Genomic DNA, 72,089 nt, shown 5'->3' with positions numbered 1-72,089 from the left:
AAAGCCAGACTATTGGCTGTGTTACAACCAGCTGATAAATTGTTTAAAAAAAAAATGCAGATTCTCAGGCTTAATCCCCTAAAAATGTTGATTCAGTTGTGTCCAATGTGGGTTCAAGGCATCCTTACTATTTTAAAGGTACCAAAGTGATTGTGATGTACAGACAGGTTTAGGCTGTTAAGACTGACTCAGGACATTACATAATACTTGTGATCAATTTCTAAATGAGTCAGCAACAAACATCTTTAAAACAGGAACCACATTTTTTCATCATTTTATTACCGACTGTGTTTAACGATGCCTTGCTCACTCTAAAGCTTAATCAATGCTTATCGATTGACTATAGTTAGAAATACCTACTCAATCATACCTTGTCCAATTCAGCTTTATTCTGTACGGGACTGAGAAAAACATCTTTGTAACAAACAGTTTTATATTTTGTCTGAGATACGAGGTTGTAAAGAAATACTCAGTCTACATAACTTCTCATGGCTGCACCTAAAACCTTCAGAACTTTCTAACTTACCAGAGGTGATGCTGTATGGACTGAGTCAAATCTATTGGGAATAATTATAAGCAATGAACTGAGGGATAAGAAAGAAAAGGAAGGTAACATGAGTGGCAAAGTTGGAGAGTGTTTCTGTGATGCAGGCTCATGGTCAGGACATTTGGGCACTGGGACTGAACTGATGGATCTGAGTTGGAATGTTCTACTGTGTTCTGGTGGGCTTGGTATAGAGTCATCACATAGAAGCTAAGGTTATATAACTCTTTACAGTGGGATGAAATACTAAAACCGAACCCTTGCCAAGACCTGAGTATTCTTCAGTCACATGCTTAGAACATTCAACAAAAGTGGCCCACATTTTTATCTCAGGGATTCAGGTTATCCGTATGGATCACAGAAAACAGAGCCATAAAGGTAGGCTTCATTACTGTGCTTCCAGATTTACTTCAGAATGATTCAGTTGAGTCTGTAAAGGCATATCTGCAGTCTGAGTCATTTATTCAACAAATGTTTTCTGAGCCCCTACTTTTGGCCAGAAACGATGCTAAAAATGGAAGAAACTATTACAAGCATTGAAGATAAGCTCTTCCATAGTTAATCAACCACAGAAGGAACAGATGCATAAATAATTATAATACATCAAGCGATAAAAGAGAAATCTTTTATCTAATGTAAAGGTATTACATTATCACCAAGTACAGAGCAACCAATTGTTTGGGGGCTGGGGGTTTACTGAGTAATGCAATGGGGAGAGAGGGGAGAGAAGCTTGTAGCATCTTGAGACATGCACCAGGAGGTGCCCAGTATGTACTTTACAAGGAAGGTCTGGAACTGAAGACATATATTTGAGAGTTGAGGCCATGGCAATGGATAAGACTTCATAGGAAAAAAATAAATGCAGAGAAAGAGGAAGTGGAAGTGGGGGAAGAAAAAAGGCAGACACCAAGCAGTCTCCCCCATGGAAGGAGCAGGTGAGACAAGAAGAGGTAGTCAAAGAGCCTGGGGATGAGAGAAGGTTGGAGGTGGATCAGGAGAGAAAATGGCTCCATTGTGTGTCTACGAGAAAGGAGGGGGTTTTAAGAAGGAAGGACTCGTCAACACTGGACATTTTCAGAGGTGAGAGAGGTTAAGAGCAGAAAGTTGTGCTGTAAGTTCTTTGAACTAAGACAAGTTTGAAGACCTTTGAAAGCAGAAGGGCAGAGTCAGAAGCAAGCTGCGTTGTAGAGCAAGGTGGGAAGCCAGGCAGCGAAGACAGTGGAGAGATGACAAGCCTTTCCAGTTGCTTTGCTGGAAAGAGAGAGAAAGCAATGCGATTGCAAAGTAAGGGGAAAACAAGGTGGAGAGAGCAGGTTTTTCTTCTCATTTTTGTTTTGGAATGGGTGATAGAGGTAGGAGCCACCATTTACATCGTCGAAGGAATTGCTGAATGGAGATTCCCGGAAACTCTGGGCACACTGGGGAGGCTACATAGGAACAAAGTACCCAGAGAAGAAGCCCCAGGCAGGACAGCCAGCACAGAGTCCAGTAGAGCTGGTTTCAAATCCTGATTGGCCCTTTTCCTAGCAGTGTGACCAAGCAGATTCAGATTCAAACCTTTGCAGGACTCAGTTCTCTCATGTATGTCGTTAGAACAGAATCCCCCTCAGAAGCTCTGGTGCAAGGTGCCTAGCACAGTGACAACCAGGTACACAAGCTTCCCTCCCTTTCCTTTTGTTCTCAGCAGAAATCAAAAAGGATTTAATAAGAACATATACATGTGTTTACTCATCTTGAAAGAAATATGTACATGGCAACTGAAATTTACAGAAGTACCCACCCAGTAACTTTAGATTTGAAATGTAATAATGGAAAATATAAACATTTGATATTCAGAAAACCACCTGAAACAATGGAAATATATAATAGGTATCTGTAAATTTGATGAACAAATGAAATAATGCAACTATAATTCCTACATGGCATGTTAGCACACAGAGTCTGGAAAAGACAATTTGTTAATGCTTATCCTGGCTAGGGGAGCAGGCTGCTGACTGACAGCCACAAATTCTACCCAAGATAAAAGAGGCTATTCATGGGGCCCTACTCGTCCTTGCTGATACATCCCCGCCTGGTTGGCAGATCGGTGTCCAAGGAGGGGTGTTGCAGAGGTAGTCCTGTGTGGACTGTGGATTTGCTCATGTGATCTGTAAAGTGGGTTCCAAGCCTAAGGATCTATGATATGCAGACTTTGGAGTCTGGAATATGGGCCCCAGTCAGTTTTCCCTACCCAAAAAGGAAGGACAGACAATTGAGAATGCTCTCTTTGCCAGCGAAATCAACTGTTGAAATGATTATTCAGATTCCCTGATTCCCTGCCAGCTTATTCAGGCCAAGACAAGAGGGCTTCTGTCAAGTTACACGTAGGTAGTATGAGTGGTGAGCAGTTACATCCACCATATCAATCCCATTTGCAAATATGCGCAGCATTATTTAGACTGCTAGTCTTCCAATGTCTAATCAAGCGTATCATTCCTGAATCCAGATCTCCAACCCTACCTACAGGTTGAGCAACAATCTGCTTTTTTAAAGGCATTTGAGGGGTACCTTCCTGGGTCATCCAATGAAAACATTGTTTCTAGAGGTCTAGAGAAATCGACATATGCCCTCTCCATGAATATATCCCTGAAGACTTGTTTGTCAGATTATCTGGTACTTCAAAAGGCTGAAAAAGAAAGATAAGGCACACAAAGGTAAGAGAGGCAGGCAAGACATGCGTGTGTGTGTGTGTGTATGTGTGTGTGTGTGTGTGTGTGTGTGTGCATGGTGAGGTAAGAGCTGGCAAAAACATAGAGGGAGCAGAGCAACACAATTATAAGCTCTTAGGAGTGAGGGTCAGGAAGAACAAGTCTAGAATATTCACAATAGCCAAACTATTGTGGAAAGCAGTGGTGGAGGGAATCTGGAAATCCACACCTGATTTTTTTTTTTTTTGGCTTTGAAATACATATTATGATATTTTTGTAGCAGATATACCTCCAGACTTTGTTGTGGCTTAACACTGAGGACAGTTGTCATCCACTAAATACATAACAGCGGAATAGGTGGGGGGGAAATGGCTACGAGCATGCTAGATGGCAGTGGAAAATTTAGCTAGGATCCAAAATATCTCAGAGATAATGCAAAGCACAAAATTGCGTACTCAAACACTAGTAAAATGGACTGTATCTGTGTGGCTTGTATTTGTGTGCGAACAAAATGCCTGCACTCATTTCAGTGATAGATGTTCCTACATTTTGTGTATGTGTTTTCATGCCCTCTCTTTCCATTATCTAGAGGTGCTTTAAAGAAATAGATCATGTCTATCTAGTATTTCTTTTCTACTTTCCTTAAATACCTAGTTCAGACATTATTAGAGTAGAAGTGCCTCAGAACTGATTTTTGTTTGTTTGTTTGTTTGTTTGTTTTTTTTTAGTAGGCTCCATGCTCAAGGTGGGGCTTGAACTCAAGTCCCAAGATCAAGAGGTGTATGCTCTACTGACTGAGCCAGTCAGGCACCCTTGTGTCCCCAAATTTTAATTTACCTCTTTATGAGCTTGCTTACCTTTATATTTTTCTTTAACATACCAGTTTTTAGATGGATGTATAAGTAATTAGGTAAGAAACAGAAGGAGACATTAATTTGCTCAGTAAATATTGTGTAAAACACTAGAGATACCCAGGAAAATATGAGATGATCTCTACAATACTCATCACCTAGAAGAAACACAGATGGAATCAGAACCGAGTGCTACAGGTGTGCAGATGGAAGTCAGTACAGGTGTCACATGAACATGGGAAACCTTCTAATTCTGACAGACACACACCTGTACTTGCAGTGACAGTCATCATCTGTGCAGCGGCCAGAAAGGAGGAAATATTTATTTTTAAGCTGAATGAAAGCCATTCTCCAATTTGTATTTTATAGGAAATGTACACCACATTAAAGGCAGGAAATAATACATAAAAGGGTCAACAAGATTTGGCAGTAGAAATGGATATGAAAATGACCAACAAAAAGGATTCCTATTTATACCACCAGTCCCAATTTTATATGATTAAATGCTAGATGATTGCATGTGGCATCTAAGTCAAAATAAGCTTTCGTTTACAGCTACATGCCATCTGTACTACTTACTATTTTTATAATGGCAACATGTTCGAAGAAGCATTTGGTTTTAAAAGAAATGTCATATCTACTTTTAGAGTTATTTTCCTACATAAAAGGCTGGAGACAGCAAGAAAGCTCAAAGGCATCGGTGGCTAAATAAAATTTTTCAATGAATAGAAATAAACCAAACATCCCTAACATTTCCTTAAAATGTCGTATGTTATCAGAACAAATTGAACAAGTTAATGCATTGCTCATGCACAGCATACTTTACTTGTGGTATAATGACTCAGATTTGGTGCTTGGCTAGTAAATTCAACTTCTGCATTTTTGTTCACTGCCTGGACGTATTATTTTTCTGCCATACTGACTTAATCATTCATGAACAAAAGAAGATTAACATGTTCGGAAGAAAACAAAAATAAAAGGCTTCTGCTACATAGAACAAAAGATTTTTTATTAGAACAGTCTTACAAATAGGTGAAAATTATATGCTGAAACAATAGTTAAGGAATTTCATTAATTTCACCATTTATGTTCTTCTGATTAAAATAGCACAATGATAAGAAATGTTATATGCAGTTATTTGCAACACTGGTTCAGAACTCAGAACAACAGAAAGAATATACATGCTTCCAATTCACCTGTACAGGTGATAATCACGTAGATTGTCCATCAAACATAACGGTAAATAGAATTCCTCTTTTTCTCTTCAGATGGCCAGGCCAGTTCAGTCCAGAACCAGAATATGGTTTTGATCTGGGGTTCCAGGACTGTCTCTGGTTGTTCTAAAGGTTTTTCTGGAGGAGATCGACCATCTGGATCTAGTCTAAAGATCACACTGGCCACCCACACTTCCCTTGAGTGGCACTGAATCCTCAGAGAAACTCTGTAAATTCCTGCTGTTCATAATTCTCAGAAGTAAATCAGACTTATTTTTGTGGTAAAGAACACAGGTTCTGGAATTAGCCCCCCCCCCCACCCCCCACCAGATTCAAATCCTGTCTCCACATGAACATGGTTTGGGGCAAGTTCTTTGAGATCTCTGTGTGCAAGTCTACTTGTCTCCAAAATGAAATGATAATAGTACCTACTTCATCGAGTTATTATGCAGAATAATTACATAGTGCATGTAAAACTGCTTAGCAAAATATATATTCACATATATACTCATTTAATGTACACTTTATATGTGTATAGATGATAGATACATGTGTGCATTTATATTTTTTCAGCTTTATTTCACCTAGGTATTCACCCCACTTTGTTCTTGCCAATATTATACACAAAATATTTTCTGATATTTCCTCCAACATTGCACTCCATTTTGTACTGCCCTTTCCTGAATGAACACAAGTAACCTAATAAGAAGGAGACAGAAAAAACAAAGCTCACATCTTAGAAACTGTCCATTTTTTATCTATGTCAGTTCTTCTGACATTTCCCTCATTGCTTGAAATAACAAGAAGAAAAATGAAAAATAGCTTGGGTCACCGATAATGTGCTTTTCCTTCACTGATTCTAATTCTGAGATTCTAGACCATCTTGTAGGACCAGCTTTCTATGGGTTTTCAGAAAACATAAACAAACCCACATAGCTTTTATTGTCTGCAGAGAAAATCCTTTCTCTTATGAACCTCAACTTATTTTTTTTAATCTTTTTAAATGTTTATTTGTTTTGAGAGACAGAGAGACAGAGCATGAGTGGGGGAGGGGCAGAGAGAGAGGGAGACAAAGAATCTGAAGCAGGCTCCAGGCTCTGAGCCGTCAGCACAGAGCCTGATGCGGTGCTCGAACTCACTAACCACGTGATCCTGACCAGAGCCGACGTCAGACACAACCAACTGAGCCACCCAGGCGCCCTGGACCTCAATTTAGTTCAAAAGCCAATCTGACTCTAATCCAAGATAGAACAGGATGGAAAGTTTTTGTTTTGTTTTGTTTTTAAGTTTATTTATTTTAAGAGAGAGACAGAACAGGGGAAGGGCAGAGAGTAGAAAGAATCCCAAGGAGGTTCCAGATACAGAGAAGCCGGGTGTCCTGAGGGACGGTTCTGAATGCTACATGTCTGGTGTTACCCAAACTGTCTTGCAGCTTAGCTGCAGAGAGATGTGCTCCCTGGGTTCCTTCTTAGACTCGCTGGGCAAAAGGGGCTGCATGAATTCTGAAGAGCAAGCTGTCACATGGTGATACTAGTTTCAAACCTTTTCTGGCACAGAGCTTCCAAAATCCTTGGAATTTCCTAGGTGACCATAGCTATAAACGTGTCTTTTGTTATGTTAATGAATGATTGTTGGAAACTCCTAGGTCACTTAAGGACGGGAGCCTGGTTACCAGAGGAACCTACCACGTGATTAAAAGGTTAAAACTTCGGAGCGCCTGAGTGGCTCAGTCGGTTAAGCGACCAACTTCGGCTCAGGTCATGATCTCTCAGTTTGTGAGTTCGAGCCCCACTTCGGGTTCTGTGCCCGACAGCTCAGAGCCTGGAGCTCCTTCAGATTCTGGGTCTCCCTATCTCTCTGTCCCTTGCCTGCTCCTCATGTTCTGTCTCTTAATAACCAATAAACGTTAAAAAAAATTAAAAATAAAGTAAAAGGTTAAAACTTCTGGGAGAAGAGCGGACAGGAGATTGAGTTCAATCGCCAATGGCTAATGATTTAATCAGTCATGCCCATGTAATGCAGCTTCCATAAAAATCCAGAAGTCTGGGGTTTAGAGAGCTTCCATCAGCTCCCATAATAGTGGGGGTTTTCGCACGCTCGGCAAACAGGGCAAGAAGAACCTGGAAGAGGAGTCTCTAAGCTGGAGACCAGAGCTTGTTTTAGTCCCACTGGCCATCTTATGGTGTAAAACTCTATTCGTTTTCCCAACACCATTAGAAGGGTATCTCTGCCTAAAATAATGCATTCCTTGCTAATAAATTTCTTTCTTCTGCCCCTTCCTGGCTTTAGAAAACTTCCATTTTCTACAGCTTCCTGGAGCTTTCCGCTTCTTGGATCTAGATGGGATCCTGCCTGATTATGAATCATTACATAAAGCCAATTTGATCTTCAAATTTACTTGGTTGAATTTTGTTTTTTAATCAACCCAAAGAGGGAGTCATGGGAACCTCTGGTTTATAGTTGGTCAGAAGCAGAGGGAACAATCTGGACCTGCAATTTGGGCATCTGAAGTGTAGACAGTCTTGTGGGGCTGAGCCATTAACCTGTGAGATCAGATACCATCTGAACAGAGTTGAATTGTAGGACACCTGGCTGGTGTTGGAGAGTTGCCTGGGTGTGGGAAACCCAAACAATGTGACTGGAATCAGAATCAGAACCATACAAGTCAAGATAAAGAGCTGCTGACCTAAAAGTGCTATAGAAAACTGGGATCAAAAGGCCAAAAACAAGACAGTGGCCCAATGGCAAGGTTTAACACAAAATGAGATACTTATCGTCTTCTTCCCAGCAGTTATCATGACTAAACCATGAAAATTTGGACTAGTCAGTTCTGGTTGGAAGAGTGCCATTGGAGGATAATTTAAGGAACCAGATTAAGGAGAAGCAACACCACAACCTGAGAGGAAGCTGTCACAAATTTGCATGTCCTTTTCTCCTCCTGACTGGGCCTGGCAGTGAACCAGTCCTGCCAGGGTTGGGATTTGAGGGGCTAGAAGTACATGTGAATTGCCTGAGAAAGCAAAAGTCAGGAAAGCTTAGAAGAGGAAGTATAAGCCATTGTCCCTTGGAGAGAGTGAGAACCCAGCTCAGTGGCAACAAATACCAAGCAGGGGCTTGAAGCCTCAGTGAGCCAGAGTTCAAAGATGGGCTGAGAGAGCAGGAACAAGGGAGGACCAAATGGAATAGGATGATTGCCAGGAAGGAGCCAAGCTTCCTTTCCAAGCAAGCAAACTGCCAAAGGCTCTCGTGCCCCATGAATCTTCAAGACTAGGTCAGCTGCAGGGTGTAAGGCTAACAGATATGCAGAAATCAAAGACAGTTCAAACTAAACATCAAATTCAAAGAGTCTGTTAGTTTGATATCTGAGCCTTGCTCCAAAATAATGGGGAGAGGACCCCGTGTGTACAGACTAAACAAAACTAGCCTTCCCAACAGTATGGTATGAGAGCTCTTTTCTCATTCAGGTTACATCATTCTGAATGGAGATGACAGTAGCTAAAAATTAAACACATTCATGAGAGGTATGAGCTAACATTGTTAGTGAGGAAGGAAACATCCTGTAATTCAAAATTTCCCCTCAATTTACATCTACATAAGAATAAGAGAATATTCAAGGAAGGAACCATCTTTATGCAGAGATTGAGAGCAAAATCATAACATTTCTTTCCTAACACTGACATTTTTAAATAAAGGACAATTCTACCCTTAAAGCTTACGGTCTTATTTTTATAGTTTCTATTACCAATATTCTATACTATCTTACAGCAGCCCTGTGGGAGAGACAGAGCAGTGCTACTATGCTTATTTTATGGATGAAGAGGCCCAATGGGATAGAAGACCTTGTTTCAACCCAGGAGCCTTCATAAGTAAAATAGTCAGGACTCTTGAGACTTAATTTGTTGGCACCAAATTCAGGCCCTCTTTGCTATGCCATTCTACTTGGCCCAATTTCATGGGATTCTTCTAATTGTCAGTTGGTATCCCAAACTGGTACTTTGCCTTGCTCTGTCTTTCCAACCTTGACCTAATAAATGATTGAAATGTCGTTTTGCAGTACAGCTGACCCTTGAACAACATGGGTTTGAACTGCATGGGTCCACTTATCCACGGACTTTTTTTTTTTTTGCTAAACACAGTACAGTCCTATAAACGTATTTTCTCTTCCTTATGATTTTAATAACATTTTCTTCTCTCTAGCCTACTTTACTATAAGAATACAGTAACACATATACAAAATTTGTGTAAATTAATTGTTCATGTTATCAGTAAGGCTTCTGGTCAACAGTAGGCTATTGGTAGTTAAGTTTTGGAGGAATCAAAAGTTAAATACAAATTTTCAACTGTGTGGGGGTCGGTGCTCCAACCCCCATATTGTTCAGTGCTCAACTGCATTCTGGTATGCCGGAATATCAGGCTATTTTTTGAAAATCCAAGTATCTTGTGGTATTTTTCTTAGTGTAGTCCCATTATTTCAGTATTTCAAAAATCTAACCTCTGAGTTATGGACATTATGACACATATCCAGAAAGTTCTATACTCCACTTACATTTTGTATTAAATAGAGGTGACTTGCTAGAAATCTCTCTCACTGCATCACTTCCCTTTTAAAATCTGTCCAAAAAAAGAAAGGAAAGAAAAGAGAAGAAAAGAGAAAAGAAAAGAAAAGAAAAGAAAAGAAAAGAAAAGAAAAGAAAAGAAAACAAAAGAAAAGAAAGACCTGTTCAAAGTATCCTTTGGTTGCATTAATTTCAATGTTCTAAATTACAGATGAAGGTGAGCACTTTGTATTTCCCAGAGCTAGTTTGGGCCCAGTGTCCAGAAGTCCCTGATGGAATCTGGATGGGGGTGAGGGTGGGGATAGGGAGTTAGGAAGGGGCCCTGGGGAATATGTAGTATGAGGGAAGGCATAGGGTGAGGAGAAAAAGAAAAGATAAGGAAGCTCTGGATTAAAGGTTCCTCCCTTTCTTTCCTGAGAGCACCAAACCCATTTTCATACAAACAGATGGTTCTCCCCTAGGATAATTTATCCTAACTTCTTCCAAGCTTACCCTTTCTAGAAAGATTTAGGCTAGAAGGGCACAGGAACAACAGTCCTTGGCTCTCTCTCAAGTTCATGATTTTCTCATGACAAAGTGTAGATGACGACACCATACAATTATTTTCTTAAATAGAAGACTGCCAGTGATACCAACATTTGTGCCAGTATTTCAGGATTAAGAAAATGTAAATATGGCCAGTCCTGTTATTTCTCTCCAGTGTTGCAGTTACTAAGCCTCAGTCCTGGAGCTTACCAAATCGACTCCTATGGCTCCTCTCATGGCCTCCCTCTGCGTCAGGCCACCTGCCAATGCTGTCACATCCAAATATCGATGGCCCTGATCACAGTTCCCAATGCTTGGCAGCTCTCTGCTGTTTCCACTGCCACAGAGTGGATACTGCTCCGGTAAGAAATACTCCTGCTCTGGGCAAAACTGGGATTCTGGTATAACCATCCTCATTCTCATTCTGTATACCTTGGTACATATAATGCAATGAATTTTTGCGAGAGCAACTCAAATTTCCATTACCAAAGGACGGGTCGATTCATTTATAGTACATTCACACAGTGCATAATTATAAGTCATTAAAAGAGTGAGTTACACTCTTTTATGTATGTACGGACATGAAAAGTCAAGCTGGACTGTTCTGGTGAAAAAGGCAGGTCTGAAGAGTTAAGCCCATTCATGTAGTTAAACATATAATCTCATTCATGTAACTGAAACTTCATAACCAGTGTTCTGCCAGGCTTCTATTTCTCAATCAAGTTGGTTTTCTCTATGTCTTTACAAAAAGAGTTCTGTAGAACTTATTGGTCTGCCTGAGAATACTTAAATGCACATAAAATTTACTTAGCACACAAACAGATATAGTATCCGATTTCTTTGAAGTGTAAAAATAAATTAGGAGGCAAACTATGAATTGAATCCAAAATAGTTTTTTGGCAGGGAGGAAGCAGGCTGCCAGCCAGTGCAGTGATGCTAACTTCAAGGAAGCCAACAAAGCGAGGAAGTGTCTCTAAAAGAGTGAAGCCAACTGCCCCGTCCATAAGGCGACTCTTCCCACAAGGGACGAGGTGCTCAGTGTCCCCATCGTGATAACAGCAATACAGCTGCCCTCTTTTGTTAACAGTCCATTACTGAGTCATATTCAACTGAATCCAGCGGTTCTCTCACACCCTTGCTCTCCCCCTTCCTTCTATGAAGAGTCAGTGACAATTCTTTAATCTCTGGCTGAGGAAAAAGAGGAAGCAGGTCAGAGTGATCATTGGCCATTAATTGCAGCTTTGCTGCTGGAAAAGGGGACATAGGTACCCTCTTTTCAGTAGCTGTCACTGTAGCAGGCTGAAAGATGGGCCACATAACTTGACCATCTCACTCACAATACAAGGCGGTATTTAACCTAAAGTTCAAGGTAGGAGTCATAATATAACAGATTTCACAGACACTAATGTCCATTAATGTTCATGCTTATTAGACATATTTTATGATTTGCTTCCTAATTTTCGTAATGACTGCTAAGAACTTAGTCCTTTTTTTTTTCCTGGTAAATTTTCTCTCTCTACACCCATCCCCAATTATTTTAAAATAGTCCTAACTTTTACTCTGTATCCTAAGTGTTTATTCTATCAATAATGTTTCTATGTACAACAAAAAGTTATACAGCTTTATTTGTTAGTAGATTCTTACTTTGCTCTTTAAAAATGAAGACAGAAAAAAATGTAAATGTGTTATTCTCACATGTTGTGTCTATATACCTGAAAAACCCAAGATAATTAACTTAAAAGCCATTATAAACAAGAAGAAAATTCAGCAAGCTGTCTAGTACAAAATTAATGCAGAAAAAAACCAATAGCTTTTCAGTGTGCATATAATAATTAACTAATAAATATTTTAACCCTATTGGGAAACAAAAGCAAAAAGAAACTATTGGGACCTCATCAAGATAAAAGCCTTCTGCACAATGAAAGAAATAATCAGCAAAACTAAAAGACAATCGATGGAATGGGAAAAGATATTTGCAAATGACATATCAGATAAAGGGTTAGTATCCAAAATCTATAAAGAACTTAACAAATTCAACACCCAAAAAGCAAATACCGGTGAAGAAATGGGCAGAAGACATGAATAGACACTTTTCCAAAGAAGACATCCAGATAGCCAACAGGCACATGAAAAGATGCTCAATGTCACTCATCATCAGGGAAATACAAATCAAAACCTCATTGAAATACCCCCTCACAGGGGCGCCTGGGTGGCGCAGTCGGTTAAGCGTCCGACTTCAGCCAGGTCACGATCTCGCGGTCTGTGAGTTCGAGCCCCGCGTCGGGCTCTGGGCTGATGGCTCAGAGCCTGGAGCCTGTTTCCGATTCTGTGTCTCCCTCTCTCTCTGCCCCTCCCCCGTTCATGCTCTGTCTCTCTCTGTCCCAAAAATAAATAAACGCTGAAAAAGTAAAAAGAATTATATTAAAAAAAAAAAAAAAAAAAAAAAAAAAAAAAGAAATACCCCCTCACAATGGTAAGAGTGGCTATAATTAACAACTCAGGAAACAACAGGTGTTGGCAAGGATGTGGAGAAAGGGGAACCTTCTTGCACCGTTGGTGGGAATGCAAACTGGTGCAGCCACTCTGGAAAACAGCATGGTGGTTCCTTAAAAAATTAAAAATAGAACTACCCTACAACCCAGCAATTGCACTACTGGGAATTTATCCAAAGGATTCAGGAGTTCTGATTCAAAGAGGTACATGTACCCCAATGTTTATAGCAGTGCTATCAACAATAGCCAAATTATGGAAAGAGCCCAAATGTCTATCAACTGATGGATAAAGAAGATGTGATATATATATATATGTGTATATATATATATATATATATATATATATATCTCCACACACATACATAAATACATACACACACACACACACACACACACACACACAAATGGAATACTACTCAGTGATAAAAAAGAATAAAATCTTGCCATTTGCAACAATGTGGAAGAACTAAAGGGTATTATGCTAAGCAAAATAAGTCAGTCAGAGAAACACAGATATCATATGATTTCACTCACATGTGGAATTTGAGAAACTTAACAGGTGATCAAAGGGGAAGGTAAGGAAAAATACGATAAAAACAGAGAGGCAAACCATAAGAGACTCTTAAATACAGAGAACAAAATGAGGGTTGATGGGGGTGGGTACAATGGGTGATGGGCAATGAGGAGGGAACATGGGATGACCATTGGGTATTGTATGTAATCTACTCCTAAAGCCAAGACTACACTGTATGTCAGTTAATTGAAAATAAATAAATAAATAAATAGCACGAGGCTTCCAGCTTTGTTCCTTTTTCTCAAAATCATTTTGGTTATTCAGGGTCTTGTGGTTCCATATGAATTTTAGGGTTGTTTTTAATCTATGTCTGTGAAAAATACCTTTGGGGATTTGATAAACTGCACTGAATCTGTAGATTTCTTTGGTTACTTTGGATCTTTTAACACTATTAATTCTTCTAATACATGAACATGACAAAGCTGTCCATTTATTTGTCTGCTTAAATTTCTTTCATCAGTGTTTTATACTTCTTTTTTCTTTCTATTTTTTTTTTTAGTATAATTGACACACAATGTTACTTTAGTTTCAGATGTATAACTTAATGATTCAAAAAGCTTATATATTATGCCCTGTTCACCACAAGTATAGCAACCATATGTCTCAATACATCACTATTACAGTATCATTAAGTATAGAAGGCACTTATGCTGTGCCTTTTATTCCTATGACTTATTCCTTCCATAAATGGAAGCCTTTATCTCCCACTCTCCTTCGCCCATTTTGCCAATCCCTCCTCCCCTTTAGCAACCATCAGTTTGTTCTCTGTATTTGTAGGTTTGGTTCTGCTTTTTGTTTGTTTATTCATTTGGGTTTTTCATCAGTGTTTTATACTTCCTAGTGTATAAGTCACTCACCTCCTTGGTTAAGTTTATTCCTAAGTATGTTATTCTTTTTGATCCTATTGTAAATGGGATTGTATTTGTAATTTCCTTTTGGGATAGCTTATTGTTGGTGTGCATAAATGCAACTGACTTCTATGTTGATTTGTGTTCTGTAACTTTGCTGAATTTGTTTATTAGTACTAAAAGTTTTTTTTCTGTGTGTGTGTGTGTGTGTGTGTGTGTGTGTAATCTTTAGTATTTTCCATGTATAAGATCATGTCTTCTGAAAATAGAGACAATTTTACTTCTTCCTTTCCTATTTGAATGCCTTTTCTTTTCTTGCCTTATTGCTCTGGCTTGGACTTTCAGTATGATGTTGAATACAGGTGATGGCAGTGGGCATTCTTGTCTTGATTTTGAAACCTATTAAAATGCAATAGTAATCAAATAGTCTACTACATGCACATAAAGAAATATACAGATCAATCAACATAAGAGTCAAGAAACATACAGATACTTATGGGGACAGTTTTGAGACATGAACACTTCAAATCAATGGTAAAGATGAATTGTCAATAAATTAGTCAGAGAGTTTTGGGGAGCCAAGCATGTAGGAAAAAAATACTCTGGATTACATCAAAACAAATTTTAGGCGGATTAAGTATACTAAAGGGAAAAATGAGATAATGAAAATACTGGAAGGAAATATGGAAGAATTTTAAAAGCAGTCTCAGACTTGGGGACCTTTTAAAACCTGACATGATGTGGCTTCTCAGCCTTTTAGCTAAGATCAAGCATACTATTTGTTCTTATCAGTTTAATCTCTGGTATGTCCTCTATCCAAGGGCAGTGTATCAAACGGATTTTTGGAGCAGGAAATGGAATAGGAGCTTGATCTGTCCACTCCACGCATCAATCTGGAATTGCAGTACCTCCAGTAATGGCGTACCCCCTCAGGGGAATAAAAAAATAAAATAAAATAAAGACTGATAAAACACACAAAAGCCATATAAGAAAAAAATCGATAGTTTTGCTACATAAAAATGTTAAATTTATGCTAATAAACTCAGGGAAGTTATTTTCAACATATAAAAACAAAGGGCTAATTTCCATATTCACAAATATCTACAAATCGTTGAAAAAATGCCTTACAACTATATGGAAAAATGGGAAAATGGGCAAAAAACGTAATCAATTCACCAAAAATACAAATGGTTTTAAAATAGGAAGATGTGAGGGGTGCCTGGGTGGCTCAGTCAGTTGAGTGTCCAACTTTGGCTCCTGTCACGGTCTCATGGTTCGTGAGTTCAAGCCCTGCATAAGGCTCTGTGCTGACAGCTCAGAGCCTGGAACCTGCTTCAGATTCTGTATCTCCCTCTCTCTCTGCCCCTCCCCCAGCCACGTGCGCTCGCTCGCGCGCGCTCTCTCTCTCTCTCTCTCTCTCTCACAAATATAAACAAACATTAAAAAAGTTTTTAAGTAATATAGGAAGATGTTGAAGTTTTACCCATATTAGGAGAAATGAAAGTTAAAATCACAATAAGAGTCTTTTTTTCACCCAATATATTGGAAAAGACCAAAAAAAATGGACAAAAAGCAATCTTGGAGAGAGTGTGGTGTTAATATAAATTGCTACATCCCTCTGAAGGACAATTTCAGCACTATTCACACACAATATGCTCATAACTTTTGATCCATCAATTCCTCTTCCAAGTTTCTATTCCTAAATTATATTCTCACAAAAGAAATACAGGTGCACAGAAAATCACTTAATTATTGTGGTGATAGTCAATGCCTGAAAACAACCTATATGTGTTTCAATGGGAGACTAGAGAAATCAACTCTGGTATGTTCAACCAATGGAATACTTTGTAACCACTAAAAAGAATAAGACATACCTCATCCTGTTCTAACTGACCTGAAATGAAAGCCAAACTACAGTTGGCCCTTGAACAACACAGAGCTTAGGGGTGCCAACAACTCATGCAGTTGAAAATCCATGTATAATTGTTGACTTCCCCAAAACATAACTGCTAGTGGCCTGCTGTTGACGAAAAGGCTTGCAAATAACAAGAACAGTCTGGCTCGCTAGATTAAGCAGCTCTTACTTTCGGCTCAGGTCATGATCTCAAGGTTTATGGGTTCAAGCCCCTCATCAGTCTCCAGGCTGACAGTGTGGAGCCTGCTTGAGACTCTCTCTCTCTCTACCCCTCCCCCACTCACACTCTCTCTTTCAAAGTAGATAAACTTGAAAAAAAAATAAAGCAAGGTATGGAACAATCCCTATAACCATACTACCATTTCTGCAAAAAAAAAAAAAAAAAAAAAAAAAAAAAGGAAAGAAAGAAAATTCACATGAATCAGATAGGAAGAAACTGGCAATAAAACAATAGTTTTTTCCACCTCTGGAGAGTGAAACTGGGAGACCAGAGGGTGGGGGTGGAGACAGAAGGATAGTGTGCTTTCAGAGAAAATAATTTTCTGCTTATTAGTTACACATACAAAATGACCCTTATCAATTAAGAGTTAAAAAAATAAACTTTATGAACTAATTCGTGGCTTTCTTAGTACTTGTAAATGTGTTCTTACAGTTGTACATCCTGCTTTTGTAAGTACTAAACTGAAAATAAACCGAATAGGCATTAATTCGAAAGTGTTTTATAATGTAAATTGTCATGTTTAAGATGTGCTTTAGTTGATCCTTAAAATTTTACCTTGTCTTACATACAAATATAAAACTTTCATGCATTTGTTTGAATTCACATACAAATCGCTTCTTAGATCATGGACTGTCACTTTGATTGAATTCACATGCAAATTGCTTCTTATAGCATGGGCTGTCATATTTGATAGGAGATAGCCGCCGCCCTTAGGAAGGGACACCCCAGAAACCAAGCTCCAACCTGACATATGCATCTTTGTATAATAATAGTGCCTTAGGGGTACCTGGGTGTCTCAGTCGGTTGAGAGTCCGACTTCGGCACAGGTCATGATCTCATGGTTCACAGGTTGGAGCCATGTGTCGGGCTCTGTGCTGACAGCTCAGGGTCTGAAGCCTGCTTCAGATTCTGTGTCTCCCTCTCTGTCTGCCCCTCCTCCACTTGTGTGCTGTGTGTGTGTGTGTGTGTGTCTCAAAAATAAACATTAAAAAAATTTTAGGGGTGCCCAGGTGGCTCAGTCGGTTAAGCAACCGACTTCAGCTCAGGTCATGATCTCTCAATTTGTGAGTTCGAGCCCCATGCCGGGCTCTGTGCTGACAGCTTGGAGCCTGGGTCCTGCTTCGGATTCTGGGTCTCCCTCTCCTCCTCATGCTCTCTCAAAAATAAATAAATGTTAAAAAAAATTTTAATATTTAAAAGAATAATAGCACTTTATTTTCATGTTGTTTTCCATGTGGGCCATGATTGGATCTTGATCCTTTCTCCCAGGACTAAACAGAAGCAGCTCTCTATGTGTAAAGAACTGTCTTCAGCTGTCCTTTTGTATCTTCCTAGATAAAAGAATTGCAGCCTTGGTAATTGATTATCCTTTCTCTTCTGCCTTCCTCATTCCCCTCTTTCTCTTCCTCCTTTCCTTCCTCTGTGGAGTTGTCTACTTTTGTGTCATAAGCATGATTTTAAGAATTTTAATGGGACTCAGCGAGGAAGCATTTTTCAAGGATTGTTTTAAGGTCAGCATGGACCTTTTGTACAGATTGCCTCATTGGAATTAAAACACCGATTTTTTTTTTTTTTTTTTTTTTAGCTTGAGAACGGCTTTTGACTTGGTTGTTTGTGTAGAAGCTACAAAATATGAAGCCAGGAGAGCTCCCTGCCTTTTCAGAGCAAAGAAGGGTAGAAAAGTAGAAAAAGTCATTACTGCTGTTTCTCATTACCTATCTCTTATTTACTGATGTTTTATAGAGATTTTGAATAGAGATTGAACCATTTTTATTTTTATTTTAAAACTAAAACTTTCTTGGGGCACCTGGGGTGCTCAGTCGGTTAAGCATCCAACTCTTGGTTTCAGCTCAGGTCATGATCTCACGGTTCATAAGTTCAAGCTCCACATCAGACTCTGCTAGCAGCTCAAAGCCTGCTTGGTATTCTCTCTCTGTCTCTCTCTCTCTGTCTCTCTCTCTCTTTGCCCCTCCTCCACTCGTTCTCCCTCCCTCTCAAAAATAAACATTAAAAAAAAACCTTTAAAACTAAAAGGTTTTTAGTTAATTTTTTAAACATTTAACTGCTTTACTTGTATTTTTTGCTTTTATTTTTTTCACTAAAAAAACCTTGGAATTCTTTTGATGTAATTCGGTAGCCTTTTCATTTTATTTAGATCTTTTCACATAGTTTCCAGTCATTTAATTTAAATGGAAATTACTTATTTTTAGCTACTTTCCTCCCTTTCAGAGAGGAAAGGATGAGTTTTAGGAAGGCACATCAGTTTCTTTCAGGGAAGTGTTGGCCCCTAGTGGATCAAAAGTGATAACACACTTTTTGAAACAACTGGCTGGCATATTGGGAAGACTGTATTTGGGGAAAGCAGTAAAACAGATAGGTTGCTAGTGCAAAAGAAAACATAATTCACTTTGTCAAATGTCATAAATGCATTGGACAAAATCACATAATACCGTTAGTAGAAGTGACTACCTACTAATTTAAAATAGAAATGTATAAAACAGCATGACAAAATTAAAAGTAAAATGAACTGGATGAAACACTTCTAACAAATATGATGTACAAGTAGAGCAAAACATACAAGAGACTTGGAAATCTACAAAAAAGAAAAAAACAAATACATCAGAAAATATTTTAAAAACTGCAGAAGTTCTATGATTAGGCAATATACACAAGAGAAAACCCAAATCGAGATGCTCAAATTCATTAGCAATCAAAGAAAAGCAAAGTAAAATAATACCTTATTACTCTCATCTGTTAGAGTGACCAGTAAGTATGGGAAGAATGTAGGGATTTAGGAATTTTCATGCACAGCTGGTGGGAATTTAGAGGGACTAGCCTTCTAAAGAGCACTGGCTCAATAGTCACATTAGGTATCACCTAGCAATTCCACTCCTGTTGAATATGCACATATTCACCCACCATGTAGTGCTTTGCAGCAGTTAGAAGTACCAGATACACACCGAGCAACATAGATGATCTTTAAAATTGCTGTAAGTGAAACTGAGAAGCAGACGTAAATGTTATATGCAATACCATTTCATTTATATCAATCTAAAATATATGCTTATAATAGTATCTACTTTACAACACACATGAATGCGTATACTAGGAAGCTTACATTGGGTGTGGGGAGAGGCAGTAGTAAGATGGGAATCAGGAATCAGGATGAAAGGGAGCAATGTCCATGAAAAGAGGAGTATCACTAATTCAACTCTCTCTCTGAGGTCCAATATTAAAAGAGAAAGAATAGAAAGAAAAAAGAAAACTTGAAAACTAGTAAAAAAAAAAAAATAAGCAGAGGACACAACGAATGAACATAGAAAATAAACGCAAATAAGGAAAAACCATACAAGAAACAATGCTCAACTTCTTAGTAACCAAAGAAGTAAAGGAAGTGTGTGGTAACATCTTTCAGCTAGCCCACAGTCAAAATGTTTCTTAATGAGAATGTCCTATATCACTGGGGGAACATTGGAAGAAGAGAAGCACTCATAATGAGTTGGTGGTTTAAATTGCTAATCGTTTGTGGAAAGGCAGTCTGTACACATCAAGGACATTAAGGATAAAGATAATCAAGTTCTGCAATTCCTCTTCAAGGAATTGATTCCAAGGAGGTCATGGGATAAGAGGATAAAGATATAATTATGTCCACCATTTATAAGAAAAGATAAAAACAAGCTAACTATCCAACAATAGGTAAAGAGTTAAATTATTATGATTCATTTATAAGGAAGAAATATATAATACGATGTGTTCAAAATTATTACTGCACAGTAAAATGCTCATGAGATAATAATGTATGAGAAAAACATGAGATTATGTACATATATACATATATACAGTGCCAGAAAATACATTAAATATTAACAGTTCTCTCTGAATATTATAGTCTTCCTGGGAATTTTTGTTTTCTTCTCCATACATTTCTGTATTTACCTAAGGTCACTACAAAATATACAATACAAAAATATGTATTTCTATTATAATTAGAAAATACAAAATAATTTAAGAAGCACAAGGACATCTTGACTTGTCATGAACAGATAATCTGAGGAAGAAGGACGTGACATCTGGTCTAAGCAGAAATACTACCCAAGGATGACAAAGTGGTTGCCAGGAGCATTTCTGCAGTTGCTACTTTTTAGGAGCCAGATCTTTACAAAATATACAGTGTAAAAAAAAAAGGGATGAGCAGGACTTGTGGTGCATTAGGATTCCCACTGCCACAGCCAGATCATTTAGAGGAGATGTGATGTGCAGAGTAAAACAGAGGCAATAAATGCTCTGCAGTCCACTCAGGTTCACTATCAAAGGGTCACTCAACCTGAGAAATTTTGATGGATAAAGTCAGTGTCCTTTTCAAACATAAGGTTCTTTATATCATTACAGTTTGAAACTCAAAAGGGATTTCTAGGGAGTTCTGATAATTTCTAGAAAGCTACTAGCCACATTTCACCAGTATCAGTTACAGATATAACTGAAAATTCAAAGTTTCAGAAAAAGTAATTATATCATTTGAAGAGCTATTGAAGACAGGTGTATAAAGATAAAATGGTATGGAGAACAGGGTACTGTATCTGGGTTATGCAAACCCAGAAATGCCAGAAATGTCAAAAATATTTATAGATTCCACACTGCTTACAGGAATTTTGATGCAGAAAACCTAAGTTTACACCTAATGGAGACAGACTCACAGTGGAATGGGGTGGATTCACTATGACTGACACAATTCTTGAACCAAGCCTCGATAGTTGATGATCCACCCCTACCTAAATCCTTAAGCTACTCCTGCACTTTTCAGATATAAGAGGGTGTATTGCCTTGCTAGGGCTGCTATAAAAAAGTACACAGATCAAGTGGCTTAAACAATAGAAGAAATGTATTAACTCACAGGTCTGGAGGCTAGAAGTCCAAGATCAAAGTGTTGGCAGGTTGGTTCCTTCTGAGGGCTGTGAGGGAGGGCTGTGTTCCAGGTCTCTCTCCTGGGTTTGTAGATGGTAAACCTTTCCCTGTGTCTCTTACATTGTCTTCCCTCTGTGCACATCTCTGTATCCAAATTCCCCTTTCCATGAAGACATGTCACATTGGATTCTGTCCCACCCTAATGACCTCATGATAACTCAATTACCTCCGTAATAATCCAATCTCCAAATAAGGTCACATTCTGAGGTAATGGGGGTTAGAGCTTCAACATATCTTTTTTGAGGGGGACACAATTCAACTCAAAACAGAGGGAATACGTTCCCTTTTTACAAGAGCTAATTTAAGTTGGGCTTCTGTCATTTGCAACTAAAAGACTTCTGCTCAGTAAATTTCAATTTCCTTCCCTTACATAACTAAGTATTCCTTTAAGCCCCTGCATATTTCCAGAAATGGGCGACAATATGCACAGGCACAATTTTTATTTAACCAATTCAGGTCCTCTGAGTAGTTCTTGAGGGAATCCGGAAGTTCAGGATGAGTTCTGGCAGGAGGAGATCTAGGCTCCTCCTAGTATGAATGAAGTTGGCCAAATCAGCTACAAAAAGAACAGCAATTTCATTTTAAGGGGAAGTAACATAAAAGTGTGGAAAAGCCATTAATCTAAGGATTGAAATGTCTTTTTGAGAGAGAGAGAGAAATAGCGAGAGACAGGGAAAGATAGAAAGAGAGGGAGACACAGAATCTGAAGCAGGCTCTAGGCTCTGAGCTGTCAGCACAGAGCCCAATGTGGGGCTTGAACTCATGAGCCATGAGATGATCACCTGAGCCGAAGTGAGACTGTTAACTGACCAAGCCACCCAGGTATCCCAAAAATGTCTTGTTAGATAAAATATTCTGAATCTACCATTTGCTCTGTGGTATTATGTGAGCCCCTGAATGGAGCTAGAAACCTCCTACCTTTTTATGAAAAGGACAAACCTGGACTGTCTCACTAAGTCATTGTGAAAACCAAATAAAAATTGTGTATGAAAGCTCTCAGCACACTATAGATCACCACACACTATTAAATATTGTGGGCTTTTTTTTGTTTTCACTTAACCAATATCGAGACATTATATTTGCTTTACGCAAATCATCTCACTTAATATCCAAAATCCTATGAACCAGTTAACCTAGGTCTATTATCCATTGCAGTTACAGAGAAACTGAAAAATAAGGAGACAAGGAAATTTTTCCCAAGTCAGCTAATTAATAGCTAACAGGTGGTATAGTCCAGATGTGAATCTGAGTAATGCATGTACAGACCTTAAGCTCTTAACCAAGTGAGGCAGTATGTAAAAGATAACAGAAGGCAGCTAGATATAGATATGCCTATAGATATACAAAAGAACAATGGAAAAATTGGTCACAGATGTTTGGCAAAAATATTTATTAGATTTTAAATGGTGAGATTAAAGCATGTGTTTATCCTCTGCTTCTGAAAATAGAACTGCTGGCTGAGTAAGTGCCCTGGAGGCTGAAAGACCAATAAATGGACAGGAATTCATTATTCTTTCATTCTGACAGCAGCTGCTTCATGCAGAATCTGGCTCTCTAAACACAAGGACCACTCTGCCTCATAATCAATGTGACTCCTTTGTTCAAGCTCAGCCTCTCCATCTTGTATTTCTCCTCACTCTGCAGGCTGTTTCTGGTTGTTTTCTCACTCCGTTGATGTATTCACGTCTGCTTCTTGTTCCAGGTTGTATTTCACTGAGTTTTTCAATACAAGTGTTCCTTCCAGCTATTGGTGAATGAGTGTTCCCCATCAGCTTACCACCTTGGAACTGTTATTCTGACATCCTACTGCAACTCACACCTTCCCACTAAAGTCGAAAAAGCCATATCTATTCTGTGCCTATGGAATGACTGTTCCCAAGCTCACCAGGAAAGGGGATAGCATTCTCTGAACTTTTTTTTTCTCATTTTGTTTTCAAAACAAAACCGAAGAGTTGAAGTGTTGAGATGAGTGAGTAACCTTGGGCCATGAAGAAGTCATGGTAACAGTGAGGATCATTGGAGGTGTGATTGCCGCTCCAATGGCAGGAAGAGGAGTTTCCTCAGTCTGAACCACCGGACCCACTATGTGTGACTTACTAAAGTCCTCCTCCCAGAATGAAGAGTTAGCTTGGCTGTGATCACAGGGCCCCACTCCACCTACTCTCCTAGCACTCACGTGGCAAGGAAACCCCGAGGGCCTGGGTCAGGAAAAGGCATCTGTTGACCCAGAAATTCTCAGCTGAGATTGTGTCTTCTGTCTTCCTGATTCCACGGCCCCATTACAGCCTGTTTCCAGCTGGAACTGTGTGTCACTCCCCCTGTCCCGGGGCTCCACTGTTTAGTGGGTAACACCGGTTTTCCTCCCTGTAAATCATGGTGAGGAGTATGGGTTTTTGGAGACCTAGGTTTGAACCACATTTGAGTGACATCACATAATAATAGCTTTAGGATTAGGATAAGTTTATCTGCTTCTCTGTGCTTCAGTTTTCTCTTCTGTAAATGGGGCAATAATAGTCATCTTCCAGAGCCATTTTGAGGATTAAATAAGGTAACATACAAAACATGGTAGATTCTAAATAAAGGTTGTTCTTTTCCTTTCTTATCCCAAAACAACTAAAAATATTAAAATAATACCTTTGAAAATGTAACAATATCTATGTGCGTGGATAAGCATCTATAATGGCCATCCAAAGGTAGTGGGTCAAAGCACAGGCTCCAGAGTTAAGCTACATGGGGTTCAGATCCCTTTGTAGTTCAGTTGTTTCATTTGTAAAATGGGGATCATAAATTTACCAACCTCATAGTATTGTTATGAGTGTTTAAACAAGATAAGCAGGTAAAACATACAACAAACTTGAAGGATACTAGGTGCTTCCTAACTGTTATAATTCAATATTCTCATAGTAAAACTTTTATTTAGGGGCACCTGGGTGGCTCAGTCGGTTGAGCGTCTGACTTCGGCTCAGGTCATGATCTCATCAGTTGATGAGTTCGAGCCCGCGTCGGGCTCTGTGCTGACAGCTCAGAGCCTGGAGCTTGCTTCAGATTCTGTCTCCCTCTCTCTCTGCCCCTCCCCTGTTCATGCTCTGTCTCTCTCTGTCTCAAAAATAAATAAACATTAAAAAAAAAGATTTAAAAAAAACCTTTTATTTAGACAGACAGATAGACAGATAATGTTTATTCTAATGTTTCAATCCCTAAAAGAGAGCTTTGCCAAATATCTATGCCAGCTTCTCTAAAAAGCACATTTGGGGATATTATTTTTTGGACTTGTCATTTTGTGTAAATGTATTACATAGAAAGGCCATTTAAAGTGTTTTCTCTCCATAGTAGGGAATGAGAAGCAACATTTATTCTTTCTGCATTTTATGTACTAGATTATTCAAATAATACTTGTGTTGATAACTTTTTGATTGTTCAATTTGACTGTAAAACAGCTTTGAAAATAGCTATATTATTCAAAGTTCTAAAAATGTCAGTGACTACTTTAGATTCTGGCTGGTAGTTAATTTTAATATTTACTCTCTCATTTATTCAACTGGTATTTACTGGGAGTCTACATGTCAAGCCGTGTTATAGAAGAAAAAAAAAAATCTCTATCCCTGTAGAGATTTCATTATAGTGGGGTGGAAGACAGTCAATAGACAACTAAAATGCACAAATATGTCAAACTATAATAAGTAACATGGAGAAAAATAAGTCAGGGGGAAAAAACTGAGTGTCCCAAGGTAGGGACAGGAACTTAATTTTAATGTAGGTAGCATGGTTAGAGAATGCTCACTGAGAGGAAGTCTATCAGCAAAGGCCTAAGAAAAGTGATGGAGTAAGTCATGTGAATATCTAGAGGAAGAGCATTCTAGGAGGAAGGCCAAAGACCTAGAGGTGGGCATGTACCTGGAATGTTTAAGGAATGGCAAGGATTCTACTGTAGCTAAAATAAAGTAAGCAATTGAATTACTATGTTGTGTGTCAACTACACTCAAATGAAAGATAGATAGATAGATGATGATAGATAGATACATAGATAGATAAATAAAATAAGCAAGAGCAAAGGTAGTAGTTGTTCAAGGAATGGTAAGGACCCTTGTGGGGCTGAAATAGAGTGAGCAAGTGCAAGACTAGTGGGAATTGAAGTCACACACCAAGTCACAAGAATGTTCATAGGAGCATTATTAATAGCCCAAACCTAGAAACAACTCAGATATCCATCAATGACAGAATGAATTAATTGTACATATATGTAACTGAATTACATATAAAAATGAAAAAGCAAGAATATAGGTTCTCTCAACAATATGGATGAGTGTCATGATGTTAGGTAAAAGAGGCCAAGTGTTAAAGAATAAAAACTACACGGTTCCAGTTCCATAAACTTTACAAAGAAGACAAAACTAATGTATGCAGTTAGAAGACAGATCATAGTTAACTTTGAGAGGAAAAGAGGTATTTGCAAGTGAGAAGGGGGAACAAGGGTCTTCAGGGAGGGCTGAGTGAGGGTAATATGTTATGTTCATCTTGGGATAACTGGCTTAGCATTTGTGCACCTTTCTGTACATATTTATACATGAATTAAAAACAATACACAATAGTGAACGGAAGAATTTGAGAAAGCAAGAACAGACAATTCTTTTTTTTATCCCCCCACCCCAGACAATCCTGTCAAGACATTTTACCATAAGGGGAGCTGAGAAATGGGACAATGGCAAAAGGGTTATTCTGAGGCTGGGAGAAATAAATGACTGTTTGGGAAACTCCACTTACTCATATTTGCCACGAGAGAAAAACACCTGTCCTATTATTTACTTACTACGTCTTCTTTAAATTGACTCATTTTCAACTTAAATTTATTTCAAATTATAAGTGTCACTTGCCATAATAGAAGCAACTAAAAATACAAGGAAAGCATGTCATTCACTTGAAATCATCAAAAAATGTAAAAACAAAGAAATGTAAATAAAAATCAGTCGAATTGAGCTACCAAAATGAACACTTAAAAACCAGCCCATCAGTCAAAAAACTAGAGCTGTTAATGACCAGAGAGAGGAGCGCTGTGTCCCATGTCTTTACAACAATCACCACCATCGTCTTCACCCTTACACTCTAAGCATCCCTTTTCATACATTCATATTGAGTTCAACAGAGGACCGAAATGAAAATGCGGTCCCCACAACTCTATGACAAAGGATGCTGACTTTCCCAGCACCTCAGGTCATTTTCAGTTCCGTGTCTCCATGGCTTGGACGGAAATTTGGTGCTGAGAAAAAGCCTCCTCTGCTGCCAACAAAAAGAACCCCTGTTCCCACATCTTTTCCTGGAAAGTGCTCACTTTTCTATGAGTGGTGGGGGTGGGGGTGCCAGTCTGCTGTGGCTGTAGCAAGCCTACCTTAAACCAGGCAAAGGTAGGGGGGCATCCCAGAGGGGCCCCTAACAATCACCCCTGTTCCTCATTTTAGAAAACACTGCTCCGTAACAACAGAGGTAGTATTTTCTAAAATAAAAATCAGAATGCATGACCTTTCAACAAATTAAAAATTAGAGCTGCAGGGGCTCTGGCTGGCTTAGTTGGTAGAGCATGTGACTCTTGATCTCAGGGTCATGAGTTCAACCCCATGTTGGACATGGACCCTACTTAAAGAAAAAAAAGGGGGAAGAAAAAAAGAAAGAAAGAAAGAAAGAAAGAAAGAAAGAAAGAAAGAAAGAAAAGGAAGAAAAGAAAAGAAAGAAAAGAAAGAAAAGAAAGAAAGAAAGAAAGAAAGAAAGAAAGAAAGAAAGAAAGGAAAAAAAAAGGTTAAAAATCAGAGCTTTCCCAGAAAATCTAGAATGCATAGTGCTGTAGCTAGGACATTCATTTATTAGTCCATAAATTCAGACATTTTTTTAATCAATACCAGTGCAAAACACCAGGTATATGAAAATTAGGTTTCCAGATAAAAATACAGAATACCAAGTTAAATTTGAATTTCAGATAAATATGGATTTTCTAGTCTATGTCCCAAATATCGCAGTAGACATAACTAAAAATGTCTCCTATGTTTGTTTGAAATTCAAATTTCACTGGGTCTATATTATTATTACTTGCTAAATCTAGGGGCAAAGTCCATAAAATAGAGAGTATGAAAAGCATCGGGGCAAAGTGGTCATCACAGGGTGTCTGGGTGCACGTCAGGGAAAATTTCAGAAAGCCGGTGGCATTCGGCAGAGTCTTCAGCTGAGAACTTATGGGCTGTACCATTCACTGCAGATTTTAATAACACACCATCATGGTTTGTTCCTCAACTTTTTCATGAATACATGTTTTGTCTGCATAACTAGATCCTAAGTTGCTTGAGGACAGAGACCATTTCTTTGTGTTCCGCTACCACTAGGATGACAGGCACACCTCGGGCACATTACCACATGGATTGATTCAAATGGTTTTATCCCTTCAAAAAGTTAAAAACATCCTGTTCAATGAAATCATTTTCAAATTCATGTTTTCTTTTTTAGTTTCAGCCTTCACATGCTGTGGCCAATTCAAATGCTGCAGCCAAGAATCCAGTCTGACTCTAAGGAGTCAAATTAGCAGTAAAGGTATGAGCTGTTTACAGTGCAGCCATCTTCTATGTTCGCTTCATGATGGATTCAGCATGGCTGGAATGGGCACCTTTCTGATGCTTGGGTGTCAGGAAGGGACCCATATGTGGCATATTCTTGGCTGGATCTGATGTATGAAGCACTTACTACAACTCGATAGTCCAGTGACTGTTAGAACGTTTCTCTACAAACACACCCCACCCACCCTTAAGTTCCTCTCTACCCTACTGCAGTTTGGAACTGACCCCCGGCTTCCCCTACAGTCAGCTCCACGCTGGTCCAGGATGAAGTCTACCCATCGCTGTTGGAAGCACAAGGAAAGCTAACTTTTCTGACCTCCTCTCCTAGCCTCAGCTCTAAAGACCAGACCAGGGAAGGAAGCAGCCCTGAGCACATAACCCAAAAGTGGCACCGTTTCAGCAGTTTCTAAGGGAGAATGTTGGCATGATTGATGTTAAATTGATCATGGAAAGACCTTAAAAGAAGGAGGGAACCATGTAGAGAAGCTCATCAAATGGGGAGCATTTTGTTAAATGTGCTTAATTCTTTCCCATCAGCTCTTTAAATTGAGTAGGAATTATCATTCCTCCCCATCCCTGGGTCCAGAACACATTTCGTGGTCTGGTCTAAAGTTCTTTCCCAATTTTTTACCACAGTAGCTCTAAGAGAAGAGGACAGATACAAGGTCTAGAGTGTTATGAGGACAGGAAGCCTCACCCAAGTGATTACCAGAGTCCAAACTGTCTTTAAGTTCTGCAAACCATAAGGCTCATTTCCATGATTATTTGCCAATAAAGGTTCCTTCCTGCCCCTGACTTAGGTCAAAGATGAACAAAGCTGGACACCAGATAAAGTGGTAAGGACAGTTTTAATCAGCATTATGCTATTGCAGCAGGATACAGTCCAGCTTTTAACATTGATTTGTGTTGAGGTGGTGCAAGGGGAGGGCTGTTTTAAAGAGAGAATGAGGGGGTCGCCTAGGTGGCTCAGTCAGTTAAGCAAGGGACTTTTGATTTCTGCTCAGGTCATGATCTTACAGTTGGTGAGAGGCCCACGTGGTAATGTGTGCTGACAGTTCGGAGTCGGCTTAGTATTCTCTCTCTCCCTCTCACTCTGCCCCTCCCCTGCTTGCACTCTAAATAAATAAACAAGCAAACAAACACACTTAAAAAAAATAAAATGAACACAGAGTGAGGGAACAGGGAGGGGTGAATGAGGGCTCAGTAGAGTCCGGGAGGTGAAAAATGACAACACCCAGGACGGGAGAGTGAGTGAGTCACCTGGGACTGTTACCAGCCTTGTAGAAGTTAGGCTCCTACAAACTCTGGGAGACAGAGACCCTACTATCAGATGTGGGCTGGAACCAGCAGTAAATCCTAGGGATGTGGCCTTGAACTGTTAGAAACTGTGTTAGTGTTTTGTTCAAGTCTTTATGGGCCGAGGAAGGGACCCAGTAGAGAGGAGGGCTCATAGCAGTCTGGGCTGAGTGTGGTCAAGAAGTAACTCTTTGTCACTTCCTAGTGACATTGTTTACTAACCGCTCTCTCTCCCCCCCCCCCCACCAAAGTCTACAGGAAGGATCCAAAAAATATAACTCAAGAGGCATCTTGTTTCCCTGGAGCCCACCGCGCATCTGTCTCTGAAGAGCCTCGGGATTTACAGCACACCACAGAAATTAAGGGAGACTAATTTGCAGCAGGATCTTTTTCAGGTTTTAAAAAACTCCACACAAACACGCGATGGCGCTCTTTAAACCCTAGCAGACCCGACCTGAGGCCGCAATCAGCAGAGAACTACAACTCCCAGCAGCGCCGGCGAGTGAAAATTACCAACTTCCGGGGACTGTTTCCCGTGGGTCAGCTGCTCCAGCTCCACCCGCGCCATCGGAAGGCAGCACAGTATGCAGGCGGGAGGCGGCGGCCGGGGTCGCGGAGTCGCGGGGTCGCGGGGACTCAGGGTCGGGGCCGCCATCGCTTCCACGAGGAGCGAGGCTCACGTCCCGGAAGTGGAGGCCAAGAGAAGCGGCGCCGGCGTCGCGGAGGGGCGTTCTGGCGTCACTTCCTCTGGGGCGGGGCCTCGGGCTCTCCCGCGCAAATTGAAAAGTCTTTGGTGCCCGGCTGCCACCCGGCCCTCTGTGATCCGAGCCGCCTGCCTCGGGCGAGCTGGCCCAGGGTGAGTTGGGCGCGTCGGGGGTGGGTTTCGGAGCCCCTTCACGGCTCCCTTGGGGCGGACGGGGAGAGCCCTGCCCGGAGAGGGAGCAGAGCGGGCTACGCGTGGGCCCTGGGTGGCGTCCTCTCGGGACTCCTGTCTTCCAGCACGGGGGGGATGGGTCCGGCGAGGTCTTCCCGGCCCGGCCGCAGAGTCCCGAGTGCATATCGCGGTGCGGGCCGGCCCGGGGCTGCCCTTCGGGAGGGCAGGGAGGGTCCGCGGGCGCAGGCTCCTGCGTGCGGGACTCCTGCAGGGCTGCCGCCGACCTAGCAGTCTCCCCCGGCGTTTAAATACGGAAAGTGAACTGTCTTCTTGATGTCGTGCAGGCGAAAGGAAGCGTGTTCTCTGGAATGGGCTTGCGGGCCGCTTGTGCACAGCCTGTGAACAGGAGTGGGGCGGCGAGGTCGCCGGTGTTGTAGCTGGCGTGCCGCTGGCGGGCGCCCTGAGATGATGCCTGCGCAGCGGCCCCCGGCCATTCCCACCACGCTCCAGAGGAAACGTTTATGCGAGCGTATTTACGCAGCTTAGAAGAGGCATCAGCTTCACAGAATGTGTGTTACGTCAGTTTTCCTCAAAGTGGAAGAAAACTCTTTTTAGAGGCATTGTCTGAGAGGTGGGAGGCTGATTGTTTTTCTCAAACTGCGGCTTGAGGAGCACCTGCAGCCAGATTACCTGGATTTAAACGTCGGAATCCCCCCACCTGGCTCCGCAGCTGGTGAATGCGCTGCTGAACTAGAGCATCCGAGTTTTGATACAGCATCAAGGTGAGGCTGACTTGCCACCCTGTGCTTTCTTCCTTTCCTTCCAAACGTAGTTTGGTGGGAGAGGTTGATGTTAGGAAACACCAGGCAGCTGTTCAGCCTCCTTGCTTTCAATTTTTATCATGAGGAGTGGGAGTGGGGGGGGTGGGTAGGCCGGCTGACCCTTGAACAACAGGGGATTGAACTGTGAGGGTCCACGACAAACATTTTTTTCGATACAGTACAGTACTGGTGAAGTTCCTGGGTGACGGTGGGGTGGTCCAGAGCTGATGGCCAAGAAAGAATTCTTGAAGAAGTCTTTGGTACAAAAAGATGATTTTATTGAAGCACAGGGACAGGACCCATGGGCAGGAAGAGCTGCACTGGGGTAACTTTGGGGGTAACTGATTATATCCCCTCAGGTTGGGAGAGGGTTAAGGATAGGGTAGGTCTCTAAGGAATTTTGGAAGCAAGGTTACCAGGGCCTTGAGCTGCTGTTAGGAAAATGCCATTAATTACTGCAGTAATACCTGGGATTAGTAAAACCTGGGACCCTTCAGATGCATGTCAGGGGAGGTCATAAGCTTGGAGTATGATTGCCAGCATATATCTTGGGGGAGTTGAGATGAAGGACGTTTCCCAAGGAATTTTTATGCTAAAGTAAACTGACAGTGGCCTCCAGGTTGGGATAATGTTAAGCTAAGATTGCACCTTTTGCCCCTAGGAAAGATTACCTTTTGTCATCATCAAGGCAGCTGAGTTCCTTTACTGTTTCAAGGACTTGTCGATGGTCTGTAAGCAGTAAGGGGATTTAATTTTTCATTTGCCTTAGTTTCCCACATCACCATGGCAAGCACTTACACCCCTTTCCTTTGTTCTTGGGTAGCCAGGAGGTCTGAGGAATATCACACATATTCCACCTGGCGGGGGTGGGGCGGGTGCTAATAGCCTGTACTTAGCCCTCCGCTTGCCCCACACTCCCTCGTCAGTACTGTAAGTGTGGCTTCTGGTTTTCTTAACATTTTCGTCTCTCTAGCTTACTATAAGAATACAGTATATAACACATGTAACATATGAAATATATGTTAACTGACTTTATGTTATTGGTGAGGCTTTAAGTTTGGGGGGAGTCAAAAGGCATATGTGAATTTTTGACTGGGTAGGGGTGGGTGCAAATAATCCCCCTCCTTGTCCAGAATTTCTGTATAGAAGGGACTTAGGGGCTTCTTTCTGGGCGGGACGGGGTAGGAAGTGAAAGAAGCATTCGTCTGAAATCAGTATTTTGCACAGCAAGCACACTTTCACATTTCTTTGGAGTAACTTTCAGAGAGTCTGATGGAGTTGTCGCTGGGCACCATTGCTGCTTATTAACAGAATGTTGGTTGCTTGGAATAAGACATTCTGATGGCAGTGAATTTAAGTCCTAAAAATGTACCAATTTACTTCTGTAATTCTGTTTATTTTCTCAGTTGAAATGTCTGCTTTCCTTCCGTTTGGAGTTTCCACTCCTACGCTGATGTGCATGCTGGCTCTTAACATGCTTGTGTAGAGGCAGTGTGATGCCTTAGCATGCATGGTTTTGTGGCTTTTAGCAATGCCTTTTTGGAGAGAGAGCGAGAGAGACTCATGCTCTTTTAGCACTTTCTGTGTGCCTAGTAGTGTGTTAACAGCTTGAAACATACATGATGATTCCAAGTGAGAAAGCACTTTGGAAAGAATAAATGTTAAGGAACTATCAAGTGACATTAGAGTTAGTGTTAGCAATTAGCGAAAGTATTCTAGATTATGGAAATTGTTGGCAGGGAGGAGCCCAATTGAGTATTAAAGAGGTGATTCTCAAATAAGCAATAACAGTCGCTATATCAATTTCTGATCTCTTATTTTTCTAAACCTTTTGGATAAATATGTTTTGCTTTAAATATTGCTGTTTTCCCTTTCTCCCCTCGTATCATGCAGTTAACTTGGCACAATGGGGATACAAGGATTGCTGCAATTTATCAAAGAAGCTTCTGAACCAATCCACGTGAGGAAGTATAAAGGACAGGTAGTAGCTGTGGATACATATTGCTGGCTTCACAAAGGAGCTATTGCTTGTGCTGAAAAACTAGCCAAAGGTGAACCTACTGATAAGTAAGTCTGCACCTTGTATTAACTCTTTGCCAGTTAAGACTGAGACTTACATTAAATATCCTTTTGTTTATAAATGAGGGAAGTTGTGATGTAGCTCTTTTTGTCCAGTTAATTGCTTTGCCAGAATAGAGCACTAAATGCAATACCTGATCCTTGTTTGGATCCTGGACCGTTGCAGGGTAGGATGTAGCAATGCTGTGCTGCAGCCAACTCATCCAAGTTCACAGTGCACCACCGTCTTCTCCCAGTTCAGCATTCCGTGACCCCGCATTGGTAGTTTACCCACCGTTGTAATACATTCGTGTCAGGGAAATGGACAGATGCTACTGAACAGGCACCTCCTCTCGCCAAACCAGTTGTTAAATCTTCACCAGAACACACTGGTTATAAGAGCTGTTGAGACAGTTGGACAAAGTTTAGTACAGACTGTATGTGAGATGATATTTTGTTGCTGTTAAATTTCTTGGGTGTGATAGTGGTATAGTTGGAGGGATCAGGTATTTATTGTACTATTCTTTCAACTTTTCAGTAGATTTGAAATTTTTCAAAGCAAAAAAAAAAAATGGAAGAAAGGCAAGATTTGGAACCACAAAATATCAGAACTGGAAGGGATGTCAAAGCCTTTTAATCTATAGATGAGAATGTCAATAACTCATCAGCTGTCCCATAGCCCGTTAGGATCCAAGACAGGATTTGAACCCTGAAGCCTAAATTAGAGTTTCCATGTCCTGTGAAAACATTTTGCTTTAAAAAAAGAAAAGAAAGAAAAAAACTTCCCTGTTCATAATCCATCTCCTCTTGTTTTAAAGAGTATTACCTTATAATATGCAATGCACCTAAAATTTTTTTTCTTTATTTTCATAGGTATGTAGGATTTTGTATGAAATTTGTAAATATGTTACTCTCTCATGGGATCAAGCCTATTCTTGTATTTGATGGATGTACTTTACCTTCTAAAAAGGAAGTGGAAAAGTCTCGAAGAGAGTAAGCTGATTCTCTATTCACTCTAATTGCGTTAAGGTCTGATGCTATAGTCTATACCAGTTTTCTTGAATTTTAATTTATTGAGGCTTGCTTCATAGTCTAGTACTTCAACAAATTTCTTGAAATGTTTCATGTGTGCTAGAAAGGAATATGTATTTTCAGTTATTAAGAGGAAGATTGGTTGTCTGTCCAGTAAGTCAAGCTTATTGATTATGGTGCTCAAATCTATCTTTGCTGTTTTGTTTGGTTTTGGTCGTGGGGGGGTGGGGGTAGTGGAATTGTCAATTACCTTATAGTTCTGATCATTTTTGTTTTATTTTGAAGCTATTTTATTGGTTGCATTCAAGTTTAGAATTAGTTACATTCTTGTGGTAACTGTTTTACTAGTGACTCTTAGTCCCTAGTTTTGCTTTTTTCTTCTAAAGTCTTCTGTCCGATTATAACCGTAGCCATAACTTTTCCTTCTATGTTCCCACTGTCATTTTTTGTTTGTTTACCTACAGCTTACTACCTCATTGGTTTTAAGGTTTGTCTCTTACAAAGAACACATTACTATGTTTTGTTTTTGTTTTGTTATCCATTCTGTCAATCTTTGCCATTTTTTGAAAAAAAAATTTTTTTTAAGTTTACTTATTTATTTTGAGGGACACAGAGTACGAGCAGGGAAGGGGCAGAGAGAGAGAATTCCAAGCAGGCTCCACGCTGCCAGCACAGAGCCAAATGGCAGGGCTCAAACTCCTGAAACTGTGACATCATGACCTGAGCTGAAACCATGAGTCAGACTACTCAACCGGCTAAGCCACCTAAGTGCCCCTGAAAATCTTTTAAATGGAGAGTTTATTCTTTTCACACTGACCATTAATTGCTAATATATTTTAATACATTGTTTCTCTTACTTGGTATTTTATATTTGTCCATCTCTCTCTTTTTTTGGGGGGGCGGGGAGGTTAACCCCTACCTTGCTTGACTTCTGGATTGTTTTTTCTACCTTTATTGTCTCTTGTTTCTACTTGAAAAGTAATGTCTTCTATTTCCCTTAATAGTTAACCCAGAAATTTTATCATTCGTGTTTAACTTCACAGATTCTAGTAAGTTTCTAACAACAGGCCTCAGAAAGAACTTCTGTATTTAATAAAGCAGGTATCCTCCCCATATTCATCTGCTTTCATTGTCCCTCCCCCCACAGCCCCCTCCCATCTGTGTTTCTAGGTCCCAGAGTCCTTGTGTTGTATAGGAAAGACCCCTGGGCTTAGTTGTCAGAGCTAGTGTGAATCACACCCAGACAGAAGTAAGCCTCGCTGAGGGAGCCATCTGTTAGGGTGCTGCTGTCCTGGCTGTGCTCTCTCTCGGCCTAGATAGGTTAGAGAGTTTTTCAGACCTAGGTTTTGGAACCTAGCTGTACTTGAAGGGCTCTGATTCACATACAGAGTCAGATCAGTTTCACGCTGGAAGGTTCTGATTCTTAAAGCCAGAACTTTATAAAGACTGTTTATAAAGGAATAACTGAAACTGTGCGAGCCCACATTCTATTACAAATAATGTACAGTTTACCAAATATACTCTCAATAAAAGTTAGTTCATTCTGGGTTAGTTCTGAAAGGATTGGTGACAGACCTAAACCAGAGCGGCTGAGAGACTAGTCCAAACCGCATCCTACCCGGGTGTCGCCCACCGGGTCTTAATTCTAATTGCAGATACTTACTAATTTTCTCTTGCTAAGCTCAAGAATGGCTAAAAACATGTCTCAGCTGCCTGTCTCTGTCCTGCATATTCTTTTTGTCTTTGTAAGATCAGCTTTTTCTGTGCCACTGTAGCAGTGGGAGGAGGCACTTAAAATCCTTTCCTGCAAGTCTCTTCCTCCATGAGCCCAGTCTGTGGAACTAGGGAATTTGTATATGTATGTGCACATTTACTTAAAGATAAAAACCTCATAAGTTCAGGCTGATTCTTCCAAGTCAAACTCAGGACTCAGGGTTTTTACCTCTTCTGCAGTATATCTTCACCTCCTTTCTTCATACCTAGAATCCTTATTTTCAAGGGTAAAGGGATGACGAAGTTGGAGTATCTTATAATTACTCCTTTGTTCTATCCCAAAATAAATGCACGTATTTTATTATACTCAAGAATAGATTCAGAATAAAATACTGATACCCCTACCAATATGATTATTGAAAACGGTTAAAATTTCTTTCTCCTTTTGCATATGCTTTCTTCCCATTTAAAAATAGTGGTTCCATATTGTTAGAATGTGTGTCATCACTGTCTCCCTGTTTAACCTGTATTTAGTATTCTACAAATTACCACATACTTGATTATTGACAGTTTTTATGCAGATGTTATTTTGGTTTTTCTGAAATTTGTTGTCTAGTAGATTCCACAGAAAAGCTCAGAAACAGTATTTCTCAAGTTCTTTATATGTCCATAAAGGTGCACCCTTTATACTTAAAAGTTTTGATGGTATAAAACCCTTGACTCATATTTTCTTAAGTGTCTTAATTACTGCATTTTCCCTTGACATAAAGCATGATGTAAAAAAGTCTGAGGATACGCTTGTGTGTGCGTACGTGATAAATCACCTGTGTTCTTTTTGACTCGAACCCCAAAAGATCCAGATTAATGTTCTCAAGCACCTGGTACACACTGTCCAATGAGTCAAAGTTTATTTTTTTTCCCCTAGGAAAATTTCTTGAATTTCTTGAAGTCAGCCTCTTAATATTTTTTTTTCCCCTTGCAGAAGACGACAAGCCAATCTTCTTAAGGGAAAGCAGCTTCTTCGTGAGGGGAAGGTTTCAGAAGCCAGAGAATGTTTTACCCGTTCCATCAATATCACACATGTGATGGCCCACAAAGTCATTAAAGTAAGCCCAATAGGAAATGAAGCCAAAGAGAACAAATGGCCAACTTCATCGAAGCTAGTTATGAGTTGTATATTGATGGGAGAGCAAGAAAATGAAGGGAGGGAAATTACTCTCGGTCTAACCTCAAGGAAGTGGCAGGTCTCAGGAAGAGGAAGCAGGATCTTTTGACAGAGAAGAGTCCAACAGTCTCCAGGGGGAGAAATCCTAAGGACTAAGAGACACTCTCCCTTTTTAGATAAGTGACTTAGATGAGCTCCATGGGCACCTTGTTCCGTAGAGACGGAAGTGTTAATTCCTGGGGCATCAGTCTCACCCCACTGCCCTGTAGTCTTCAACATGTGTAACCTTCACTTCTGTAGGCCGTCAGGTCTGTAGAACCAGCCTCACTGACTCCGGAACTCTCCGACCCTAGTCTTCCTCAATCAGCTTCTGCTTAAAAGCCTCTTACAACCATAGACCTACTTCAGTGGCCCAAAGTCCCAGCCCTCACTTACCCTCCTTCAGGCCTCTGTTCAAACTGCTTGGTAAACAAATAGGAAAATAAATATAGTGATTAAATTCTGTAGTTTTATCAAAACAGTGTCAGGTAGACTTCTGTAGTGTGAAAAAATATATTTTCATAGGGAAAATACATCCAGAGCTCCAAACAAATGTCTTGTATGCTTTTGGAGCATAGCCATTCTGAAGATGCAAGCTTTCTACAACTTGAAATAAAGTTTTCTGGCTTCTATTTTTTTTTCTCCCTCTGAATGTACAGCTATTTTCTCCAAATTTATAAAGTGATTTTTTTTTTAAATTTTTTTTTTCAATGTTTATTTATTTTTGGGACAGAGAGAGACCGAGCATGAACGGGGGAGGGGCAGAGAGAGAGGGAGACACAGAATCGGAAACAGGCTCCAGGCTCTGAGCCATCAGCCCAGAGCCTGACGCGGGGCTCGAACTCACGGACCGCGAGATCGTGACCTGGCTGAAGTCGGACGCTTAACCGACTGCGCCACCCAGGCGCCCCTATAAAGTGATTTTTTAAAAAAGAATTTTTTAAATTCTTTGTGGCTATATGATTAGTTCAATATTTGCTAGGACTAAAAGTAGAAACACTTCAAAGGACATGATTTCTGAAAACAATTATCAGCATGTGCATGTTGAGGCTGGTAGTAAAACAGGAAATTGTTCAGTGGTCTCCAGATGCCATCCTGGAGATTGACCATGATCCTCTCCGGCAGGCTGCCCGGTCCCAGGGAGTGGATTGTCTCGTGGCTCCATACGAAGCAGACGCGCAGCTGGCCTATCTTAACAAAGCTGGTATTGTACAAGCCATAATCACAGAGGACTCTGATCTCCTCGCTTTTGGCTGTAGAAAGGTACTTTACTACTACATTACTGTTTTCTGTGCAGTTGGCAATGGTGTAAATCAAGGCACTAAGGTTTTTCTTTTCCAGGAATCATCACTTTATTTTATTTAATACCTGCAGTTAATATCTACTTTACAATGTTAATAATTATTTTATTTTAAATGCAGGGTTTTGCTGCTTGACATTTGTGTAATCTGGACACTTTTTCAGAGTAGGCTCTTACGGTTAAAAGGTTTTGTTTTATCCGAATTCTTCAGTAGAGTATAGACTTGCTATTCTTATTTTTGGTAATAATTTATATGCTTTATTTTTTTTCAACTAGGTGAGGTAAATAACTTACCTAACAGGATGTTTTGCAGTTACTTAGAATTATGTATAAAACTGTTTAATGGAAAATTTTATCATGACATAGTAAGGGAGGATTAAGATACAAAACTGTAAGATCTCATTTTGTTACTGCCAATGTTATTCATATTATCTATATATTTTATAGATGACTAGAAGGATCTGTTGAAGGGTTAATGTTGGGTAACAGTGACAAATGAGAGGTGTCAGGCAACTTTGGTTTCCTTCTTCCTGAATTTCCCTGTTTTCCAAATTCTCTACAATGAACATGTATTACTCTAAGAGAAAGGATTTCTGTATGGATTGTTATTTGATCGCCATGACAACTCTGAATGTCAGTAGGGGGTAAGAGACACTCTTTCTACCAGAGTCAGGGCAAGGGAGTCCTGGTGCAGGACCCTATCTAGACATAGTGTATGTTCCAGTTTAATTTATTTACAAATTGCACAGTGATTACCTGGCCTATCTCTCTTCTCAATGTGATGCTAAATAACAAGAAAGAATTCTTAGGAATATTACAATGGGTTAGATCACGAAACATTAAAATGACCCTTACAGGTACTTAGGTATTTAACAATTTCCCTTCCCTTTGAAGGTGATTTTAAAAATGGACCAGTTTGGAAATGGACTAGAAATTGACCAGGCTCGGCTGGGAATGTGCAGGCAGCTTGGGGACGTGTTCACCGAGGAGAAGTTCCGGTATATGTGCATACTTTCAGGCTGTGACTACCTCTCCTCACTGCGTGGGATCGGGTTAGCAAAGGCCTGCAAAGTGCTGAGACTAGCCAATAATCCGGATATTGTAAAGGTGGGAGTGATTCACCAAGTGCCATATTCAGTTTCCAAACCATTTCTTCCATCATAGATACACCCCTCAGAATATGAATTTTAACTATTCTATCCTGTCAACAGCCCATGTTATGTCATTGAAAGGAAAAAATGACTAAAACACTAGAATTTTGTTTTTGGCAACTGATGGACCTGTTTTAAGCAATTGACAAATTTTTTAAATGAAGACTTATATAAAGAGACTTAAGGGTAAAGTGTTCTAGATAAAATTAATGTTAAAATTATCTTTCAGTTTCTGTCCTATTGTCTGTTGTAAGTGGTTCTCAAACTTTTTGGTCTCAGGATCCACTTACGCTCTTTTTTTTGTTTGTTTTTTTAATTTTTTTAAGTTTATTTATTTATTTTGACAGAAAACAGAGCACACAAGCAGGGGAGAAGCAGAAAGAGAAAATCCCCAAGACTTTGCGTGCTAGCGTCACAGAGCCTGATGTGAGGCTCAAACTCACAAACTGAGATCATGACCTGAGCCAAAGTCAAGAGCTGACACTCAACTGATTGAGCCACCCAGGCGCCCCACCACTTACACTCTTAAAAGCTCTTCGTGGCAATAATTTTTGTTTAATGGGTTATAGCTATTGATATTTACTGAATGAAATTCAAACAAAACTAAAATGTTTATTAATTTAAAATTAACAATAATAAATTCATGGGGCACCTGGGAGGCTCAGTCAGTTAAGTGTCCAAGTCTTAATTGCAGCTCAGGTCATGATCTCATGGTTCGTAAGATCAAGCCCCACATCGGGCTCTGTGCTGACAGTGCAAAAGCCTCTTTGGGATTCTCGCTCTTGCTCTCACTCTCAACATATATAGCATATTCTAAAGAAAAATAGCCGTGTCTTCTAAAAACATGAAAATGACAGGAATTGCACATTTATGTAAATCTCTAGCATGGCTTGATAGGAGACAGCTGAGTTCTCACATCTACATCCTCATACAATCTGATGCAATATCATGTGCAGGGTATCCTCTGGAAAACTGAGACTCCTACATCACCACTCTGTCATTTCCCAGATAGCTTTACCTTAAAAAATAAGTATATGTTAAGCTAATTTCCGCCACCCGCCTTGGGCAGTTCTCATCAGGAGTTGGCAGTAGAGCTGGGAATGGAGCCGTGGGCACTAACTAGCCTGTGACTCCCGGGCCACTGATTCTCACTCTCTGGCTCTTCACCTGTGAGTGTGATGCGGTGGTGACTCCATTTTTAATTCTCAGGTTTTGTGTGTTGTTTTGCTTTTTTAGATAAAAGGGACTTTGAGGGTGAAGAATGTGTCTTGACATCACACATGGGAATATAAACTTGACGTTGTAACTGAATTGTTCATTCTTTGGGTTAATAGAAAAATCAAAGAAGATACTGTCATAGAGACAGTTTTTAGTACTGCAACATGGTTGTGTTTGCTAGTAGAGGTTTTTAATGTAGATAAAATTAGTTGATTTTCTGTCTCGCCTCAGCCTCCTGTAATGTGAACCAGTTGGTCTTGGAGATGATACATTCCCTATTCTGTATTTGTAGATAACCAGTAAATATTTTTACATCCATTATTAGGTCATCAAGAAAATTGGACACTATCTTAAGATGAATATAACGGTACCGGAAGATTACATCAAAGGATTTATTCGGGCCAACAATACCTTTCTTTATCAGCTAGTTTTTGATCCCATCAAAAGGAAACTCATCCCTCTGAATGCATATGAAGACGACATTGATCCTGAAACACTGAGCTACGCTGGGCAGTATCCTTTCTGAACCAGAGTAGTAGAATTTTGTATTTCTTTCTTATTTTTATGGAGATATTTTTAGTGAAACATTCAGTAAAAAGCCTGTAAATTGTTTTCTGCTTTCTTTTTTATAGTGAAGCCTATCTTTTGTTAATTTTAAATACCATGCTGGTGAAAATTTAGAGCAGCTTTTTGTTTATAACTCGCTAATTACTTGGGTTGACTTGACAGAAACATGTACCGAGTCAGTCACTTAAGGTACCCACAGCAAGGGTGGCATTTCTCGGCAAACAAGCTCGATTTATTAGGAGGGCCATCCTGGGCACGTGTGCACGCCGTGTGCCCTGCTCCTAACCCGGGCTACATACACTCAGTGTGGTTCAGAGCCCTGGGTCACGTATGTGATCTACTAGTGACCAGTAGACACTAGTGAACGACACCTGTGGTTTCAGGAATGCTGAAGGTAGAAAGTCAGGATCTGCTGGAGCCCTAAACCTGAGCATTTTCTGCAACAATAGGAAACACTTTTCTGTCGTAGTTACATTCATTTGGTTGTTAATGAAAGCATTTTTCCTTAATCTTACCAACCTAGGTATTTTGATGATTCCATAGCTCTTCAAATAGCACTTGGAAATAAAGATATAAATACTTTTGAACAGATCGATAGCTACAATCCAGACATTGCTACGGTAACGTCTTAATGAGTTTTTTTTTTAGGTGACTTCACTTTTAGAGAGCATGTTTTAGTTATGTCTTAGGAACCGTGACTAAAGGCACATCTTCATGTAATAAACATCTTCTAAGGATTGCTGTATCCCAGCTGTTTGCACAGCGTGGGTTTAAAACAACTTGATGCTAGAGAAATTGTCTGTCTTAGAACATAGGTAGATTGGTTAATTTCCTTAAGTTAAAAAGCAACCACATGATACATTACCAGACCTTTAGATGTGAACATTTCTTTTGTGTCTACAGGCCTCTTCTCATCCCACCCCATTCGCCTCCGGCCTTTGGCATTTTGAAGATTCAAACCTAGCAATGCTACCATTGGAAGGAAAAGCTGGTTTTTTTGCTCGTTGAGCAAATATTGAGTGCCTCTGAGCTCTGTCCTTGAGCCCCTCCATGTTTTTCTTCTACTTTTTCCCAGTTGTGTATATCCCTTCTGACACCCCCCCCCCCCCAACCATTCTCTCCTTTCTCTGACTGTTCTCTTTTCTGTTCATATCTATTCCTAAAATAAGTTCAGATGGCTTTACTTACTCATGCAGAAACCTCGCACATCTTTAACCCTATCTCCAGTCTAGTACCGGCCACATAATTCTGAATGTTTCTTGGATTTCTACGTAAATGTTTTCCTAGAACCTTAAATCCATCCACAGTCAAGAACAAACTCTTTGGGGCGCCTGCATGACTAGTCAGTTAAGCGTCCGACTTTGACTCAGGTCATGATCTTGTGGCTTGTGAGTTTGAGCCCTGCGTTGGACTCTGTGCTTATATCTCAGAACCTGGAGCCTGCTTCAGATTCTGTGTCTCCCTCTCTGCCCGTCCTCTACTCACGCTCTCTCTCTCAAAAATAAACACGAAAAAAATTTAAAAAAAAAACCTCTTCATTCCTTATCAGCTTTCCTTAATAACATTTCTCCTTCTTCTTTTTTAGCACTTTTCACTACATAAATTACATCTCAATAGTTTACTTTGTGAGTCTTCCCAGCAGAGTACAATTTTCATAAAGGCAGGACATTAAGAACTTCACTGCTATATTATTTTTACCATGTTTATCTATGGAAGGAATGAGTATCAGCTACATGATCTCTTTCATTCTCAGACTAGAACACTTGGAAATAAACTTTGGCTTCTCTTTCATTGCTAAGTCCTTTTGCTTTTAAGTTGTCCTCCTGAAGGATAGTTTCTTCTTTCACAAAGCTTCTGGTCTAATCCAGGTCTTCCCACCCTTGCTCACTAATTCATTTCCTGACTTAGCATTATTAAGCACTGTAATTAGCATAGGTTAGCTAGTGTTCTGGAATATAAACAAAAATAAAATATAATTCTTCCTCTCAGGTGCTCATTCCTTAGGGGAGGGAGATGTGGTTATATCGATAGAAATAAGGTAAGTTCTCTAGTAGAGATGTATTCTAGGCTCCGTGAAAAAAAATAAAAAGACCATGCATCTAACTCCACTGGAGAGAATTCCTCATAATAATAGTAGCAAACATTTATGGAGCATTACTATGTTCTAAATGCTATTCTAATAACCTTACACATAGTAACTCATTTACTCTTCAACAAGCCTGTGAGGTCAATATTATTATTCCCATTTTACAAATGAAGAAACAACAAGAGGGAGGTTAGGGAACTTGCCCAGATCACACATTTAAATAACTGGGGAGTTACGATCCCAGGCCAAGCTTTCTGCTGTCTCCTTGTGGAAAAACATGTGTCCTGGGTTTGCAAGTGTCAGTGGGAATTTTCAAGATGATGAGTGACTCCAGGTTGAAACATGGGCGGAAGAGGGTAGTAAGCAGTTCATTATGGATGGCCCAAGAATGTCCTAGTGTTCCATGTGAAGGAAGCAGAGGGCCTTGAGAAAGAAAAAGAGGTGAGCCTGGAGAAGGTGGCCGCTGATAAACTGGCGACCAGTTGAGCGTTGAAAAGAAATCATTACTGTCAGCTGAAATAAACCAAGCCTACCAAGAGGACACAAATCCCTAATGATACTAGGAAAGAACCTTATGTTGATCATCTCAAATCATGTAAACCTTCTTTGTTTTCCTAGAACCTCTCTATTAATTAGATGTTATTTCTTAGTCCTCTAGTTTTTCTTATTCATGTCTTTGTCCTTTGTTTTTTTCTGGGAAACGTTTGTCTTCCAACTTTGTACTATCCAGTGTAGTAGCCAGTGGCCACATGTGGCCTATTAAATTAAAGATTCTGTTTCACGGATCTTTCTCTGAGAACACCAATTATAATTTCTTGCACATTTTCTGCTGTTGTCTGCATTTTCTGCTCTGAATTGTTTTTGTTTTTTTTTTTTTTTTTTCTACTTGTTTTGGCCTTTTCTCTTTCATAGCGGAGACTTTTCTTCAAACATCTGAAGCTTCTTGTCTATTTGTTCCTATTTGAGAGAGGCACCGAGAAGCTCGAGAAAATTTGTGTGAACGAGTGGGGCCTACAGTTTTGGGCTTTACCCTTGGGTGATCTGGCTGCCAACAAGCTGGCTTGATTTTGTGAAGTCCCAAATGTCAGCATGTTTTCTCTGCACAGTTCCATTTTTCCAAAAAGGGATCCAACAATTTCTACTTGCACATGGAAATGTGGCAGTTTGCTTTTTTTTTTTTTAATGTCTAATTTTGAGAACGAGAGACAGAGCATGAGCGGGGGAAGGGCAGAGAGAGAGGGAGACACAGAATCCGAAGCAGGCTCCAAGCTGTCAGCACAACCCAACGCGGGGCTCGAACTCCCGAACTGCGAGATCATGACCTGAGCTGAAGTCAGACGCTTAACCAACTGAGCCACCCAGGTGTCCCTGTGGCAGTTTGCATTTTAAGAGCAGGTAGGGAAAGTGAGTTGGGGTGAGCCTTTCATTTGATATCTGTCTTTAGATAAATGGATCTTCCCACCTTCTGAAGTGCCTTCTGTTTCTGGGTTTCAACTGAACAGTTGCTCTGGTTCTGAAGGCAGGGAGGTGTGAGTTGACTGGTCAGTTGGAAGATAAAGGACCAAGGGTCAAATAATCCTCCTTTTCTTAGCCCTGCCCCATGTAAAGCCTGTGTGGTAACTGGTGCCTTCAATTCCTGAGCTTTTCTCATGTGTGTGCAGGTGAAGTTGACTTCTCTTTGGTATTTTCTGCAGACACTTGGGCTTGATCTCTCTTCTGCTGAGTTCTTAAAATTCCTCTGTCTATACTCTGATCGACACAGATATCTCTTAATTTTACTGCAGATGGAGTTTGTGTTTTGTTCTGAGGGATAATAAAAGAAGGGGACTGAAAAGTGTATACTTTGCTATATTTACGTATTTGAATTATTGATATTATAATTTCATCAGGAATGATTCTTAAGTTGTTTCTTTGTCTCAGAAACTCTATAATATTTGGCTGTATCGAATCTATCCAGTCATTAATGAGAGTATTATGGCTCACTAAGATGTCCATCCCTTTATAGAGAAATTTCTGTAGGAATCCTTAACTGTACAAGCGAATTAATCCTTTTTATTTAAAATTTAGTCTTCCCAGTCTGGTTTTCTACTTGCTTGTTGTCTTTTTCAGTAAAACTGTCAATGGGATCTATTGCCATGAGCCATTGCGTTTCCTCATTTATTCCAAATTACCTTCCTTGTTAATTCTCAAAGCGTATCCTGAATAATGTCACCTTGTTTTATTTATTTTTATCCATTCTTTGAGAGCTTAGATTCATTCCAAGTTAGGTGGGATTTTTGTTGACTGGAATTCATACCCTGAGTACCAACATTTTTTATGCCTTTTGTTAATTTTTCCCTTTGCCTCTCTATTAGAGTTTTATTGATATCCTCTTAATATATCCATGATGTCATTGTGAATAACTTATATTAGCATTAAGAATGACTACTTACCAGCACTTACTGTCAGTAAACTCTTTGTCAGAGAAAGTTTTATGCAAGACTCAGTGGAGACCAAAGTAGCTTTCTGTTTCTCCAGATTGTCCACTGAAGATGGTACCAAGTATGGGTCTAATAGAAACTAGAGTTTTATAAATTAGATTGTTTTGGTTTGAATTCAACCATTTTCTAGAGGTAGGATGGTTGATTACTTTAAATACACTGTTTTATGGTTTTAACTGTCATGCTTTGTAAAGGGTGTGTGAATGACTATTCAGAGGCTTATTAGCAGATGCTTGTTAAACTAATTACTATTTTTTGAAATAATACTGGAATTTTAAAAGTACTTTTTTTTTGGAGCGCCTGGGTGGCTCCGTCTGTTAACCATCCAACTCTTGATTTTAGCTCAGGTCATGATCCCAGGGTCTTGGGATCGAGTCCTGCGTCAGGCTCTGCACTGAGCATGGAACCTACTTAAGATTCTCTCTCCCTCTCGCTCCCTGACTCTTGCACACACACCTACATGCTCTTTCTCTGTAAAATAAAAATAAGTAAAATGTTTCTAAAAAATAAATTTAAAAGAAAGTACTTTTTTTCTGGCTACATTTGTTCAAGTGCATTTTCATTTCTTGCACTGTTCATCTTAGGAAGATTCACTTTTTCTTAGAAATGAGCTAACAAGGTCACTTGAGTTTCATTACGAGAAGCAGACCCAGGAATACAAGACACATTTAATGGAAAAGTGTAGTACATCAAAATAGAAAATGTTATTAAAGAACAGATACTTCCTCAGGGTGCCCGGGTGGCTCAGTTGGTTAAGTGTCTGGCTTTGGCTCAGGTCATGATCTCATGGCTCATGGGTTCAAGCCCCACATCGGGCTCTGCTGACAGCTCAGAGTCTGGAGCCTGCTTTGGATTCTGTGTCTCCCTCTTTCTCTGTCCCTCCCCCACTCACACTGTCTCTCTCTCACTCTCTCACTCTCTCAAAAATAAATATTAAGAAAAAAAACAGATATTTCCTCAAAAACTATTCAAAAGAATAAGTTAATTATTTACTTATAATTTATGTTGATAAAGGAAATGATTTGGCTATTTTCCTTCTTCAAGTAACCCTTTTCCTTTTTACTATTTTAGCCTGCCCAATCAAGAAGTCATAGTTGGAATGACAAAACATGCCAGAAGTCCTCTAATGTTAATAGCATTTGGCATAGGAATTATTGCCCTAGACTTGAACTGAATATTGCTTCAGATGCTATAAGATTGAAGGAAAGTCCAAGTACTGTGGGCATTGAACAAGTGATCAGTGTTAAAGGATTAAATCTTCCAAGGAAGTCATCCATTGTGAAAAGACCAAGAAGTGGTATGTATTTTGCTTGTGGTACATATTGTGAAATATTAGTGAGTGTTGATCACATTTAAGAACTCTTTGCCAAACCCAAGGTCAGTAAGATTTTCTCCTTTATTTTATTTTATTTTTTCCTAGAACTTCTATAATTTTAGTTCTTAGATTTTGGTCTTTGGTCCATTTTGAATTAATTTTTATATGGTGTGAGGTAAGGATCAAGGTTCACTTTTGTGTATGTGGCAATCCGTTTGTTCTACCACCATTTGTTAAAAGATTGCCCTCTCCCCATGGGATTACCTCGGCACATTTGTTGACAATTAGTTGACCTTAACCATATATTTGTGAGTCTGTTTTAGACTCTATTATTCTGTATCATTGGTCTTTTCCCATCTTCATGCCGGAACATTGTCTTAATTACCATAGCTTTATAGTAAATCTTGGAATTAAGTAAAAGAAGTCCTCTAAGTTTGTTCGTGTTTTGCAAAGTTGTGGCTATTCTCTGATTTTCATAGTTCCATACAATTTTTAGAATCAGCTGTCAATTTAAAAATAAATAGGGGCACCTGGGTGGCTCAGTCAGTTGAGTATCCGACTTTGGCTCAGGTAAGATCTTGTGGTTCCTGAGTTTGAGCCCTGAGTCAGGCTCTGTGCTGACATCTCAGAGCCTGGAGCCTACCTCAGATTCTGTGTCTCCCTCTCTCTCTCTGTCTGCCACCCCCCCAACACACTCAAATAAATAAACATTAAAAAAAATGTTTTTTAATAAGTAAAGCCTGCTGAGATTTTGGATTAGAATTTGGTTGAATCTATGGATCAGTTTTGGGGAGAATTGACTCCTTAACTATACTGGTTTTTTGTTTGTTTTGTTTTTTAATGTTTATATCTTTGAGAGAGAGACGAGTATGAGCAGGGGAGGGGCATGAGTGGGGGAGGGGCAGAGAGCGAGGGAGACACAGAATCTGAAGCAGGCTCCAGGCTCTGAGCTATCTGCACAAAGCTGGACGCGGGGATCAAACTCACAAACTGCGAGATCATGACCTGAGCCAAACTCAGATGCTCAACCAACTGAGCCACCCAGGCACTCCACTATTTTGGATTTTCTGATCTGATTAGTGAAGTCTTTCATTTTTCTTCAGCAGTGTGTTGTAATTTTTAGTGTGCGGGTCTTACAGACATATATTGTCAAATTTATCACTATGTTTCAGATTTTTGATGTTATTGCAAACACTTTTAATTTTGATTTTTAGTTATTCATGCTAGAAATACAGTTGACTCTTAAACAAGGATTTGGACTGTCCAGTTCCACTTATGTGTGGATTTTTTTTTTTTTTATAAATACAGTGCAGTAAATGTATTTTCTCTTTATGATTTTCTTAACATTTTCTTCTGTTTAGTTTATTACAATACAACATATAGCATACAAAATATGTGTTAATTAGCTATGTCATCAGTAAGGCTTTTGGTCAAGAGTAGGCCACTAGTAGTTAAGTTTTGAGGGAGTCCAACGTTATACACAGATTTCTGACTCTGGAGGGGGTCAGTGCCCTTAACTCTCATGTTCAAGGGTCAACTGTACAATTGACTTTTGTGCTTTAATCTCCTGTTTGACAACCTTACTAAATTTATATATTGGTTCATAGTGTCTCTTCTGTAGACTCTGCAGGATTGCTGTATCGATGACCATACTGCCTGCGAATAATGGTAGATTAGTCATGCTTCTCCTTTTCCACTCTAGATGCTGTTTGTTTGTTCATTTGTTTTCCCCTCCTTCTTTTATTTCTTTTTCTTGTCTTCTGGAACCTCCAGTACAATGTTGAACAGAAGTACTGAGAGTGGCATACTAAGTATTGGGCAAAGAAAGGTGTTTCACTTTTCTCCTAGAAGCTGTGTAGAAGTAGAAAGGATAATTGCAATCTGTCCCCTCTCTCTTTTCCTCAGATAGCTACATGAATGAATGAAAGTCTAACAACAAAAATAAAACAAGCCCTTTGTAAATTTAGGTATAGATTATTCATCTTTTGTCAAAATGTATTGATTCCTTCTGCACCTAAATCTTTTCCTGATAATATCTCTGGAGCTTTGTTTCCTTTTCTGAAATGGGAACGATGTTGCCTATTCACAAATTTTTGTATATGTTCTATAGGGTAACCTCTAAAAGCCCCTGGTATGTATCAAGTACAATATACATGTTAGTTCCTTCCTTCCCTTTGTTCCCATGAAAATCAGCTATTCATTTTATGTAGGGAGCTTCTTATCTGTAAGTTCTTTATGCTATAACTACCACCTATCACTGGATTTTGTGCCCTGGACACACATCTAAACACAACAACAGAACAGAAAACAGTAAGTTAACCCCTTTAAAAAATGCTTTTGAAGGTTTTTGTTTGTTTGAGAGAGAGAGAGAGAGAGCGAGCATTGAGTGGGGGAGGGGCAGAAAGAGAGGGAGACACAGAATCTGAAGCAGGCTCCAGGCTCTGAGCTATCAGCATAGACCCTGATGTGGGTCAAACCCATAGAACACAAGATCATGAGCTGAGCCGAAGTCAGACTCTTAACCGACTGAGCCACCCAAGAGCCCCATAAGTTTACCCCTTTTAGTCAGCAGCCTGTCATAGATTTAGAGACAGCCACTGTGACTCTCCTAAATTTCTTTCTCAAGCTGTTTCTTACCTACCATGTTGTGTTTTTAATACAATACAATGTAGTTTTTAATGATTGCGTGACTGTTATAGTCAGTGATTGTTGAAATACAGTCTTCTTACCACAGAGCACAGTAAAAATTAAGAATTATGTCACTATTTCAGCCCTTCACCCAGAGACTATGCTTTAATATTACAAAATAAGATAGCATTAGCTTTTATTAACATTCCTGTCATTTTGCTGCATTTACTGTTTATAATCAGAATCCACTAGTTGTTAAACCAGGTACAGTTATATTTTTAAACTCGAATGTGAAGTAAATTATCTGTATTGAGGCAATCTTCCTTATAATCCATTGTTCTGCCTTTATAAAAAAAAAAATCTTCATATTGTCTACTAATATATGGGTATTATCTGTGTCACCTGGAAATTAGAGAAGTATGGCTCCCTGTGTTAAAATGTGTTGGCTTGTGTAACATTTGATGGAATCAGCACAAGTAGAGACACTGAGAGAACGTACACTAGGTTCCAGACCGCCGTTCAGCCTGCAGTCTTTGGGGTTCTTCAATTTGCTGCAATTCCACAAATAGCTAATATACAGTTATTTTGCTCTGCATTGTCTACCAGGATAATAATGAGACACACTGAGGTGTCCTGCTCAATTCAAAATATGCTAAATCCGTGACATTCCCCCAAATAGCTAGTCTAAAACCTTATCACAAAAGGAAAATGAGGCTAGCCTGGCATGGCTGCTTCTTGGAGAAACCTTGCTGAGGATCCTCAGCGTTTGTGTTTCCTCCTTCCATAAGGGCTCACGATTCTCTGCATAATAAACAGATTTAGGCTTTTGCCAGGAATCAAAATCAAGTTTGTAGATCTGTGGCTTCTTCAAAATCTATAGGTTTATTGTTTTTTTTTTTTTTTTTTTTTTTTAATTTTTTTTTTCAACGTTTATTTATTTTTTGGGACAGAGAGAGACAGAGCATGAACGGGGGAGGGGCAGAGAGAGAGGGAGACACAGAATCGGAAACAGGCTCCAGGCTCTGAGCCATCAGCCCAGAGCCTGATGCGGGGCTCGAACTCACGGACCGCAAGATCGTGACCTGGCTGAAGTCGGGCGCTTAACCGACTGCGTCACCCAGGCGCCCCCAAAATCTATAGGTTTTTAGATCTGAGGCATCATCGTCTCTCTAGTGTTTGGTACCTGCAACCATTTTTCTGACCTCATAAAGTAGTGAGTACTTATTCCTACGTGAGTGAGGCTGTTCAGACAGAATTAGTTGGACTGATTTAAAGCACCTTAGCACTGTCTCTGGTGGCCTGTGTCAGGCATCAACCTATTGTATTATTTAGTCTTATGATTTATTCTAATGCCATAGAATACATCTGTCACACAGGTTTCTAGGGCCCCATATCTCGGTAATGAGGATCAGAACTGGAGCATAGAGTTACTTCACAACATGACGGTCACATATACTTCCGAGACTGGAACGTATGACGGTGTGTAGAAATGGCTGCTGGTTTATTGGAACATTTTATTTATCTATTTTATTTAGTTAGTTAGTTAGTTAGTTAAGGCACAAGCAGGAGAGGGCAGAGAGAGAGGGAGACACAGAATCCAAAGCAGGCTCCAGGCTCTGAGCTGTCTTATTGAACATTTTAAAAGTCAAACAGTAAATCATATATTGGCATGTAAATTGCCTTAATTTCTTTTTCATTCAAAATCAAGCCTTTGGTATATAAGTATATAGCCTTACAGAATTGATCGTATCCTGAAAATTTTGGTTCAGTAATTTCACATAAAATCGTAAAAACAATGACATTAAATCTTAACTAATTTGTGAAATTGTAAACCACAGCTTAAGGGAATTTCCTTTTTCTTCTAAGTCATTCTTGTATCTCCTTTTGGGATGCACTGTTAAAGAAATAAGACTTCATCCTTAAGACAGTGAGATGTGGGCTGTAACATTAAGGCTGAGTCTGCACACGGCAGGCACAAAGATTTACAGACTGTTTTTGTTTCTGTTTAGAGGAGCTGTCAGAAGACGATCTGTTGAGTCAGTATTCCCTTTCATTCACAAAGAAGACCAAGAAAAGTAACTGTGAAGGTCATAAATCATTGAACTCTGAAATGTTCATGCCTGACCTGGTAGATGGAACTACTGTTAAAAAAAAACATAAGCACACCACCTACAAGAAATAAATTTGCAGCATTTTACAGAGAAAAAATGAAGAAAGTGGTGCGGTTGTGGTTCCAGGGACAAGAAGCAGGTACGGTTTATCTACAGGATGTTGTGTGTCTGTTGTATTATCTACTCTGTTGATATTTATTTCAGCTGTCTTAAATAAGCAGTCCATGGAGTAGGTGTGGGCTTGCTTAATGCCTTGACCATTTGTATCATGTGTAGCTGTAGTCCTGACGTAAATGCACAGCTGTTGTCATGCGACGCAAAATAGAAACTGTCGACTTATTATATTTTGCATTAGAAAAATTCTCTTGTTTTGGAGGGGTCCCCTGCTTCTTTGTTTCTACTTTTTTTAAGAGCTAAAAACAATTTGGTAGGGTATTTTTATGATTATTTGAGGCATTTATTTTTTATTTTTTTAATTTACATCCAGGTTAATTGGCATCTAGTACAACAATGATTTCAGGGGTAGATTCCTTAATGTCCCTTACCCATTTGGCCCATCCCCCCAACACACAACCCCTCTCTAATAACCCTCTGTTTGTTCTCCATATTTAAGAGTCTTTTATGTTTTGTCCCCTCCCTGTTTTTATATTATTTTTGCTTCCCTTCCCTTGTGTTCATCTGTTCTGTGTCTTAAAGTCCTCATATGAGTGAAGTCATAAGATATTTGTCTTTCTCTAATTTCACTTAGCATAATACCCTCTAGTTCTATCCATGTAGCTGCAAATAGCAAGGTTTCATTCTTTTTGATCGCTGAGTAATACTCCATTATATATTATATATACCACATCTTCTTTATCCATTCATCCATCAATGGACATTTGGGCTCTTTCCATACTTTGGCTATTGTTGATAGTGCTGCTATAAACATCGGGGTGCATGTGTCCCTTCGAAACAGCACACCTGTATCCCATGGATAAATGCCTAGTAATGCAATTGCATCTCCCTGATGATGAATGATGTAGAGCATTTTTCATGTGTCAGTTGGCCATCTGGATGTCTTTGGCGAAGTGTCTATTCATGTGTTTTGCCCATTTCTTCACTGGATTATTTGTTTTTTGGGTGTTGAGTTTAATAAGTTCTTTATAGATTTTGGATGCAAGGTATTTTTAGAAGTACATTTAAATACAGATGACTATAGAGCTCTAATATTAATTGAAAACCAATACCACACTAAGCATTGGGTTACAAAAATGAGAGACCTAGTATTTGTTGAGAAGCTTATACTCCAGTTGCAAAAATAGATCTGTAAAGGAAATCTATACAGTGTGTAGTACAGTGACAGAAGTATGCCTGAGGTGTTCTGGGGGCATTAAATGGATGTCTCATGCGGATTGGGTGTTGGAAAGGGTCAGAAGGAAGGGGGCAGGGGTCAGGTGCCATTACAAAGAATGCAGCCTCTACCTTCCCAGTAGAGGCAGGCAGCTTGCGCAGAGGCATGGAGCTGGGCAACGGCATGGGGCAGGCATGGGGACAGCTTCTTGCTGTCAGTCGCTCTTATTAGCTGCCAAAATGCAAGTCTGGAAGGATGCTGAGGGAGCAGAAATAGGCACAAGGCCAGTTCAGTTTGCAAGCCAGGCTAAGGAACTTCTCATCTTCAGAGGTGACAGGAGATATTTGGAGGGTTTTGATCAGGGTAGGGTATGACTTGATCATACCTGCTTTGATGGACCACTCCAAGTGTGCCATGAAGGATGGATTCTAGAAGGCCAAAGTGGAACAGAAAGATTGGGTAGGCTGTTCTGTAGTCCCTGTTGAGGATGAGGATTTTGGGGTCAGGATAATGTAGGGGTCTGGAGTTTATACCCTGGGATTGGACCGCCTCGATTTGAATCCCATCCTGTTCACTCATGAGATGTTTGACTTAGGTAAGCGGACTTCTGGGTGCTTCAGTTCCCTCTTTTTTTTTTTTTTAATGTTTATTTTTGAGAGAGAGAAAGAGAGCATGTGCATGAGTGGATGTGGGGACCAGAGAGAGCGGGAGAGAAGTCCAAGCAGGCTCTGGGCTGTCAGCCCAACACAGGGCTCAAACTCACAAACCGCGATATCATGACCTGAGCTAAAATCAAGTCTGACGCTTGACCGACTGAGCCACCTAGGCGCACCCTCTTTAAAAAATGGGACCAACATCTCTGACAACCTCAGGGCCACTGAGAGGACTAAGTTAATACTGTAATAAAGGTGCCTAAAACAGTACCTGATAGATGATCAGTACACAATGAATAGCTCTTATTCTGTTGTCTGGGTGGTGAAGTCACAACGAGCACAGGACGTCTCAGTGTTGAAAGTTATGTGGGCACATGAGGCAGCAACTCTGAGAACCGAGCAGCCCCCGCATTCCCCTAGGAGACTTGGAGAGGCTGTTGTCTTCAAGTGTATACACCAGGCTGAGCCAGGCTGTCTGACCATGACTGTGGGAAGTGGGCAGGAAGGAACCACCCACTTGCTCCTCTCCCATCAGGCCTTCTCAAGGGAACAGCCACGTCCCAAATAAAGGATCATTTTGATTCTGCCTTTCCTAGTCACTGTCATTAAAGATGGCATTACCAGTGCAGCGATGAAAAAGGCTGCCAAAGATGAAGAAGGCTCTAGATGATACACACTGATTAATAACATTCTAGAAAGTTGGCTTTTCTTACTTGGAGAAATTTTTAGAACTTGCGTTTTGTTTTTCCATGTGGGAGAAAATAAAATTTCCCTTTTCTGTCACTCAGTGCCCACCTCTTCTTCGAGGACGGGCTAATGAGAACAGAGTTCGCATATCTCTGCAGGCCTCACCTAGTCACCAGCGAAGCTTAATCAAATTTCCATTCACAGCTGCACATCGCTGCTTTAATAGTTTAGGTAGATGTGGCACTGATAAATTGTTGAGAGATGTTCGGAAAAATAAAATTTTTTTTCTGTCACTTTCCTATGAAATAATAATTGTAAGTCTCTACAGGTTTCTGACCTGGGTGGTATAACAACATCTAATAACAACTAAGTGTTAGGAAGTTGGTATTCGTAGCTAAGTTTCAAAGTTCTTTAACATACTCTCTTCCTCCTTTCAGCAAAATTATGAGACATTCAGGATTGGTGTTATTTTCTCCATTTTGGGTTAAGACATTCAGGCTCCAAGAGGTTTAAAAAAAAAAAAAAAAAAAAAAAAAAAAACTTTCCCAGGGTGGCATAGTTAGGACTGGTGATGGGAGAGGTCCTGGTCCTCCTCAGCATGGTGGGTGGAAAGGAGCACATGATCTGATCGGCCTGGATGTGAATTCACACTGTGTCATCACATTAATTGAGTGATCCAGGGCACCTGGGTGGTTCAGTCATAGGAGTGTCTGACTCTTGGTTTTGGCTCAGGTCATGATCTCACAGTTTTGTGAGTTCGAGCCCTGCGTCTGGCTCTATGCTGACAGCTCAGCGCCTGCTTGGGATTCTCTCTCACCCTCTCTCTGGCCCTCCCGTGCTTGCACTGTCTCTGTCTTAAAATAAATAAGTGAATTTAAAAAAAAATGTAATTGAGTGATCTTTCACACCATTGAATTTCCCTGAGCCTATTTCTTTATAAAATATGGGTCAGCTGTTCTGAAGACTAGCAGAGGTATATCAAGCACCTGACACAGTGCCCAGTCAGTAATATATCTGCGAGAATTTATCATCACCCCACTCTTTAATGTGATTTGTATTTAATGTATATCACCCCACTACATTAACCTAATGCAACAGGAGGTATTAAATATGCCAAAGTTTGTCTTCATCCTGTCTGCTTTTTTAGAAGTCTGTTTTAACTCTTTTATTATATAGATACTTTATCCTAGAAACATGCCAGTTTATCTTTTGAGATCTAGAAATATAAGTTAAGCAACAACATACACTAATTGGGAAGAGGTAGCCATGATCTGGGAGGAGTTCTGGGTTTTAATTCTGCTCTCTTGCTGATTAATTTTATAACCTTGGGCACTGTTACTGTAACTTTTCTTACCTATGAAATCACACCTGGAAGAATAGTTGGATATCATAGGGGTTATTATTTAAAAATGAATTATGTAGTCAGATCTAGGAGCTGTTTTGTGCTTAGTGACTAGCCTAGTAAGACCTTTCCTTCCTGCCCTGTACCCACACCTCAGCTCGGGATTAGATGAAGGGTAGAGAGGGTATTTTTACTCTCTAGCATTTAGTAAATATTCTGTTTATCATCTTGGATTTGAACTAATTAAAGCAGTAATTTCTCTTTAGGTTTCATATTCATCTGATCATATACTCTGGGAATTTCCTTTTTAACCTAAAAACTCTCTGAATATATCTTCTCTATAAGGATACTCATCTTTCTTTTCTATTGGAGTGTTTATAAGTGATGTTTTAAAGCTGCCAGACTGAGTAAACCTCTTATTAATACAGAATTTAGTGACTGATGGTGAGGGGCACCTGGGTGGCTCAGTTGGTTAAGCGTCCGACTTCAGCTCACGGTCCATGAGTTCAAGCCCCCAGTCAGGCTCTGTGCTGACAGTATGGAGCCTGGAGCCTGCTTCAGATTCTATCTTTCCCCCTCCCTCCCCGACTCGTGTTTGGTCCTCTCGGTCTCTCCTCAAAATAAATAAACATTTAAAAAATTTTATAAAAAAATGATTGATGGTGAAAGTCATAAACTCACATATTTAAAATAGTGTGAAGTTTATAGGATATGTATTTTAAAAGCCATAGAGTATGGACCCACTACAAGTTCCCAGATGATTCATACGATGGACTAAGCCAAGATAAAGAGTAAATGACTAAATTTTTTTATTTTGCATTTACAAAGTAAGAGACAGTAGTTGTAAATTGTCCTTTCTGTTGCATATTTCCATATCTCCTCAAATATTTGACTGTCAGCCGTGTGTTAGTCACTATTGTAGGTACTGTGGAGGACACAATGGCTTGGATGGTAGCTGTCCTCAAGGAGCTTCTGGTCTGTTGGGAGTCTATTCAGTGAAGGTTAGGGGAAAGGATACCTATATGATGATGAGGTATAGATAAATTCCAGTTCCAAATACACATATGTAGAGAGGACTGCTTTTAGGAAATCCTGTCTACAACTTCAGGATTTCAAATAAATTTCTAAATGTGTGAATGTTGTTATAATCAAAATTTAAACTTTCAAGAACGATTTTCTCTTTGTTTATGAAATTATGTATTTAGGAGACTTTTTTTGAAGAAACAAGACCATTTTTCCATTTTTCATTATCTGAATCTTATCACCTTTGTGAGAGAACTCTAAAACATTTATGCATTCTTTGTATTGTTTTTTTTTTGTTAGGTTTTTTTGCAGTTCTCTGGATTCTGCCAACTGTGTATCAGCGAAAGCAGGCGGTGAGCCCCCAGAAAAAAGTGCTGTCACAGATGCTTTTAGGAAATCCTGTCTACAACTTCAGGATTTCAAATAAATTTCTAAATATGTGAATGTTGTTATAATCAAAATTTAAACTTTCAAGAACGATTTTCTCTTTGTTTATGAAATTATGTATTTAGGAGACTTTTTCTTGAAGAAACAAGACCATTTTTCCATTTTTCATTATCTGAATCTTACCACCTTTGTGAGAGAACTCTAAAACATTTATGCATTCTTTGTATTGTTTTTTTTTGTTAGGTTTTTTTGCAGTTCTCTGGATTCTGCCAACTGTGTATCAGCGAAAGCAGGCGGTGAGCCCCCAGAAAAAAGTGCTGTCACAGATGAAGAGGCCAGTGTAGCTGAACCGGAGCGTCAGGATGGCAAGAAGCTGGCTGGTCCGGATGGAGCACGTAATTCAGATGATGAGGTTCCAGATGAAAGTTCTATCGCAGATGAAGAGACCAGTGTAGATAAATCAGACTGTCAGGATGGCAAGAAGCTGGCTGGTCCGGATGGAGCATGTAATTCAGGTGATCAGGTTCCAGACAATGCAACTATGATTGCTGACGACTCTCTATGTTTGGAGACCAGCAAATTCACAAGGACCATCTCACCACCCACCCTGGGGACGCTCAGAAATTGTTTTAGCTGGTCTGGAAGTCTTGGAGATTTTTCACGAACTTCAAGCCCCTCTCCAGGCGCAGCACTGCAGCAGTTCCGGAGAAGGACCGATCCCCTCACTGCGGCACCGGACCAGAGGGAAGCGTCTGCTGTGTCCCAGTTAAAGAGTGAGGAGTCTGGTGATGGAGCGCCTCCCGTGTGGGCAGCAGCTTGGTGTCCAAAGTCTCAAGGAAGCCCAGAACTGTCACCACACAATTTAAAGTGTCAAAACTGTCTCAGCCTTCTAGTAAGGATTCCGATTCAGAGGTAAGTCACATTATGAAGCCTTTGTTTTCAAATCCATACATAAGAGAAGATCTGGTATTAATCAGATCACTGGGGAAATTTTGCCTACGTTATGGAAATAATTGGCTGCCTTAATTTTTTTTTTTAAGTTTACTTTTTATTTTGAGAGAGAGAATGCACGCAAGTGTGGGAAGGGCAGAGAGAGACAGAGAGAGAGTCCCAAGCAGGCCCTGCACTGTCAGCACAGAGCTGGATGTGGGGCTCAATCTCAAAAACCGTGAGATCATGATGTGAGCTGAAATCGTGAGTCCGAGGCTTAACTGACCGAGCCACCCAGGCACCCTGCTGTCTGAATTTTTTATTCTAGGTCTTACTGTAGAAACTTCACATTTTATTCATTGTAAGGACTTCTCTGTATGTTTAATACTTTAAACTCTTGTACATTCAATCTAACTCTATCTCCTGAGTTACATGCTGTGGAACAGTTAAGACGTAAGCAGAATGGTAACTTACAATACATTTAACATTTAATTCCTTAATATACTTTTGGATTCAAATAACATTTGAAACCTTATAAGTAAATGGCCTTATTAATTTGACGGTGTTCATCTTAAGCTTTTAGTACTTAGAAATATATTTTCATTTACCCTTCTTAGTCCTGCTGAACTTCCCCTTTCTAAAACAAAATGGTAATGCATGTGATTTTGTCATTCTGTTTTAAGTTAATAAAAGCATCCTAACCATTTTTCCCTTGTTTATGAAATATCTTTTAGTCTGACTTAAAGCTTCAAGTATGTACTGCTCATAAGATCCCGTGATGTTGTAAAATGACATGACGACAGAATAGCTTCCTTTACATCTGAGTTACCTCAGATTTACCAATATAACATACTTTGTTTTATCTTCACCACCTGTAATTACCAAGTTATAAGAACAGTTATAGCCGTGGTGCTACTTGAGAGAATTTTGATAATCCTCAATTTTGAAGTGTGTCTATCAGGATAGCTTGTATTTTTCAAAAGGAAAATATTTTATTCAAGTTTCCAAAGGAAACTTGAGTTGTATTGGACTCAAAGTGAAGAAAAAAGCTAACTTACAATGTGAGAACAAATTGTTCTCATTTAGAGAAAGCTGAAATCAGTTAATATGTTGACTTCAAACTGTTCCCTGCGGTATTGAAGTGTGAAGATTAGGCCAGGCCACCCCTGGGCTGCCTTGGAGACGTGTGCTTTTCTTCTTCCTTTCGTTTGCTTTGCCCTCAGTTCATCCATACTGGTCTGCAACACTCTTTCTGTTTCTTTTAATATCGTCCAATTTAGGGGCGCCTGGGTGGCTCATTTAGTTAAAGCATCTGACTCCGGCTCAGGTCGTGATCCCACGGGTCGTGAGTTTGAGCCCCACATCAGGCTCTCTGCTGTCAGTGCAGAACCCGCTTTGGATCCTCAGTCCTCCTCTCCCTCATCCTCCCCTGCTCACGCTCTCTCAAAAATAAACATTTGAAAACAATACTATAGGGCGCCAGGGTGACTCAGTCGGTTAAGCGTCCAACTTCGGCTCAGGTCATGATCTCACGGTCCGTGAGTTCGAGCCCCGCGTCCGGCTCTGTGCTGACAGCTCAGAGCCTGGAACCTGTTTCAGATTCTGTGTCTCTCTCTCTCTGACCCTCCCCCGTTCATGCTGTGTCCCTCTCTGTCTCAAAAATAATAAACGTTAAAAAAAAAAAAATTAAAAACAATACTATAATCCTCCATTTTAACACCATCCTTTTCATTTTGTACTGCATACTGCATTTGCCCTTGGCCCCATTTGGGTGCCAACACAGTAGCTGTCTCTTGAACATCTTTCATAAAAACGTCATCTATTTATGAGACTACTCTTAGGTCTGCTGAGCTCTTTCAAGGCAAGTGCTTTCTCCTTTTTCAACAGACATCTTCCTGTTTCACTTTGTAATCTTTTAGCCATGTGTTGCTGAGAAGCATACCAGTTCACAGGCTGTGGGCTGGTCATGCTGATGAACTTTCCGCATTTCTGTCTTCTAGCTAACCATTTTTTGTATTAATCAGTTATAGAGACATGAACCCTCTTCTCCCTTCCTCCCCCACAAAAACAACTACCCACCTAAACTAGAAATCATTCATTAAGTCCTCTCTTGCCACCAGATGGAGTAAACTCCTGTTAGGATAAATGAATTGTTAATTGTCAAAGAATTAGAACACTAACAGTTAACATAAAATTACATAATCTTTCGTTGATTCAGAAAATGTGTCAGAAAGCCACAGTGCCACTGGGCTTCATCTATAATATTAGTTTTTACCGTGTGGCTCTGAAGAAAATATTTTGTATTGGGGCCTTCCATTGGTAGTTCACTGTGAAAAGCAACAATCTTAGATTGTGTATTGAGTTCACTGACCCTATTTGAGGTGAATTAATCTTTTGGCCTTACTCATGACCTTTATTTTAAGAAATGATTTAACATCTGAAACTAATGTAACATGTGTCGACTAAAAAAAAAAAGAAGAAGAAAAATAAGCAAATGATTTATCCCTGAGTCACCACTACTGTTAACTACGAGCAAGGAATATTAGAGTTTCTGAAAATTACAGTCATGTTAATGGAGTATTTTTCACTTTGGGATTATTTTTTAAGTATGTAATACTCTATAAAGAATCCCAAAATAAATTGAAAAAAAAAATCCTCTTGAAAAATGCAGAAATGTAAAGTCTTCATTCATTGTCCTTTTTTTTTTTGAGTTTCGTGGGAGTCCAGATTTTTCTGTGTAAAGAAAAGCTTTATATGATGGGATAGGGCAAAGGTTAGATCTCAGTGGCATTGGGAAAAGTAACTGCATTTGACGCAATATTACTCTACTTCTTGAAAGCAGATGCCTTTTTTTTTTTTCTTTGATGTTGAATTGTTCCACAATTAAAGATTTGGCCGTATTGGTTCAGCTTTTTGTAGCTAGTAGTTTACAAAACCTATTAGCCGAGCTTGGGTAAGCAATACTACTACGTCAGGAGACTTTTGTCTACTCAGAGTCAGCATTTTGACAGGCTCCTGAAAGGGTTAGAAAAAGTCTTCAAATTCAAATGTATCGTTTCTTTTATACAATTTACTTGAGGTAAAACATTTTGCTAGTTTGTTGAATATTGGTTAATTGTCATAAAAAAATCCATAGTAAAAATCTTATTTTATTTTTTTATTGGGGAATCTAGGAATCTGACTGCAATAATAAGTCATTTGAGAATGAAGGAAATCTGCAATCCAAGCTACATTTATCTCAGTATTCAAGAAAAGTCACACTTCTAAAAAACAAGGTAAAACAAACATCTAATTTTTTTAAATTTCAGAAGCAGTCTATGTTTATTACCAAAAAATGAGAAATATCAACAGAATTAAAAATGAAAATGCGTATATTTTAATTTACAGGAGAAATGTTTACTTTCAGTCCTTCTAGGGCCATGTTTATGCCTGACTGTAGGTGGTAAAGTTGTTGAAGAAACCCTTATCTTCTGCACTATAAACCTCTTTTTCTCATGTGCTTCTACAGCGTTACTTATGATGACTGAGTAATAGCCATTGGATGAGTGTAGCCGATCCTCTATGTTTGTCATTTAACTAAACATTTTTTTTTTAATTTTTTTTTTCAACGTTTATTTATTTTTGGGACAGAGACAGAGCATGAACGAGAGCATGAACGGGGGGGGCAGAGAGAGAGAGACACAGAATCGGAAACAGGCTCCAGGCTCTGAGCCATCAGCCCAGAGCCCGACGCGGGGCTCGAACTCATTGACCGCGAGATCGTGACCTGAGCTGAAGTCGGACGCTTAACCGACTGCGCCACCCAGGCGCCCCGAACTAAACATTTTTGCAGTAGCAGACAAGACTGCAACCAAGAACTTGTGGATAAATATTTACGTGCCGTTCTTGATTATTTCATAGGGATGAATTCCATGGAGTGGTATTGCTAGTCTAAAGGCACCAGAATTAGAGCGTTGAATATATTGCCAAAAGACCTTCTAGAAACTGTATCCGATAAGTCAGGTTATTTTTTTTTTATCAAGATACATAAATATTGCGTGACTGCAAAGGGAAAGCTCATAAGCTAAAGCATATTTTATGTATAAAGTGTTCTACCCATTAATATAAAAATGCTAATTTCTAACTCAAAAATGTACAAGGGACATATATAGTACAAAAGAAAAAGTATAAATGGTTGGTTAACACATAAAAGCATGTTCAACCTCATTAGTAATCAAATAATGCAAATTAAAATAATGAAACATAATTTCTTACCGCTCAGATTTTCAAAAAATATTTTTAGTTGTACTCATTTTTATGAGACTATAGTGAGACAAATAAACATATTAATTGTGTATAAATTGCTCTGCCATTTCAGGAAAGCAATTTGAATGAGTTTAAATAATTCAACCCAATTTAAATAATTCAAGTTCCAATTCTAGAACTTGTCTAAGGAAATAGCGAGAGTTTAAGTACATGAACACTTGGGGCACCTGGGTGGCTTGTTGGTGAAGCAACCGACTCTTGATTTCGACTCAGGTCATGATCTCATCATTTGTGACTTTGAGCCTCAAGTCGGGCTCTGTATTGACAGCATGGAGCCTGATTAGGATATTCTCTCTCCCTCCCTCCCTCTCTCCCCCTCCCTCTCTCTCCCCTTCCCTCTCTCCCCCCTCCCCCCTCTCTCCCTCCCTCTCCCTCCCTCTCTCTCTCTCTCTCTCTCTCTCTCTCTCTCTCTCTCTCCCTCTCTCTCCCTCTCTCTCTCTCCTCTCTCTCACGCCTCTCCCCTGCTTGTGCTGTCTGTCTCTCTCAAAACAAATAAACATTAAAAAAAAAGTACATGAACACTTAGCCTGCATTAGTTACAATAGTGAAAAATTGAAAATTGCCTATCTAAAAATAAGGGGTGAATTATTAAATACATTACTGGTTTTAGCTCTCAGGTGTTAGGAATATAAGTGAATTTTTTTCTGTTGTTTTCCCCTGTTTTTCCATAGTGAACATATTATTTTTCTAGTAGCATAAAAACTTTTTAAAAATTTCAGTAAATGGTCTCCATATCGATTCGAAAGAAGATCCCCCATCTCCTATTATACAAATATGAATCCTAGATATATTAATATATAATGTGGAATATGTAAATATAAGATTATTTTGGGGGCTCCTGGGTGGCTCAGTTGGTTAAACGTCTGACTTAAGCTCAGGTCATGATCTCATAGTTTGTGGGTTCAAGCCCCGCGTCAGGTTCTGTGCTGACAACTCAGACCCTGGAGGCTGCTTTGGATTCTGTGTCTTCCTCTCTCTGCCCCTCCCCTGCTCACGTTCTGTCGCTCTTTCTCACTCAAAAAAAAAACATTAAAAAAAGATTATTTTTAAATCTTTGAGTGCAAAAGCCTTTTTCAAACATCCTGTCCCAGAAAGGTATCCATGTTTGTTTTTGTTTTAAGTTTATTTTGAGAGAGAAAGAGAGAACAAATAGGGGAGGGTCAGGGGGTTGGCAGAGAGGATCCAAAGTAGGCTCTGTGCTGGTAGCAGAGACCCTAATGTGGGGCTCAAACTCACAAACTGAGGTGACCTGAGCTGAAGTTGGACTTTTAACTAACCAAGCCTTCCGGGCACCTCCATTTTATTTTTGAGTAAAGAGAAAAAACATGGAACGTATGTATGACACGGTATGTTTGTTTAAATATTCACAATACTCAGGCACACTGTGTTATGTTTATATAATCACAGTAGAAAGTCGGAAAGATACCAAAATTATTTACAGCGACAGGACTGGAAATGTAGAAAGTACTTTCGCAAAAGAAGTTATGTCTGGACATTAAGCCATCTTTTTATTATTATTCTTGCTCTCAGAAGTTGTCAGGGGTCTGTCACTCCTGTTTTAGTGAAACTCCCCAGAATTTTCACCCTTGCTCCCCAATATCCATCTTTAATATCTAAAATAAAACCTTTTTTTTTTTTTTTTTTTAAACACTTATTCCTTTTTGAGAGAGAGAGAGTGTGAGCGGGAAGGGGCAAAGCAAGAAGACACAGAATCCAAAGTGGCTCCAGGCTCTGAGCTGTCACACACAGAACCGACTCGGGACTTGAACTCACAAATCGTGAGATCATGGCCTGAGCCGAAGTCAGACACTTAACCAACTGAGCCACCCAGGCACCCCAAACCTTTTTTTTTCCTTAACCTCAAACCTCTCAGAACATTTCTATCTGTTACATAAGTTATATTATTCTCTTTGCCATTTAGTTTCAAAATCTTAGGGTTATCCTTTTTCTTTCTGCCAGCTCGATCCTTCTGCAGGAGATAAAGAAAAACCCACACATCGGTACCTATCCAAGTTCTAATCTTTCTTTCTTTGTCTTGTTTCTTGCTCTCTCCCCTTTTCCCCTCACCAACACCCCAAGACAAGATTTCATCTTTCATGTGTGAACTTTTCCATGCTTCATACCTCCTCTGGTAGTTGCATCATTCTGAAAGCCTTGTTTTACCTTCCTCACTCTTTACTATCCTAAACAACAACAACAAAATGTTGACGGCTCCATGTTTCCCACAGGATAAAAATCACCCTTGGATAGAAAAAGCTAAATGTCAGTAGCGATGTGTTTGAATAACTTATTCAAAACAAAATTCACTTCTACATGTAAAAAAAAACTATCCAAGATACGTTACTAAGTAGAATCGAAATATTAAGTGAACATGTTTACACATTGCTTACCAGTTATTTTTCTGTTCTACTGTTCTAGTAGAACAGTATCTAGTGTCTACAGCTACTAGTTCAAAGTTAACTAAAGGTAGTTGCTTGAACAGAACAGTGTTAAAAGGAGCATTTATTCTTCAGATTCCCGGGCTGTATAAATCTAGTTCTGTGGACAATCTTTCTGCGACCAGGATCAAGCCTCTAGTTCCAGCCCGAGCCAGTGGGCTCAGTAAGAAGCCATCAACATCCAGAAGAGAAATCATCATAATGCAGAGAACAGGCCAGGATTGCAGATGAAAATCAACGCTCTGGAAAATTTTGGATTTAAAAAGTGAGTTGCCGTGTTACTTCTTTTAAGATAGGAGTGATTGTTTTTTTTGTAACTTCAATTACTTTCTCCCATTTCTTTCTATTTTCATATGAGTCAGTTTTGTTTTCTATTGCCCTATAAGAATTATTTTTCTCTATTCTCTTTAGCTCTTTTTAAGGATATTTAATTTTAGTGCCTCTGCCTTCTTGTGAAAGATGCCAGACTGAAAATCCTGAGTTCCTGGTCTGGCTTTGGGGTCTTTTGTTTAAGCACACTACTTTTTCTGGCCTAAGTGTCTCAGCTTTCTTCTGTTGTCACTCAGGATTGTGATGAGAGTAGGGTTGTTCTAGACACGGGGGTGGGAAAATAATGCTGCATCACACTTCTTGATTTAAAGCAATTTGTTTCCCTAGATCATCACATCTAAAGTGGGGAGAATTATCCAGTGTCTATGATGAATGTGCCAGATTTCTAATGTAGGGGGCAGACACTATTTTAATAGAATTGATCTTCTATATATGTATGTTTTTTGAGCCGCAGTACTTCCTTCTGTTAGACTACAAAATTAGCCTTGGAGTAGCTGTGATTTATAATTAACTTATTCTCTTGTTCTTCTCAATAAAGCAAATGTGCTAAGAATAGAGGGAGGGAAACTTACATGGGTGGTGGGATTAAATCTCTCATCTAATAGAATGTTGTCACAATCAGATGAAATGGATGGTATGAGGGACACGCTTTAAATAAGCAAGTGCCAGACAACTATTTTTTTATTTTTGCATTGTGTAAGTCTAGGATTATACCATATCGCAGCAGTTCTCAAACATTTGCTTCCAGGCACCCTTTACACCCTTAAAAATTACTAAGGGCCCCATAATACTTTGGTTTACATGATTATACCTGTCAGCACTTAACTATCTTAGAAATTAAAATGGACATTTTAAAATATTTATCTTTAACAGTGACAAGCCCATATTAAAATCAATAATATATTTACATAAAATAAGTATGGTTTTTTTTGCAAATCTTTACTGTGGTTTAACAGGATTTAACTGGATTCTTATCTCTGCTTCTGTGTTCGATCTGTTATGGTAGATTGTTTTGGCTGAAGTATAGGAATAAAATCTGGCTCCACACATATTTTTGGCTGGGAAACATATAATTTAATAGACTTTTTGTTTAGTTGTAAATTTTCTACTTTGACATTATACCAAAATTCAACAAGCGATGGTTTCTTAAAGGTTGCAGTGTAGAGTCTGAAACTTGTCAGCCAACTTTGCATATTGTTACATTACCATCCATTGGTCCAGATTGCACCTTGAGTGCCTCTTTTATTCATGCATGAAGTGGTCATTTAGGAATGTTGTCTTACTGAGTTATCTTCCAAATGTTGACACATTTCATTTTACAATATAAAGAAATCACAATCTTATCAGCAAAGTCTTTAAGTATTAGGAAGTTTTCCAAAATCTTAACTTTCTCTTGAAAGCTTGAATTTTATCCTCAGCACAAATACTGTTAGTCGATTACCTAAATTTGAATAACCCTAATAGTGTCACACGTGCTTTTTTTCCTGGAGATAACCATCATCATCCTTCAGTACCAACAAAAGTGCCTCCTTGGTTTCCCATTTTCTCACACGAAGAGGTTGAAGGTTGAGATTTAATAAATTAACGATTTTTACTGCTTTTTTAAGAACATTCTTAAGCGAGACTGGCTTTTTTTAACTACAAGTGCATGGAGCTGGAGAATACAAATACTGCTTGTATTTCTCGTGTAGTTTGGGGCCGCGGTCTTGACTCGTGCTAAGTTGCCAGTAGCTTCTACGTCAGTTCAGCTTTTGGATGAGCACATGTCAGCACGGTGGAAAAGGCAGATAAAGTGTAAATATTATTATGAAAGTTTTGATCTTGTAAACCCCCGAAACGGTCTTGAGAATTTTTAGGAGACCGTGGGCCATATTTCGAGAACTGCTACTAAAGAGAATTGAGGCTGCAGAAGTATTCCTAAGTGTGTTCCTAATAGGATGTTTATAGACCTAGAGATTTTGCCCCCCAAAAAAAAAAAAAAGGTTGTGAGGAGCAGGAGTAAAAGATAGGGCTTAAACCTTATTCATGCTTCACTTATGTTGGTTCTTAGCCAGACTGGAGAAGGGTGCTAGGAGAAAGGAACTAAAGGTTCTTTATTGGAATCATTCTTTCTTAGCTAGTACATATTGTAGTGGCCTTGCACCTGCTTTAAAAGGTGATTTAGGAAGCAGGAAGGGGGAACTGAGAAGCAAAACTCACATTTTATTGGGATACTCAGAGACAAATTAGAAGGTCTTGTCTTCATATATCTCTCTTTTGTCTAGGTAGACTATTCTCTAATAACTAGTACCCTAAAAACACCAATCATTTTCTTGTATTTTGCAGAGATTTTGAAAAGCTGCCTTCTTGTAAGAAGCCAGATCCCCTGTCGCCAGTCAAAGACAACATCCAACTAACTCCAGAAGCAGAAGAGGATATATTTAACAAATCTGAATGCATGCGTGTTCAGAGAGCAATATTCCAATAAATGCAGGCAGCTGGGAGGCTATTGCCTGCAAGACAATCTCTATCAATTTGAAGTGCTGTTTGGGAAAGGGGCAGTTACCAGACTGAAAGATTTATGCATAGATGTAATGCCATTTTTTAAATAGAGTACATTTTGTATATTAACTGTAACTATTTCTTTTGTTCAGCTTTTTATATTTTGTAAGAAGCTAAAATAGAGAAATAATTTTATCTTTGACAGTTTTTGGAAGTTTGATGTTTTGGGGCAAGGCCCCTGGAATTTAGAAAAATCTACTCTGAAGGTTTCTGTCATGTTGTCAAGTGTAAGGATAGTAAATGAAAAGCCACAATTCTGTAATCATTTTATCCTGGAGGGAATCACTGTATTTCCTCTCAGGGTTGAATTGGAAATAAAGTTTCTGGAATGGGAGGGGTAGCTGGAAAGGTTAAAGTGTGAGCTGAAAATCCCTTAACTAGAGTCTTAGGTGCGGTAAGACACTAAAGCATTAGGGTCTGTGAAGAGTACACTCAGGTGTCGCAGACTATGAGTCTGGAGTTCTCTTGTCCAGAAGAGAGTGGACGCAGAATTGAATACGAGAGGCTAATGTCCAGGAGGAGACAAGAGCCCGGAACAGGGGTTTCGTCTCCATATCTATTGAGCTCATAAGGTATTACCCATGTGGTGAACATGAGGAAACAAGACCTTATACGTGTGAACATGGAGAAAACAATCAACCGTAATTAACTTGTATGTGTAAGAATCAAAAGGTCTAGGGGGCAAGCGGAGTTTCTGATCAAGGTATATTGGCTCCAGATGGCAAGCAATTTCCTGCAGGTGATATAACAAGTTACTTGTGATCCCATTACCATATCCCACTAGCTAACCTCAGGTGCTTTTACCCATGGTGGCGGCTTCTGCCCTAAGCTTTTTTCTAACCCATTTATGTAATTAGAACCTATTTCCCCACATTCAGGTACCTAGAAAAAACCAGCCATGCAGGTGAATATCTGAAGGAAGGAAAACTCTGGCAGGGGCAGAGGGTTTACCTGAGATACAGAGGATAAAGGAAAGAGATCCAAATTATTTTAATTTTTAAATAAGATGTGATAGAGGACTCTTGGATAAAGAGTCAGAATGGGAAAAAAAAAAGTTGTAAGAAACACCATAAAAATTTTTAAAAACCAACAATCTGGAAAAAAAATTTGAACTCTATGAATGTTTCCTGTTATAGAACAAATTAAGAATGTGAGTCAAACATTGTCTACAAATGTTTATCTCCTTGCCCATTTAAAATGCCACTTAAATGACAGAAAAGGAATAAAACAGTTTAAATCCATAAAGGTTAACCGAGGAAGAGACATCAGGCAAGGAATAGATGGATAAGTGGTGAGTGATTTAGCAAAGAAATGATCAATTCTGCAGTGGTAAGCCAACAGAGGCAGACTTCAGATGGGCTCAGCAATTGGCAACACAGCTTCCTTCAAACCAGGGGCTGGAGGTAAATCTGAAAATGGAGCTGGCTGAAAACATTCAAACTGGTATAGGAGGGTGGGGAGATGGCAGCCATGCCATGGATTATCAGCCTCCAAATCCTCACATAACCAAGTGGATATCAAAATCAAACACTTATGAACAGCATTACGACACAGGTGATGGAGTTTCCTTAAATCCCAAGATATAAGTGGGTGAAGACAAGTTCCCAACAGCAAGACCACAGGATGGAGAATCAGGAAGGCAACAGGGAGTCTACTGGAGCTGAGAACAGAATTTCAGAATAACCATTAAAACATAGTAGGTCATGTTGGACCCAGGAAAGCCTTTCCCGCTCCTGTGGTAAGTGCTCGGGCCTGCGTGACCTCTGAAGGAACTAATGCTGACTGGTCCACGTGAACTGTTGCATCTTAGCTGCCGACTTGGCCAAGGCTCCTTCTGGGACAGGGTCCCCCATGGAAGAAAACTGGTGAGAGGAAGCCCAAAATCGAGCAGGACAAACAACAGAAGCAAAGGAGAGAGATGGTTGAAATAGTGGGAGGAGCAAAGGATGACCAAGAAATCTCCGCAGAATACCTGTTTTTGAACACTTAGAAACATTTGATGTTCAAGAAGCTCCCATGAACTGTGCTTCCTCCTCAAAGAAAACTAATTTTACTTGAAACCACGAGAAAGCTTTTGGATCAATCTCTTATAATTTAAAAAGCAGAATAACATCTTTATAGATACTGAAAATCTACCAAAAAAAGTCCACAGAGCAGATGAAAAACAGTCCATTTGAAAAATGTAAAAGAAAAAGGAATATATATGAAGGAAATTTAGAATTGGAAAATTTAAGGTAAACCCAGAAAAGCATTAGAAATGGACATTTCAGAAGTGAAAACTAAACCAGAAGTAACAAGATAACAGATACTACAAATATACCTTACAAGGTGGGAAGTAAAAATCTGGACAAAATGGAAAGAAAAAAAAAAAATAGGAAGCAACAAATATTGAAGATAGGACAGAAGGTGCAATATACAGGTAATAGTCTCTAAAGAAAAAAATTGTAATTTCAGAAACTCTCCTAATAAAAAAATTGAAACTTTTTAAAGGGAACTCTCATACACAAGATTATTGATCCAAAACATGCAACACCAAGACCTAAGTAACAAAGTTACTTAAAAAAATCCTTGGGGTAAGCAAAACAGATTTTTCCACAATTACTTTTTACTTGAAAATGAACATTTTGGGGGGCGCCTGGGTGGCTCAGTCAGTTAAGCATCCGACTTCGGCTCAGGTCATAATCTCGCGGTCTGTGAGTTCGAGCCCCGCGTCAGGCTCTGGGCTGATGGCTCAGAGCCTGGAGCCTGCTTCGGATTCTGTGTCTCCCTCTCTCTCTCTCCCCCCTCCCCCGTTCATGCTGTCTCTCTCTGTCTCAAAAATAAATAAACGTTAAAAAAATTTAAAAAAAAAAAAGAAACATTTTGAACATACTCCAGGCAAGAATTTGGGGATAGTGTTCCCTTAAGTTATTCCTAAGAACCTATCAGAAAATGAGCTCCTTTACAAAACCAAAATAACTAGAGAAATAGCATCATAAAGACTAGTGGTGGGCATTTAATATATTTAATATAGCAGCCTGTGTATATAGAAATTGGAGTTTAGGGGCCCCTCTAATTGTCTCGGTTAAGCATCCGACTTCAGCTCTGCTCATGATCTCCCAGTTAGTGGGTTGGAGCCCACATCCAGCTCTGTGCTGACAGCTCAGCCTGGAGGCTGCTTCAGATTCTGTCTCCCTCTCTTTCTTGCTACCTCCCCTCCCTCCCGGTCCTCCCCCCCCCCCACCGCCACTCATGCTCTCTCAAAAATAAAACATTTAAAAAATTTTTGTATTTTAATTGGAGTTACAAGCAAGACAGTGTGACGTGCAACGGCTTCATGTCCAGATGATAGTAGAACTAAAAAAGAGGAAAGCAGATGCAGAAACATTTGGCTTAGCTCATGGTATCTGATAGTGTTGTTAGTTTAGACTGTTGGGTGTATAATGTGGACATTTATGGGATATTTAAAAAAATTTTTTTTCAATGTTTGTTTATTTTTGAGAGAGAGAGTGTGAGTAGGGAAGGGGCAGAGAGAGAGGGAGATACAGAATTCAAAGCAGGCTCCAGGCTCTGAGCTGTCAGCACAGCCTGACGTGGGGCTCAAACCCGTGAACCATAAGATCATGACCTGGGCTGGTCAGGCACCCAACTGACTGAGCCACCCAAGCGCCCCTTTAATCCCTGTAGTTATAAATTTGAGTTGGAAGTAGTGGTAGAAACTTAAATATGTGTGTATGTATACACTCGTTATATGCATATATGCTGCATGTATACATGCTGAAGAGACCTAGGAAAAATTAATCCAGTACTAATAAGCATTGTTCAGCTTATAGGCTTTTTTTTTTTAGACAAGTCTTTATTTTTTTGAATGTTTATGTTTAACAAGTCTTTCTAAAAATTTTTTTAATGTTTATTTTAAACACATTTTTTTCTTTTTTTTAAATTTTTTTAAGGTTTATTCATTTCTCAGAGACAGAGAGACAGAGGGTGAGTGGGGGAGGGGCAGAAAGAGAGGGAGACAGAATCTGAAACAGGCTTCAGGCTCTGAGCTGTCAGCACAGATCCCGATGCGGGTCTTGAACTCACGGACTACAAGACCATGACCTGAGCTGAAGTCAGACACCCAACTGACTGAGCCACCCAGGTGCCCCTATTTATTTATTTGTTTGTTTGTTTGTTTATTTATTTATAATGTCTATTTGGGGAGAGAGAGTGTGTGAGTGGCAGGGACAAAAAGAGGGAGAGAGAATCCCAAGCAAGCTCCTTGCTGTCAGCACAGAGCCTGATGAGCAATTCAATCTCACAAACA

General features: G+C 39.6%; 1 protein-coding gene and 1 non-coding gene across 2 annotated transcripts; both read left to right on the top strand.

Moving 5' to 3' along the window:
• The first annotated feature begins 15,031 nt into the window (after nt 1–15,031).
• On the top strand, nt 15,032–15,221 carry LOC115505763. The gene has a single exon (XR_003966128.1). It is a non-coding gene; the product is annotated as a U2 spliceosomal RNA (small nuclear RNA).
• Nucleotides 15,222–30,053: 14,832 nt separating this feature from the next.
• Nucleotides 30,054–67,867, top strand: EXO1 (exonuclease 1). The gene is given in 19 exon segments (XM_030303116.1): nt 30,054–30,133; nt 30,496–30,933; nt 32,866–33,039; nt 33,904–34,023; nt 36,758–36,881; nt 38,105–38,242; nt 39,174–39,386; nt 40,974–41,161; nt 41,739–41,835; nt 46,853–47,078; nt 51,734–51,867; nt 51,869–51,917; nt 51,920–51,974; nt 57,501–58,117; nt 58,120–58,169; nt 61,361–61,462; nt 65,006–65,102; nt 65,105–65,195; nt 67,586–67,867. Coding segments are annotated over 17 exon segments (2,604 nt in total). The 5' UTR covers nt 30,054–30,133; nt 30,496–30,933; nt 32,866–32,878; the 3' UTR covers nt 67,728–67,867.
• The last annotated feature ends 4,222 nt before the right edge of the window (nt 67,868–72,089 follow it).

The sequence above is a fragment of the Lynx canadensis genome, chromosome F1 (assembly GCF_007474595.2).
Source record: "Lynx canadensis isolate LIC74 chromosome F1, mLynCan4.pri.v2, whole genome shotgun sequence".
Classification (NCBI taxonomy): Eukaryota; Metazoa; Chordata; class Mammalia; order Carnivora; family Felidae; genus Lynx; species Lynx canadensis.
The sequence above is the reverse complement of the archived record's forward strand: the minus strand, read 5'-3'. Positions and strand labels throughout refer to the sequence as shown.